Raw genomic sequence first — 64872 nt, 5'->3', positions numbered from 1 at the left:
AAAATAGTGCATCTTGTAATACATTATTTGGACTATCAATTTTTAAGATTTTTAAGTGTCTATAAATCTGCTACACTATTTTAAAACTTTAAATTTTCTAATTTAGGGCAAAATAGATTTTCAAACCAGCCAAAGGTTTCCATCAACGAAACTACGTCTAATAATAGAATTTAGGGGTGTACGTTACTTTAATTATTTAAGGTTGATGTGACCCACGCCGCTGACTAAAACCTATTAAGAATGGTGGGGAAATAGAAAAGAGGTGTAAATTTGAAATATAAGCTAGTTTAGCCCAATACTATTTGCCTTAAATTTTTTTTTAAAATAACACAAGTCCCATTCCCTCTGACAATCAAAATTCCTCAAAGTCATGTATAGACAAAAATTATATGCTCTCAAAGTAACATATCGACAAAATTTATATGCATTTTAATATTACATACAACAAGACCAATTACATGAAGTTGAGGTCGAGGTTTTACTTGTTAGATGGTGCTTTATGTCATTCCTCAACGCATATTGAGCAATTAACCAAAGCATGATGCCCAAAAATATTTCGGTGAGCGTGACAATTTACATCGTGGTTATTAAGATCGGACCAAACTTCGAATCGGTAAAGGCTTCAGTATGTTGGACCAAATTTTTAAAAACAAATTAAAAAATAACAATAATAGTTTTAGAATATGAATTGAATTAGAAAAATGTTTCTTTACTTTTTCTGATAGGCGGAACCAGGCAAATGTAATCAATCCAACCGGTTGAAACAAGTCAAATACTTATTTTGACGTATTTTCAACCAAATCAGGTTTTGCCTTAGACCAGATCGGCCAGGTTTTTGCTTTAATCGAGCCTAGCCAAAGCATCAGTCAGTTCGACCAATCAAACCTGGTGGTCCAATCTAATCTTGATTGTGGTTTTATGGTTTATGCCAATTTTTCTTTTTCTTTTTGGTGTAGTTCAGCTTGTACCACTAGAATTAAGTTGCCTAAACATGGATACGTTTGAGCATCAGAAATAGATATATGTGTCAGAAATATCAATCTCAAACTTGGGTCTTTCAATGACACTGCATCTCCATAACATGCTAAAAAGCAACAAAAACGAATAAATAAATAAAAAAAGTACCACTTTCACTTAAGGGCAAGCTTTCTATGATTCCCCTACAATATAAAACTTATATGCTTCCCCTTATCCAACTGTCCATTTTGAATGGAGGGCTAAGATTGCCCCAATCACAATGTCATGTCTCTACAGTATTTTATTTTTAATTATTTTTTTATAAACTATCTTAACACCAATTTTTGTATGTCCAATCCTCTATTAAACTCGCACTAACAAAAAATATAAAAAAAATATTTCCAATAAAATAAAATAACCAAAATACCCTTAAAAATTGCAATGGTTATTTTGGTCATTATATTTTATCAAAAAACTATTTTTAATATTTTTTATAGCCGTGTCCCAATGAGAGGATGAAACGTACCAAATTTCATATTAATAGAATTTGTATAAATAAAACTAAAGAAAATATACTTTGAGATGTCGAATCAAAGATCAAATGGTGAGTGGCTCTCCTGATCAAAATTGACCTACCGGATAGAGAATGAGGTAGATGAACTATATAGTACATTTACGGCAAGGACACTTTCTACATAAGGGTGCTCTAGATGCTGATGTTTCTTTGAAGTAAGCACTGTTGAAAAGCTTTATTTCTTGCGGTTTTGGGGACTTTTACAATAAACCAGGCTCTCACCATGAGTACCGGTTATGAACCCTTAAAGCATAAGGCAAAACAAGGCTTACAAGTTAAATAACACTAAATATTGCTTCTAAGCATATATAAAATGGTTGAGAGTTTTAGACAAAAACTCTAAATAGTAAAGCCAAATTATGAGACGTGTTATCATATTTGGTAGGTAAGCTGAGATTCTAGATCTTGGACATTAGCAATAAGGGCATTTTTTCCTTACCCTTAACCCTATGGGCCAAATCCCATTTTAAGCATAAATATCTTTCAATAGTTTGTCTTAAAAGAAATGCACTTAAGGCCAAAGATGATTCCTACGAAAGCACTCATTCTTTTCTTTAACTAAGTGGCCACAAGATATCTTTAATTTATCATTTTCACTTTTCATATCTCTCAAATATCGCACACGACCAAACACCCCCACCCCCCTCCACCCCCAACCTTATACTATACAAGATATACACGTGATTCGGTAATGCTGTCTACGTCTATTGAAAGTAAATCAGCATCTTATTAATAGGGATTACTCTGATTTAACAAAGATTTATGAAGTTACAACTTTTGCATTTGAAGAAACAAACCCCATTACAATTATAATCCCAAAAAATAAAAGAAATTAAAAAAATCAATATTTGACTACTTCAACCAAATATAAGAAACTCAATATTTTGCTACTATAACTATCAACAAAGACGCCCTTAAATTTTGCCGGGTGATGTAGTTCCGGTAACATAAACCTATTGATGACTTCTAATCAATGTTCAAGTACAATTATGAAATTTAAAAATAATGCGGATCAAGCAAATCTCTAGCACTGGAAAATTTTGATAAATGACACTTCAAAGATCTTGTTATAAGATGCCATATCATTAAGACTATTTTTTTTTATTTATACAACCATACATATTGACAAATGATCAATTGCAAGGATTTCTAACTTCGGAACACTCTTTCGATTTTGAAGTACACGTTACTTCTATAATATATGATTGCAACCTTATATAAACTGTTTTCCAAGAAAGAAAAACCTCTAATATCATGGTTCGGAAGAAGGAAAAAAAAAAAGGGGATTTAAAGAAAAAAAAAATGCTCCAACTGCTGCTCTCCCAAAATTTTATCTACGTCGCCTATTTCAAGATCTTGATCCACCATCCATTGAGAATTCTGATACATTATTACCGTGCGGTTGCAGTCTCTGGACTACATCTGCAGTTTCATGGAAAATGGAACCTTGACAGATTATGTTTAAAATGGAAGCTAGTTACCATTAAAATTGTCCATGAACAAAAGGATTGAACTCAGCCTAGAAATATCAGCAGAGTCATTGGTTTCCCACCCTAAGCCCAGTATTTTTAGCAGGGTTCGGAATACAATGAAGAAGTTTAGTTTATTAAAGAATCCTCTTCAAACTTGGTCTTCTTCGATCTGAACAACCTGTCCAAATGAAATGGCATATTGAAAGCTTCCCCTCTCTGTGAAAGAAAGAAAAAAGAAAATACATATTAGGAGAGAGAAATACTATATTTAAAGTGAAAGGCACGAACACAAGGAAATTTAAATAAAAGAAAGTCGAGATTAAAATAGTGCACTGCAAACAAATGATGAAGTGATGTACGGGTGTTTTTATCATGTTTCCATTGTTCATAATGTCCATCAATATAATGGAAAGGCATCTTTTCAATTTTATATTTTTATCAGTACAGCAACGAAGCAATCATCTGGAATTTATACAGTGGTGAAGAGGCACTTTGCTCGTTCTATTGAGTCTCCTTATTGAAGGGAGATATAGGAATCGAGCTTGGGCTTGAGTAGTTAGCCGTTAACATCAAGGATTCGAGTTTGGGCTTGAGTAGTTAGCAGGTAACATCAAGCAACGTTACATCTCAAGTTCGATTCCTATCACTATGCTACCAAAAGACAAAAAAAAAAAGATGGGAACTGCACTGTTTAATATTGGTCACACGAATCCACCTCTAGTGTTGCAGCAGTCCAATTTGATTTTGGAGGATGCAACAGGTTGCTCTCTCTGAGGATGCAAAAATTGCTCGCTCTCTCTCTCTGGAATTTGGAGGATACAACAACTTGCTCTCTCTCTGGATTTTGGTGGATGCAACAACTTGCTCTCTCTTGGTATATAACATGCGTTTTTTACAGGAAAGGAAATGAATGTTAAAAGAGCATGGAGCGAGGGGGCCTTCAAAACTTCTGATTCCCATATAAAAACAGAGAGGCACAAACCAAAATAACTTTAACTCGTAAATTTAATAGCCTTCGCGTTGCCATGGCGGGTTCAGATGCTAGGCGCTGCCTTTCCCTTGATGAGTTGCACAGGCCCCACACCGCCTCCTCAAGGCGAGGTGGCAAGAGCTTTAGATAGGCTGGATTTGTTTGCATTGTATTTTTTTTTTTTTTTTTTCTTTTTTTTTAACCTTAAATGATGGAGTTGCATACCAATAAAATTAAAATGAACTTAGGAGTAGCTCCAATAGACATAAGATGATAGAAAATAGACTTGAATGGTCTAGACATGTGATTCATCGACCTAAAACAACACCAGTTAGAAGGGGCGATTTGGTTCAAGTGGAAAGCTCTAAAAAGATAAAGAGAATGCTTCAAAAGACATGGATGGAAGTAAGGAAAATAGTTATAGTCACCTATAGTCTTACTGAGGGCACGACACTTAATATGGAGTGGCAATGGGCGGTTGGCTTGGTCGGCTCTAAAAGAGTAGCACATGAGCCACAAAATGTGGCCCGTGGGTTGGGCCAGGGCCAAGCGTATGGGCCGAGGCCAAGACAAGGCAAGCCAGCACTTACTATATATATATATATATATATTACTCAGCCCGACCAAGCATGAATTTGGTAGAGCCTGGGCCGGCCAGTGAAACATGGCCGGGCTAAGGTTAAGACTGACCCAGCCCAAGCCCCTGCCTTAGCCCTTGATAGAGTGGAATGACGAAATAAGATTCATATAACCGACTCTTAATAGTTGGAATAAAGCTTAGAAGATGGCGATGATGAAATTATCGAGTTGCATATTTTTTATTGATGGCATTATCTATTAGAATATGTCCACAAAAGCCTCATGACTACTATTTACTTCATGATCCTTCTCTTCTTTTATTTAAATATATTTAATAACATTATTTACTTTCTATAATGGTTTTATTTCTTTTCATTTCTTTGACCACCCTTTTTTTTTGATAAATGTCATTCTCCTTTTTTTTTAAGCTACTTATCAATATTGCTCAATCATTCATATTGAGCTAGAACGGTCATGTTGAGCCATAAGTTTTCTTTAGAGTGAGAGAAAGAGAGAATGGGGAAGGAAGGCTTAACTAGAGAGATGGGCAGATGGCTAATAGCCTTTTCCCATACATTATCACAAAGATCAAATAGGCAAATTGCAATATGAAATTTGTTCGTGTCCTCAATGAGAGGTTCACACAATTGCTGGTGAACTACCCACCTCTCACAGAGGTTGAAGATCCAGCCCTTTTCTTCTTCCTTTTTTTGTTTTTGTTTTTGGGGAATGGTGGGGGATCTTGATTTATATGCAGGATGTGGGCTTCTTTTTATATATTCTTATGTATCAAACAGACGTGTTTCAATTATTGCCATGCTTCCCTGTCAGGGCCTTTTAGTCATTCTATAGATAAATGCTTGGGTTTCTGATCCCCCCTTTCCTTTTTCTGATCCCTCATTTTCATTGATGACAACTAACATTTTCTCTCACTTTATCAACACCCTTCAGAATGGTCCCCCAACAATTTCTATCATCATTTACCCTCTTCAACCCTCCTTCAATAAGAAGCTCCTAACCCCACCATAAGGTTCCTATTGGCTCTTGTAATAATTTCAGACTACTGATCCAATATTCGCCCTCTCCTGTGATTCATTATCCACATCCTTTTTTGAGTCTTCACAAGCCAGCACATGGATGTCCTTTAACAACTTTTGTTCATTTTAAATTCTTGCAGTAAAAATTGACGCCTTCTCGACAAAGAAAGAAAAGGCTCAGTCATTTCTTTGGTGCAGGCATCGCAGATTCATTTTACTGGAAGATCAGAGTTTCAGGAGTTATATTCTGAAATAAAAACAGGAACTATTAGGAAGCTTTGGAGTCAGAACTCTGTGGGGCTCTTTTATATAATTTTTTTTGATAAATTTTGTTTACCATTAAAATTCCAAATAACTTATGCGTTGTTTTGAGAAATAGTTTATCCTACAATTCACTGGAAGAGCTCGATGGGCATTGGTCATTGCAATTACAAAGTCGAAAGCATGAAATGGGAGATAAAAATCTAGGAAATAAACTCCAAAACTTAACTTCATATTACAAGTAGGCAAGATTGATTATCAATCTAGGAAATAAACTCCAAAACTTAACTTCATATTACAAGTAGGCAAGATTGCAGTGGTTTAGTTTCGTTTGTGGAGCCACCATCGATTGGTACGGGAGCCATGACTTCCTTCAAACCATCGGTCCCAAGCAGGGTTCACAGCAGCTCCGGCACTTTTAACAAAGCCAAATAAGAATAGTAATCAGGAAATACATAACAAAGACGAGGGACATGGAAGAATAGCAAAATTTAAGGTTTTGGAGAACAAGCAGTTTCTTACATAGGAAGGAGAGGATCTGGGGCAGTTTCAACTTTCTGTATGACCCTAAAAAAAAGCAAGCCATTGGAAAATTATTGAACCGAGTAATCAGTCTCTCCCCCATATAATGTGGCACTAGCAGTAACAAAGACTTACTCCTTACAAGTTGTGGAGGCTGGGGCTAGACCATCGAGTTCTTTTAGCTCTTCCTGCACATGTTACATAGACTTCATTTTTCAGGACACAAGAATTTAAAATATGAAACCAATGATTTTAATAAATGAAATATATAAAGCAAAGAAGATAGATATAAGCAATTGCAAATCTCTCGCTTACTTCTCAAAATATAGTAGCCAATACCTTGATTCCAACCATAGAATTCTGTATAATTTGTGAAGTTATGCAGAAATCATGTTTATTTTTGCGAGATATAATTCGACTCCAAAAGTCCTGACTATCCTATTCTAGAGAAGATACATCCATGACCATAGGCCACAATTGGAGGTCTTAAATTAAACAGAATTCTGTGAAATCACCTCCAATCCTATTCCAACTAATGGCTTGAAGTTCATTTGCATCAGTAGAAAATCACTATCCGCTTTTGTCAATAATTAACTCCTAGGCTTGTTCACAAACAATCGAACAAATGCATATATATGTTGAAAATGAATTCCCTTAATTATCTCTCTAAAATTTCATCAGGATTAACTGGTTTAATGAATTAATTCCACAATGCAAAAACTTGTGGGCTTGGGACTCGGCCCTTGCCTTAGCCAAGTTACAGAGGCGAGTCAGGGTGGACTAACCCAAGTAATTTACAAACCAAAAAGGGCATTGCCAAAACAATTGATAGAAAAAAAAAAAAAAAAAATCAGAAAAAAGCTAAAGAAGTTATAAATGCATTGAAAGTCTACAAAACAAAAATAGAAAAAAATCTATAAGATGGAATAAGGAAAAAAATAATTTATAGCTTGAAAGAAATTGGAAAAATCCAGAAGAAGGAAAAAACAATAAAACAGATGTAATAAGAAAATTTCACACATCATCATGAGAAAAGCATTGAAAACATACGGAAACATATTTATGCATCATTATTAGTGATCTAGTGAAAAAATTAATTTTTTTAGACCTTTTAAAAAAACCCCATATTGTCCCCACAACTCACCTCAGCAGGGCGCCGAGGCCAAGTTTTGGAATAGCGTTTAATTCACAGTCTCATTTCCATAAAATTGATCAGCACCCTCTACAATAGAAGTGATTTGACAAGTTCAATATCCATACTCCACACCAAGGGACAAAAACTTAGCTTGCAGAGGGGGGAAAAATATTATGGAACCCGTTTTAAGAATGTGGACTAAGAAGGGGAAATTAAAAGTCTAAATTTCACAATTCCATATAAATTAATGGCATAGTTGGTGAAACTGGACAGGTACAAGGAATCCCAAAAAAAAACTTAGGGAAAAAATCACAGCATAATTGTCTAGACCTCAAATCAAATTTCAGTCATAATATCAAGCAAATTCTGCATTTCTTTATCCTACTTTTCTTCTATCTTTCCTAAAATTTCATAACATTCACACCAAATTTGGAGTAAATACTCTTTCTGGACAAAATGAAATTTCTCGAACAGTTTGGACAAACCCAAAAGGAAATATGCTTAATTCGACTGAATTTTCATTATATTTTTTTCCAAATTAAACCATTAATCCAATGTGAAATTATCTTTCAGAAAGAAAAAGAAAATCCATCATGGAATGATAACAAAATATTAAAACCCAAACCCCAATTTTCCATGAAACTCTCCAAAATTCAAAAGACCAATGGATAGACACTATACCTCCATAAACTTGATTTCCTGGTTAAGCCGACTGATCACAGCCTCTTTCCAACGCCTTCCATGAAAATCCTCAAACCCCAATGCTAAACCAGAAGGAGGAGGATCTTTCTTTGATGGCCCTTCCATTAAATTCAACTCAAATTGAGCTCCTTTTTCAGCTAAAAAAGTTTGCAATTATGGAGTTGCAAGCTTTTCTTAAGATCCCTAAAGCGATATGAATGGAGAGACAAGGAAATGAGGCAAACACTCGCTAACCACCATTTATTGAGAGAGTTTGAAAGGTTCAAAGCGACCAAGAAAAGTGGAGTCAAAGGAGCAAAAGAGGTGGCGGAGCCCATGAAAAGAGCTGGAAGGTGGGGGGCCAGGTTTTCACTTCCCATGACGCCAAATAAGTTGCAGATATGAGTGTGAGAGAGAGAGAGAGAGAGAGAGAGAGAAGGTAAACAACCTGGGCCTTAGAGAGAGAAAAATGTGGGGCATTCACCGAGCGACATGGAAAACCATCGAGGGAGAAAGCGCAAGTAGAATAGTTTAAGGGGAAGTTTGTATGGACCATTAAACGTGTTTTCTACTATTATTTTTCTCAGCTTGTACCAAAAAAACGAGTAATTTACAAAGATATCCCTTTAAATTACTATTATTAAAACAACGGTATGATTTGCACAAGGTTGCAACTTTGTTTATAGAAATAAGGTTGTGATAATATATACACCATCAATTTTACTTGGAGGTGTAGATTTTTTTAAAAAAGTGCTAACACGTTTTTTAGGATAATGTCTAATATAAATCATTCAAATGAAATAAATGGTATAGATTACTGCAGTTTTATTACTACAAATAAAATTGAACTTTATATAAAAATTTTTCAAGAGCTTAATATGTTTAAATAATCTCTAATTTTAAAGAAAGTTAGTTTTATTATAATAAAAAACTTTATTTTTGTTTATATACCGCTAAATTTGAGTCTCTATTTAATGAAAGACTGGAATTAGATGGATTCTATTTTCAATTCATGGCTCAAGTGGCTAAGAGTTGAACCCACAATTTTTTAAAGCGGTTTTTATGCAGTGTCAATGTTAAACAATCAAAATATGGCGCACCTCCAAACTTGGTCGGAACATGTAGTATTGGTGCCAAAAATTCTTAGAGTAGCCTGAAAACCACATTTAATTATGAAAATTACAACTCCATACATGGTGTAAATAAAACAGATTTCCAAACACTTGAAAATAAATGGTCTAGATAATTCGTTACAAAATGTATTAGTTTAGGACTTGAAATCCTTTTTTTTCCCACATGCATATGTATCGAAGTTGAGATCAGCGGTTGGAAGGCTCTCCAACATTGGAGCAATATTTTTTTGGAGGATTTTGGACTTCTATAGTATAAGATTGACACCTTATATAAATTTTTTTTCCTTTTTTTGAAATATTAGTAGTATCAATTATGAATTGTGAATGTGGCTTAGCCGAATAAAATACCTGGAAAAGTGTAAAACATGGGCACCGAGGAATATGTGAGCAGAGCATCTTGGATACGTGAAAAGAGTTACCTCAAGTGCCCATTAATGTTTCATGCAGCGTTTTAAAAAACGCCGAGTCGGACCGGGACTCGCCCGGTTCGACTCGGAAATAGTGAAAAAGGAACCGGATCGCCCCGAAAATCGGAAATCGTCCGGTTCTAGAGAGAACCGGACGATTCTGTACAGTGAATCGCCGATTCACTGTACGGAATCGGCGACTCTGAACAGTGAATCGGCGATTCCGTACGGTTTTCTTTTTTTTTTTTTTTTTTTTTTTTTTTTTTTTTTTTTTTTTTTTTTTTTTTTTTTTTTTTTTTTTGGTAATCCATGATAGATTTTTTTTGTAATCCATGATCGAATTTTTTGGTTTTTTGTAACCCATAATAGAATTTTTTGTAATCCATGATCGAAATGTTTGTTTTCTTTTCTTGTAATCCATGATCGATTTTTTTGTTTTTTTTTTTTTTTTTGTAACCCATGATAGAATTTTTTGTAATCCATGATCGAATGTTTTGTAATATATGATCGAAATGTTTGTTTTTTTTTTGTAATCCATGATTGAAATGTTTGTTTGTTTTTTTTTAATCCATGATTGAATTTTTTGTTTTTTGCTTTTTGTGTAACCCATGATAGAGTTTTTTGTAATCCATGATTGAATTTTTTGTAATCCATGATCGAACTATTTTTTTCTTTTTTTGTAATCCACGATTGAATTTTTTGTTTTTTTTGTTTGTTTTTTTTTGTAATCCATGATCGAATTTTATGTAATCCATGATCGAATTTTATGTAATCCATGATTGAATTTTTTGAAAATTTGTGATTTTTTTTGTTTAATCCATGATCGAATTTTTTTTTGTAATCCATGATAGAATTTTTTGAAAATTTGTGATTTTTTTTTTAATCCATGATAGATTTTTTTGAAAATTTGTTTTTTTTTTTTTTTAATCCATATTATTCAAAGAGAAAACGAGAGAGATGATGATTCTGAGGCCACCCTATCCCAACAATATTATTCACATATCGAGTCCCAACAGCAACAGTGTAGGGATGAGCACGAAATACTGTAAATTAAATGCTGAATGGCGGTTCATGCAGGGAAAGAACATATCAATATTTGCATATTCATTCAAAAACATGAAAATTCTTAATGGAGTACCCTCATTTTTTATTGAATTCCTAAAAACCAATATTTATAATGAATTTTAATAATTTTTTCGGATTTTTTTGAAGCTTTATTCTGACCGATTCACCCGATTCCGATCCGGATCGCCGATTCGCCGATCCGGATCGGTTTTTGAAAAGCCCGATCCGGGTCACCGATCCGGTTTTTAAACCATTGGTTTCATGGGATTTAATAATGTTTATATGCGACAAGAAGGTAGATGTGAAGTTTGAAAACTGGGAGAATGTCACAGTGTTCAAAAAGTACTTTTAAGCTTTTAAAGTCTGATCAATATAACACCCATAAGAGGGTTACGAGGCATAGTGACTATTTCTTAATTTTTTTTAATGACTTTGTTGTATTGAGTATTGTTCATAAAATTGTCGAACTAGATTAGGAATTAGTAAGAACTGATCCAATTCTGACTAATCGGCTGATTTTGGCAGGTTTCTTTGGCTTTGTAAGAGAATTTCACAAGTCTATGAGGGACCCTAGTGAATATGATCGGTCGAATCGCTCAATTCTCATTCATTTAATTTTTTATTATTATTTAAAAATTTTAATTTTAAATTTTAATATAATTTATTTTTTTGGACTGATTCTTCATAGTTGGTTGAGTCTGCCAAATTGACCCTGCAAATCGGTCTAACAAGTCTCCAATTCAGCCTCCCAATCTAAATTTTTTAAAACTGGTACCAAAGGTAGATTAAGTATTTGTTGGATACTTTCTTAGACCTTAGAGTATTTATGGTATACTTTCTCTAACATTATTATATACCTTTTTTGACCTTACTATACTTTCTCATATTTTATTTTTTAAATAAACTCTATCTAGGACAAAGAATATGGGGGGGAAAACATATCCAAGTCCATTCATTTTTATATGTCTATTTAGGGTGCAGTTGGCATACGGATGCATCCTTAGGTGTAGAGGTAAGGTGCACCTTCCAATTTTATTATGGTATATAATCTTGATATAAAATGTTTTCAGGATTATCTCAAAATCTATTTTTATATCTAATTATAAAATTTTAAGTTTAAAAAATGTTTAAAATCAAGTAGATCTATAAACATATGAAAATCTTAAAAATGGACGGTGTAGATAATATGTTATAAAATATACTATTTATGATATTTAAAATCTTTTTATTTTTCATGGTCATGCATCTTGATGTTGAGATGATCAATCAAAGGGATTTTCAATATTAAAACTACTTTTTCCGACGGATTTTTGAGGTGCATCCATAGTTCCAAAGTTGCATCCTTTTTTAACTTTTTCCTATGTATTTATTCCTACCGACCCGTTCAATCTCATGAGTAAGAAGGGAGTCCCAACAAGACCTTAAGGTGTTATCCGTTGTGTGGTTGTTAGTTGACTATTCTACCTCGGACTGTTTGGCTTGGCCCATTCATTCATCGCAACCTTTCATAACAATGGGGATAATTTAGGAAAATATTAAAAAAAACTAAAAAATATAAAAATAAATAAATTGGTGCTTGTGGGGTGGGAGGGATACAGTGGGATCTAAAAAAAATTAGATAAATTTATATAAAAAAAGAAGAAAAAAAAAGAAAAAGAGGAAGAAAAACTATGTAAGGCGGAGGGGTGGTTTAGGGGGCCGGGGAGCATTGGGCTGATACCGATGCTTCCCATAACCAGTCAGGCCTCGACCTATTTTCGACTCGAATTGGCAATTCCTGATCTAGTTATAACAAATGTTACTGTGGAAGTAGGGAATTGACAGTAATGGTTTTAACTACATATTATATATGATTTGTTTATTAGATTTGAAATTTATCAATTGGATGATATTTTTTTTTTTGTAAGACGCTTGTAAACCGATCAGATTGGAGCATAAATCTTCGTCTCCCTCTCTCTCATTCTCTCTTTGATTGTTTTCTCTAGATATTTGTAAAATATACATTTTCAACCCGACCATGTCAAATAATGATATCAAATGCATCTTTTTTATAGTTAATAGTTACTGAATAGCAAGTTTCATTAGATAAAGGAATGGAGCTCCAAAGTCCCAATGAAAATAATAGAGGAAGAAATAGAAGAATACAAACAATAGTCCTTACCTCTAAAAGATGAACCGTCTCAATTGTGAGTTATAACAAACCTAACCTCGACTGAGCCAACGCCACTACTGAGAGCCCAACTAAACTACATTGAGAATTGTAGCAGTCAAGTACCACCAAACCTCTACTGCCCGCCCAAACTTTACCATTATACATCCCATAAACATCCATGCATGCTCCAACGGTCACATGGGTTGGGGTCAGCTCGGTACATAAACAACCGGCAGGCAACTAAATAGCCTAAAAAGCATAGCGGCATTGAGGAGGTTGGCAGCAGCACACGACCACAACCAGGGAGCAAAAGGTCTATAAAGAAGTGGAAGAAAGAGAGGAAAAGGGGGAGAAAACCCAATTTAAGGAGAAAAGGGAACAAAGAAGAAGAGGGCGGAAGATCATCTCGCTAGAAACTTCAAAGACACCGTATGCATCTGACTAATCATTGGAATTTTCAATGCCTCAAGAAGGAATGAGAAAAATCGCGACAGGGCTCACTTAGGCCAGCTAAAGGTAAGGCCCCATCTTGGGCGTTAACCCAAGTGGTCAAATACACAGGTTTTCAAAGTCCTCTAAGCAAACACTCGAGGCTGAGAGATACCGAGTTCTGACAAGGAAAACATCCCACCTTAAGCAATAACCTACTCTTGAGAGTTTGGGTTGAAGAGGGCCGAAGACAAGGAGAGCATGTTAACAAATACTTTCATAATAAAAATGGCTATTAAATACCACACAAGGTTGATGAGAAAGCAAAAAAGATCGAGAGGGGTAGGCTCTTTGACCGAAAAAGAAAGGCTCTAGAAGAGGTCATTATAAAGAGAGACATAGGGTACCATAGTGAGAGAGATGCTCTCGTACAAAGACGAGGCTAGACAAAAGATAAGTAGGGTCTGGGAAGGAGCTTGAGAGAGAGAGAGAGACCGAGGGGCTGAAAGTGAGATCCTAGGGCCCAAACTAGATTTACCCCCGAGACTCACTTAAAAGCCAGGCAAATCTTGAGGGGTGAGGTTTTGTATAAGGTTACCTCCTTATTATGTACAAATAAGGCGTGCTTATAAAACTTACTTGAGAGATGTCGTTTTGGCGTTGAAAACCGGCTTGAAAATCTCTTTTCATCACCACTTATAAATTTTAAAATTTCAAAAATTGTACAAATTGAACAAATCAAAAAACTAATAAATAATCTAGTTACAATATGTATTATTTTTTGGACTTGATCTTCTTCATTTCCATCCATATCAATGTCAAGATGATCACTTGGAGGGTTCTCCAGTACCAAAATACTCTGCTTTGTAAAAAATTTGAGGGGCACTTTACTTCATCAATATAAAGTTACAACCTTATAATGAACATTTCCCAATCTTGTGTTCAAAACTATTGCATCCTATTATTATTTTATAAAGGAAGCCTTCCCAAAGTAGATCTACCCACGAGACTCACTTAAAATCCAGGCAAATCTTGAGTTCAAAATTATTGCATCTTGTTAGTGCTAGCAGAGTGCACGTGCTGCACTCGTGATATCAATCCAAATATATTTGTTAATTCTCTAACCGTATCTTTTCTATCTCTAACGATATGTTGAACGTGTTATTTATTTAAGTCCTTTGTTTCTAACCATGTTCTTTCTATCTATAACTACATACATATTTTTCCAACTCCAATATCACTCTATCAGTTTTTTTCTTTCTAAATATACATTTTCTATCTTTAACCATGCTCTATGGTCTTATTTAGAGTTGTTTAGGTGTAAAAAAACTCTAAAGACTAAATTAATATGTATGAAAACCAATAGAGGTAGTCTTAGATCCTTTAAAATAACTTGTGGCTATCTTACATCAATGAATTAGTCACCCAACAGTACATAACTAATATATTGAATACAATGTCTACTGAAAATGTAGGTTTTTAAAATCAATCTTAAGTAAATTATTGTTTAGGACAGTGTGGCTTGTCATTTTTGTGATAACACTAATTCGTGTTACCCATACAATTTGTATTAAAACTATTTTAAAGTAGTATTAATCTCAAGTAAACTACTCCGATGCAACTATCTTATGCTGCCCATTCAACTGGTATGAAATTTATTTTAAAGAAGTTAAAGTGAATGTAGAGTTTACATAAAAGGCTTTGTTACGTTGCACCACTTGTGTTGTAGATCTTTAAAGTGCTCAACATTTTTAGACATTTAGATACCCTTATCCTATAATATAGTTACTTTTTGTTTAGGGGTATTTTAAGTAATTAGTCAAGGGTAAATTAGAAATTCCTAATAAAAACAAAAAAATTTAATAATAATAGTGGACAATGACATCACCAATGTTGTATGTGACGTCACCCACAAGATGAATTAATTGTTTTTAACTACTAATAGATTGCCACTATTTTCTTATAAAACATGACAAAAAATGCCTCCTACTTGAAAAATTTTGTATTACAATTCGATGGTATTTTAGTGTCAAAAAATATTGAGCACTTTAAGGGTCTACACCACCAAGTGGTGTAGCCTAACAAAACCCTTATATAAATTGGACATATTGTTTCATTATAGAGTTCAAAGGGGTATGTGTGTTGGATAGCTGAGAAGTAGTAAACTGGAAGTTCTTTATTATGGTATTGTTAGGCTATATTGTAATTTTGTTTTTAATAAATTTTATAGTAGTATAATATGTTATTTTTGTGTTGGCATTGTGTTGTGCTACATACTCAGCTTGTGTGAAACTTATCCTAAAGAAGTCAAAATAAATGAAGAATTTACTTGAACTGTATATATTGTTTCATCATGGATTTTAAAGGGAATATATATTACGCATAAACGTAAGGACTTTATGCTTTCATTGTGTAGTAGAAGAAAAATATTAGTTTTTTTAATTGTGGGCTTGCGCACCTTATTGTAGGTTTTTGTGTAATTAATATTATGTTTTTTTAGTTCATTAGATTTATTAATCAACTTTAAATCTATTAGTTATAGTATAAGTTATAAATACATATGTATACCTTATATACTTATAGGTATATATAAATACATATGTATACCTTATATACTTATAGGGTTTATATACTTATAAGTTATAATTAATAACTCAATAATTTAAGTAATTTTGTTATAGATATTTTGAGCTAAAAATATTAAAAATAGATAAATTAACAACTTTATACAATTATAATTTACAATACAATAATTTTTATGCTGAATTGTACATTATATTGTTTTAAATAAATTTTAATATATAATAAATAAAAATTATAAAATTAATTAACTACATATAAACCTCATAAATGAAAATGATAGTCAAACTACAACTTAATCTATTGATTATCCTTAGAGACCATCTTTTTTTTTTCATCGAAGTTCGACTCATCCACAAAACCGCATTGATTATTGAACACAGGATCATCAACTCCATTTGGATGCCCGCCAAAGATTAGCAGTAAGTTTTTTAATAATACTAGGTAAACTACTGCTTAGAATAGTACAATGCATCATTTTTATGGTGGCACTATGTTTTGCTACCCACTGAACGCATGTAAAATTTATTTTAAAAAAGCTAATCATCATCATTATCATAGTCTTTTCCCAATTAAATGAGGTCCACTATATGAATCATGGTCCGCCATGGTGCTTTGAATAGAGCATACCCTCAATGAGGCTATAAGTCCCCATGTCTTTTTGGAATACTTCCAACCACATCCTTTTGGGCATACCGCTTGCTATTTTCGGTCATTCCACTTTAACTAACTCCCACCTCCTAACAGGTATTGTACTTGGTCACCACTACACATGGCTAGCCCCTTTATATCTACTCTCTCTCATGTCATCACCTATTGATGCCGCACCTAAATTCTCCAAAATGGATTCATTTCGAATTCTATTCATTCATGTCTTGCCACTCATCCATCTCAACATCCTCATACATACTATACTCTTTCAATGGGTATATTATTTTTTGTCCGCCCAACATTCCGCTCCAAGAGCAAAATTGGTATATTTTAATGAAGTAAATATGAAAGTAAAATTTATTTAAACTGGATATATTGTTTTATTGTGGAGTTTAAATGGACATGTATGTTTCATGGTCTAGAAGTTGAAAAAAAGTTCTTTATTGTGGTTTTGCTAGACTAAATTGTAGGTTTGACTGTAATTAATTTTACAGCAATGCAATGTGTTATTTATATAGTTGTAGTATGCTGTGATATCTGCTCAATTTGTGTGAATTTTATTTTAAAAAATATAAATAGATTAGTAAATTTATTCAAAACTGATTTAGAAAAACATGACTCCAATTTTATAATTCGATAAATATTTTTAAATTAATAAAAATCAATTAAACCCCATAAATAAAAACAATGGTTGAACTACAATTTCACCTATTGATTATCCTTGAAGTACATCTTTTTATTCCTTGAAGTTTGATTCATCCACAAAATCTCGTTTAGTATTGAACACAGGATCACCAACTCCATTTGCATACCTTTCAAAGATTGGTGGTAAGTCTTTTTATTAATTTTAATTAAACTACTACTCGGAACAATGCAATGCATCATTTTTGTGGTGGCATTATGTTGTACTACCCACTTAATTCTTGTAAAATTTATTCTAAAGAAGTTATGAATGTAAGATTTATTTAAACTATATTTATTGTTTCATTATGGAGTTTAAATGGTGATGAGTGTTACATGACCTAGAAGTTGAAGAAAAGAAGTTCTTTATTGTGGTTTTCCAAGACTAAAAATAAATAAGTTCTTTATTTTAAAATCATTTCTAGTTTTTTAAATTTCATTTTAAAAATTAATTACTAAGGAGCCCGCATATCTACATGTGAGTCCGTGGACTCTTGAAACCATTTCCATATGAAACATGGATGTTTTATATAAAAATCCAACTTTATTGTGCTCCTTTTAATACTTTATAATATTTATGAAAAATCCATCGGAAAAGGTTATTTTAATGTTAAAAAACCCTCTAATTAATCATCTCGACATTGAGATGTATGAATATGGAAAAAAAGAAAAGAAAAAGGATTTTGAGTCCCAGAAATAATGCCTCTTGCAACACATTATCTAGACCGTTTATTTTCAAGATTTTCATATGTTTATAGATCTACTTGATTTTAAACATTTTTAGAGTTTAAAATTTTATAATTAGATATGAAAATATATTTTCAGATAATCCTATGAATTTTAACATAAAAATAGCATTTTATGACAAAGTTTGGAGGTGCACCATAATTGGATTGTTTAAGATTGCAACCTTATAGAAACCACACCCTTAAAAAATGGTAAAGGAGCATATTATCTTTAGTAAAAACATATTGGTTATTTATTAATAGTGTTTTATGAATGCTAAATATGATGATCTATTTAAAAAATGTAATTTAAAAAGACAACATTTAAAATTTGAGTTCTTGGTAGAAGTTTGTGGTGAGATCATGCACCCTTGGGCACATAATGAATGGACCTATGTAATAGGTCCATTCATATTTATATGCAATAGTGAATGGACCTATGTAATGAACTTATCTTATATGCTATTTATTGATTGGCATTGCTAATTATTCTTCTCATCCATAATGTCTCTTTATTGTCCATCCAACCCAAATTCCAAACTTAAGATAATTTCTTGCTTGACAACGGCTCATGTTTTATATATAGAAGATTTTATTTTATAATGGAAGCCTTTTATTAGGGCAAGAGAAAATAAAAAAGCTAGCTTAGAAAAGTTTTTAGCCTGTATACTATGCTCCCCCAGGAGTATAATGTACATTTACTCCCTTGGGCTAAACACTTACTTGAAAGATTTTTTCATTTGAAATTATGGGATCCATCTAATTATAGCTGGATGATTATTTTCTAAGAAAAAAAAATTTAGATTTTGAGTTCTAGAACATCTGGTTCATTCCCTCGAAAAATTGGATGGTTCTCGTGAAACATTAGAATGCCATTTTTTCGAAGGCACATTGAGAGTGAGGTCTTAAAGATACGCATAGTATAAGTTTTGCCCAAGAGAGTGAACGGATAGTATACTCCCGAGGGCGGAGGAAATATTCGGGAAAGTTTCCTTCCTAGTTAGAAAAGTGCACTTTTGAGTAGCGGGTGCAAGAGCCCACGGACTCTTCAACGTCCATCTTTAAGATGGGCGTTAGTGTAAAGTGCACAGGGTCAAATAAAATATGAACGGTGCCAAAAACATTCCAAAAAAAAGCACATTTAAAATTAAAAAAGAAAAAGAAAAAGAATTTCATATTTATGATCAGCTTGGCTTAGATGATGAATCCCGAAAAAATCCATTTTTATGGTGAATTTTAAGGGGAGAATTTGGAGTTTTTCATCTTGTTTTCTCGGTTATCAAACACAGCCTTTAGAAATGAAGATGGATGTCAAGTAGTGTGCCATGTACCGCACATATTGGTGTATATTTACCCTCTCTCTTGTCCAAGATCCAAGCCTGGTGATATGCATGAGCAGGCATTTTCTAATCTCTGGTTGTAATTTTTCGAAAAAGATTCGGGACCGAGGAAGTCGAGAGAGAAAAGGTTTGGAGTGTGAGGTTCAACCTTTTCACAAATGAATCTAGAATAGACATGTAGCTACAAATATTCTCATTATTAATACACAGAAAACTGTATATGAGATCCTATTCAAATGCAAGCTAGAATAGACACAATCCAGTAGACATGTAGCTACAAATGAATCTAGAATAGACACAATCCAGTAGACATGTAGCTACAAATATTCTCATTATTAATACACAGAAAACTGTATATGAGATCCTATTCAAATGCAATCCCTTCGAAAAATTCCTATTAGAGATGGGTGCAATTGGCATGCGGATGCATCCATAGCTATAGAGGTAAGGTGCGCCTTCAAATTTTATCGTGGTATATAATTTTGATGTAAAATGTGCTTAGGATTGTCTCAAAATCTATTTTTATATCTAATTATAAAATTTTAAATTTCAAAAATGGTTAAAATCAAGTAGATCTATAAACATATGAAAATCTTGAAAAATGACGGTGTAGATAATATGTTGTAAAATGCACTATTTCTGAGACTTAAAATCTTTTTATTTTCATGGTCATACATCGTCGAGATGATCAATCAAAGGGTTTTTTCAACATTAAAACTACCTTTTCCGATGGATTTTTGATGTGCATCCGTAGCTCTATATTATAAGGTTGCAACCTTATATAAATTTTTTCCAATAGATATAAATTTAGGATATGAAATACATCCCAAGTTATTTTGAATGCATTTCCATTTTAGATCCATGATTTTCATAGTGCAACACATCTTAAGTCGTTTGATGCATTTCTTCTTTAAATCTATGGTTTTGCAGCCCCAAAAATAGTACAGATCGGATTATTCAAATCAGCGATGATAAGCAGTCCAAAAACAAAAGAGGCTCAAATCCTTTGATCCTTTTCAGTTTGATATCATGATATTATTGATCTACGAATTTTAGGTCCAAAATCCATCTCTAAGATCAATTTCGAAAGAGCCGCAACTGATAGGTGCATTGGCTGACACACAAGAACCCGATCCTAAACACATTATTTTTGGAAAGTTAATTTTTTGCAATTTGACCAAGGGCCGCCGAGAGTATTGAGAGAGAGAGCCAATGAAATTATTATTAATTTACAAGAGAAAAGAAAAACCACTTATGATTGAATTACAATAGACCAGCAACCAATGAAACAGCTGATACATTATAATTTTTTACAAGAGAAGCCCACCAGTGTTAGCAAAGAGAATAATGTGCTTACATGGATTGTTGGGTAGCTTTTCAAGTGTTCTTCTCCAGAACTGAAAGAGCCGGTGTAAGATAATTGTTTGACTTGTCAGGTAGATGAGCAACCTGCAAAATTGATGTATCACAACACCATCCATAAAATATTTAATACCCATCTCTCTCTTCCTCTATGGATAGAGATTTTGTGAGCTTGGGGGCTAGGGAATAGTTGCGACCCGATGGTCCACATTGAACCATCGACGATCACTGTTCATTGACAGGGACCGGGACATTTTGGTAAAAACATTTAGCATATGATTTTTGTATTTTTTTTGGTGCGCTATATTAAGCAAAGCTCCCAGGAAAATTTCAAGTCATAAGGATTTGTAATATATATGTATATATATATAAATGCAATAGTGCACCTACCCAGCATTATCCAAGTCTTACAGACTGAATCTTAGCCATCAGGACTATAATATTTTGTATGCTGGGGGCCTCACACACTCACACACAGCCACACACACACACATACACACATATGGGATTATATACTATAAGACCATTAATTTCTGGATTTCGGAGGTCACAATCTCCTCTAGCCATTGGATGTCAAATCCGATAGCTTTGGATGTGTCAAAATGTTCAAGAAATTTTCTTTTGGACTTTAGCTTAGTCAATGGCACACCTCTAGCCATCCCATTTTAAATGCAATGGCCAAGAGTGATTGTGGCCTCCTTATACCAAAAGTAAATGGTCTTATTGTACACTTTTCACACACACACATCGCCCCGCCCCTCTTCTCTCTCTCAATCTATCTACATATCTGTCTTATGTATCTATCTAAACAAGCACATAAAAAAACACACACACATGTAGGGTCATTCCATATCGTACCAGCTCATACAACTCTTTTCCGGGTTCTGCAAAGTATTCATAACAAACCTGTCGACACAAAATTACAGGAGTTATTCCCCTTGACAATCTAGAAATCCACGACTAATAAGAGAGAGTAGAATTTTCAGAGAACTAAAAAATAAGTAGACGTACATCGAAACTCTTGTTTCTTGCAGTTGAATCATGCAATGCTTTTACGCATATATCTGCTACATCAGCACAGCTGATGCCCTGCATGGAGAATGTAACTAGAGATATGTGCAATGGATATCAAATGCCTTATTATAGAAGACGGGGATGGTTACCTGAGAAATCCTGTTCCCTTGATCAAAGATAAGGGCACGCTGACCTCCAGGTTCTTCCTGAAATTCTCATCAGTCTCAGCCACAGGGGGAGAGAGAGAGAGAGAGAGAGAGAGAGAGAGAGAGAGATATTTGTCATACCTTCAATGGGCCAGGACGAATAATGGTGTATCCAAGCCCTGATCTTCTCAATGAATCCTCTCCAGCCTACCCAATATCAAGAAATAAACCTCGTCTCATCAGTGATTGAAATTTCTCATTTCAGAGAGAATTGTTGGCTAACATACAGTCAAGTATATTTTTAATCATAAAAGGATTGTAAAAGTCCCTTGTATGTTGGTAAACCATTCAAACAATCAATTCATACAATGTCAACCTATGCCCAGAAACTAAAATCATTTGAATAATCAATTCATACAATTATTTGAATTCATTCTCTACCAGATATATGAGCCTGTTCGTTCTGCCGAAGTGTTTTCGTTCAAATTCATATATACAGTTTACACAGCTAGAGAAATGAACCTTTATGCATATATAGGAAACCCAATAAAAATGACAGTAAAAACCAACCTTCTTTGCTTTAAGAACCTGCTCCCTTCTGTTTGGTTCTATTCCATATCCTGTGCACGAAACCAAAATGAAGTCTGTTTCTTGACCACTCTGCAAAAATACTCTTAATTTGTTCAATAAGAGAAAGGAAATAGTATTGCAAAGAAACTTTGAGATTAGAACCAATGTTTCGATTGCCCAAATAAAAGAATAATGGAAACCCACTCAATGATGACTAATTCACTATACATGACCTCCTAAATTGGACTGGACCTCCAGTAAAGTGCCAAGTGGAAATTTTTTGACTGAGTTTATCAGTGATTATTTCATTTTCATAATAACAGTTGATCAGAACTTACTGGTAAGGCCTTTATGTACTCCAAAATTAGATTGAAGCTCCTAGGGTCCTGGTTAGTTCCAGTCATCCCTTCTACTGTCCTCTACACCAGAAAAGCAAAATGCAGAGTCACAATATTTTTTTACAAGGCTAGATAATCAAGTACATCTATGGTACACTCAGACACACTTTTGGGAGGTTGCATCATACCCTTTTTCTTTTTTTTTTTGGGAAGGGATCAACTCTAGGGGTTAGGGAGCACCAAAATCCAATCACAATATATCATGTAAACCCCAACTTTTCACTAGACCCCACTTTTTATTTTCATTATCAAATAGCGTCATGGCACTATTGCCTTTTCTCTTTATGGGGTATTTTTCCCAACTCATTGCAAGCAAACCCATAGGAAAGATAATAGCGGCAAGCTTCTCATGCATAAGTACACATTCAAGTGGAAGATACTCCATATTAAACAATTAAACACTTGTATATCTAATATTTTGATGTTAGGGTAGGGGAGGAACCTGTCTTCTTGGTTCAAATCGTATAGTCAGAGTATGCACGAGAAAAGGGTCAAGAGGTGGGTCATCTGGTTTCGCGGAACGGAAAGCAGAAAACGGCACCCTTACCTGCATTGAGAAGTATGGTTTTTTTTTTAAAAAAAAGAAGGCTTGTATCAGTGTACAGCATAACTAGGTGAACTAAGATACAAGAAAATTTACTATAATTCAACAGATTATGGAAAAACCAAAGCCCACTGCATCATCCTCGTCCATCAAAACTATGGAGGATGATGGAGAGCAGGGGAAAGCAAGCATTGGAGCCTTGTCATGCTCAAGTAGGTTCCACTCTCTCTCCATCACTTTTCCGTAGTTCATTGGATTATGGTATAGTGTCCCTTAGGAATGTATCTCAATTTAATTCACACAATGGATAAACAAGGACATATGGCAAATATCCAACCCTGCAAAAGCCGATTTTTGTGTTCATTCGAGTAAAGTACAGCTTGCTTTGGGAAGTATCAGCAGATGGACCAGCTTCAAGTATTATAGCAAAAGATCTCCCATTACCACCAACAGAGAAAACCAAACCATCATACCTGGACAAGCCATATTGGAGTAAATAAGCAGCCTTAAACAGTGTCATACATCCGTGTATTGATGATTAACTGGGAGTATTACATCGTCTCAGAAGAATTGGTAATATCAAACAGATAGCATGGAACATATAAATTAGGATTAGGTTTCCCGTGGAAAAGAAAGACGTCTAGATTAAATATGAAATTGGAAGAATGGAGGTTAAATTGAAAGATTGGGAATATTTGGTGCGCTTGGGGTGATTTGGTCAAGTCAAATGGAAGAATGCAAAGAAGAGTAAAAGAGGTAAAGAAGAGTCTAATCGGTATCTGCAGTAAGATGGATAAATGTTCAATAACAGCCTTACGTTTCCTAGAAGTCAGACAAATAACACTGAATATGCCATAAGTACCCAAAGCATCTTAATATTGTTGCTGTGTAAGTACATCAACATTATAAGTTCCACACAGTATCAGATCACACATCGAATTATGCATATAGATTACACACAGATTTTTTTTTTGAATATGTTAACTGTAGATTACACATATAGAATTGCTAGTGGAGATTGTTTTATTGCTAGAAAAAGGACCCACTACCTGTCTAGAGTGAAACCCAAGGGCAGAGAAAGCTTTTTTGACAATTCCACGTATCCTCCTCTCGTAAACACGTATCCTGCCAAAGAAAAAAATAAGGGCCAGTGATTCTGCTTGGCAGGTTAATCACTTGGAAATTGTTATCAATGGAAACACCATGTCAAAATTACCAACCCATGGGCGCTTTATTTTGCAAATAAATAACACACAGAACAGGAGAGAGAGAGAGAGAGAGAGAGAGGGGGGGGGGGGTTGCTGAGTTCCAGTTGACTCACTCAACATAAGATAATAATGGTAAGAAAAATGTAAAATAATTCTAAATTTCAAATCTTGTGGGTTTTTTTTTTTGGCAACTTGTATGGTATCTATCAATATATTGTTCACCAGTTGTCAAATATAAATATATTTATAAATACTGAAAGAAATACTCACCAGAGAAAACAGCATCTCCTGCCTCTGTATACTCAAACTTGGCATCCATTCCAGCATCATATTTGGAAGCCATAACATCCTGAAAATAAGTTCCCTGTCGTACTTCCCATCCTTCTAAGGACTCGGCATTTTTAAATTTTGCAATCAGAAGTTTGCTCTTACTACTCTTTCCAGCTCGTAACTGCGCTAACCTGTTGTTGTAATCCTGCACAACTCATTATTTTGGGCAAATGGCTTCATAAATTTGCATTATACAAATGAAAACCATTGGATATGAGCTGAAAGTAAGTTGATTGTAAAAGTAAACCTGAAAAGCTTTGCTTATGTTGTAAACTCCTTGATAATCGACTCTGTTAAGGTCTCCAGTGATCGAAGAACGAGCAGTGGCGCAGAAGATTATCTTATTGCATCCTTCCACTGCACCCTTGAGTGTCGAAGGTTCACCCACATCACCAACAACAATCTCGACTGGCCTTGGAAGCATATTTATGACGTCCTCATCAGCTTTTCTCACCAGAGCCTGATTCAATGGAATAACTCATCATGATTGATGCCCAGGCATGACTCGAAAAAAATTCAAACCTGGGTACCATTTACTGCATGAATCAATTACATAGGGGACATTGGAGTTTTCCAGAACCATTTTGTGAGATCATGGCAAATTAAACAAACACAATGCAATACGCAGCAGTATCCACTTGCAATGATTATGTATAACTTGAGCTTATATATGTAAAAGATGCAAAAAGGTTATACTGCTGATTAACCTTGTCATGATAATCACCTTTTTTTCAGTCTGCATGATAAGGAATACCTCCTTCATGAGTTCACAATTCTCATACCAAATTAGGATTTAAGAAATATTGAGCAAAATTCTTAGACCCCTATCTCAGTTTCACAAAATTAAGGGTATACTTCTAAGACCCAATAAAACGTTTCCAAAAGCATAATTCCTTTAATCACAAGTTCATGAACATAAGAGCAAAAATTCTTAGACCCAACTGCAGGATCGCAAAATTAATGGCACATTACACATTCAAGAAATTAAGGGAAAATTTCTTGGCCCACTCTTTGCAGTCAGACACATAGTTAAGAGAAAAACTCCTGGAACTAGCCTTAAATTCACAAGATTAAAACCATATTCTTAGACCCATCTTGTACCTTTAAGGATCCATTTCCTCACTACAATTCGCCAATTTTACTTGTTGCTCCAACCACAAGCACTATAGTTTCTTGAGCTCCAGAAATTGTAAAATCGCATATTGGTCCCCTTATAAGTTCATCATCATTCATTGTCCTCAATTTTGATGTGTTGTTTTCCATCCAAAGAGACATACTTATTGCTAATTGTCTATCCACAAAACTAAAGCTGGATTTTTAAGTCTAAAATGAATAATGAAATTAAAAGCAATATTATGAGACTTGTTTGCAGATTTCAAGGAATTGTCAGAGCTAATGGCAGATTCATAGAACTAACTGCATATTTCTCAGACCAAATTAGGATCCACCAATATGAAGCAGAATTCTTAGATTAACTGATTAAGAGCAAAATTCTTGGACTCAAATTCAGTCTCACAAAATTAAGGTCATCGTTATTGGCCGCTTGGACCCAATAGAAAGTAGTAAAAAATTCCAAGCATAATTCCTCTAATTTAGATATTCATGAGCGCGAGAACAAAAATTCTTAGACCCAACTCCAGGATCACAAAATTATTCAGTCAGATATCGTCAAGAATTCCAGAAATTAAGAGAAATTTCTTAGACCACCCTTCAAGTTAAGAAATGTAAAGGATAACTGTTAGAATTAGAACTAACTTCAAACTCACAATATCAAAATTCAAAAAGCATAATTCTTAGACCCAATTCGCAAATTACCTTGACCTTATACCCTCTAAGCATCAATTTCCTCACTAAAATTCGGCCGATTCGACTGGTTGCTCCAACCACAAGCACCATAGTATCCTGAGCTCCAGGAATTGTGAACTCGCACATTGGTCCCCTTACAAGAACAGTGGCCAATTCATCATCAGTCCTTGTCCTCGAAAGTTGGCCTAGCCCAGAGAACTTTTGCCACACTTCATCGAATATTTGCCTCGATTTTCGACCGAGCCCAACCGGATTCACATCTTCAAGGCTCATTGAAACTGCTTGCTTGCCTTCCCCCTCTTTCTTATCTCTAGACTCATTTCTTGGAGAGAGAAACTGGACGCGTCTGTGCTTTGTCGACGAGTTAGTGAGAGAGAGGTCCTGGATCAGAGGAAACCCTAGAAATGTCGACTTCTGGTTGGCTTGCTTCGATGTGGAATTAGGATTCCGTAAACCAGAAGGAGAAAGGGGAATTTTGCTGGAGACTGCCATTAATTTGCCAGAAAGGCCAGGTTTTTTGCTTCCAAATGTTACAGTCTAAACTAGTTGTTGCAGAAACAACTGTGTACAGCAGAAAGAGAGAGAAACAGTGTAGTTGCATAAACAAGTGAGATGAAGCTCTGTGCTTCAAGATACTTCACCCCAGCTGGAAGAGAGTGTAATATTAAGAGAGAGAAAGACTTATGAGAGAGAAATGTTAATAACCAGTGAATTGTGTTTTTTAAAATGTGGCGGGGAGTAGAGAGAGAGAGAGAGAGAGAGAGAGAGAGAGAGCCGTGAGGCGAGAGCAGAATGGTGAATTGCGTTGGTTACATGTAGTGAGGGATTTAGAGAGAGAAAACTTGGGTGGCTTGTTACAAGTCCGGCTGGGAATTGTGGGAAAAAGAACGGTCCACGTCATGTTTGAAACACGTGGCATGAGAAGGGGGAGGGATATAGCTGAAAGTGGGGCCTTTAAAAGTAGCAAGGATAATGTGTTTTTTAAAGTAATCCACTCGTTCCCTATGGCGGACGTGGCTCGTGAGTTTCTATGGGCTGTGATTTATGCACGTGGAAAGGTCATGTATACTTCGTGCGTGTGAGAAAAGTCATGTATGCCACCCGGATCCGCTCGGCCATGTTAGCCCGAATCTAAAGATATATGGTCTAGGCCATAAATGTAACCCAAGGGTCAGGCCAGGCCTAGGCAACCACGCCCATAAGACAGCGGGATAGCTAGGCCTGAGTCATTAAGGCCTTGCTTGGCCTTGATAGGGCCAACGCCGGCCTTGTGGGGAATAGGGGTAAGGGAGTCTTGCCCCGTTGCCCACTCAAATTCGAGTGCACAAATCTTATCGATTCTAGTCTATACAAATAAAAAGAGTAGAAAAAAATAAATAAATCATAAAACAGAAAAAAGTTTACATAAAGTTGCAACTTTTTCATATAGAGCTATGGATGCATATCAAAAATCCATCGGAAAAAGTAGTTTTAATGTTGAAAAACCTTTTTGATTGATCATCTCGACATCGAGATGTATAACCATGAAAAATAAAAATAATAATAATTCTCAAAAATAATATATTTTACAACATATTATCTATACCGTCTATTTTCAAGATTTTCATATGTTTTTAGATCTACTTGATTGTAACCATTTTTTAAATTTAAAATTTTATAATTAAATATAAAAATAGATTTTGAAATAATCTTAAAAACATTTTACATCAAATTTATATATCATGATAAAATTTGAATGTGCACCTTACCTCTACAGCTACGGATGCATCCGTATGCCAACTGCCCATAATAAAAAATATATAGTGAGTGGAAAGTGGGCGATCCAGCCCTATCCTATTCTGACAGAGACGATTGATCGTACGCTATGCAAATTGTATTTCACCTAAACAATCCTTTAAACTGTTGTTTTGTTTATGTTATTACGAGTGATCGTCACTCAAGAAATAGACTTCATAAAATTTAGAAAAACTAATGTAAAGGAAATGTATAAAAAAGACCGTTTATTTTTTGTTGTGTTTTGCTTTGAAAAGTACTAGTATTTAAAAATCCAACGCCTTCAGTTCTGGAATGCGGGAATCGGTTGGGACAGAATTGGTTTTGGGATGGTACGTGTCCTCGCTAAATTCCTCTTAAAAGCCCCTCTTATATATATATATATATAGAGAGAGAGAAAGGTTTCTATACTTCTCCTACAGTATAGAAGATGTATGCTTCCCTTACCATCCAGCCATCCAATTTTGATCAAGAGAGCCACTCACTATTTGATCTTAGATCCGACGTTTCAAAGTATTTTATTTTTAGTTTGTTTTATACAAATTGTATGAATATGAAATTTGGTACGTACCATCTTCTCATTGGGGCACATCTATAAAAAATATTAAAAAGAATTTTTCTATAAAATATAATAACCAAAATACCTCTTGAAAATTTCAAGGGTATTTTCATCATTTTATTTTATTGAAAATATTATTTTTATATTTTTCGCTAGTGTGAGTTCAATAGAGGATTGGACGTACAAAATTTGGTGTCAAAATAGTTTATAGAAATAAAAATAAAAATAAAATAATATAGAGACGTGACATTGTGATTGGAGCAATCTTAGCCCTCCATTCAAAATGGACAGTTGGATGAGGGGAAGTACGTAAGTTTTATGTTGTAGGGGAAGCATTGAAAGTTTGCCCATATATATATATATATATATATATATATATATATATATATATATATATATATATATATATATATATATATATAGCAAAACACTACGCAACGCCTATAGGTGAAAATGAACAGTGATTTAGTCTACCCCCATCACCGTCCAAAGTTCATCGCGCGGTCACGATTGTTCAATAGTATTTTATTTTTCATTTGTTTTCAACAAATTGGAATGATTTGAAATTTGGAGTATGTATTCATCAAAAATAAGGGAATCTTCAAAAAATATAAAAAAATATTTTACATTAAAAAAATTGACCAAAATACCCCAAATGTTTTGGAGGTATTTTGGTCAAATTTTTTTGCTGATAATTTGTTTTTATATTTTTATTAGATGCGCCTCAATAATGTGTACATACTCTTCAAATTTCAAGAAATTTTGATTTATAAAAAAAAAATGAAAAATAAAACACTACCAGACAATCGTGACCGCGCGATGAAACTTTGACGGTGATGAGGGTACGCAAAATCACTATTTACTTTCTCCTATAGGCGTCAGGAAGACTTTTTCATATATATATATATATATATATATATATATATATATATATATATATATATATATATATATATATATATATATATATAGAGGATTTTGTCAACTCATGGGGTGACTGCTATAGTATCAGCCAATAGCCCAAATTTAATCTAGGCTGATCTGACATTTACAATCACATTTCATATTTGAATTTTCCTTTTTTTCTACAAATTCAAATCATTTGAAATTTTATGCGTTTTTTCTTCTCATCAAGCCGCACCTAATAAAAATATATAAAAAAAGAGTTCGTAAAATATAAATTGACCCCCGAAATGTTTCGGGGGTATTTTGGCCAATTTATATTTTACGAATTATTATTTTTATTAGATTCTTTCAGTTTTAAAGAATAGACGTTCCAAATTTCAAGTGATTTGGATCTGTAAAAAAAAAAATCAAATACGAAATAAGGTCGTGACTATCAGATCGGCCCAGATTCAATCTAGGCTATTGGCTGACACTGTAGCTATCTAGCCGTGGGCAGACAAGATTTTTTCTCATATATATATATATATATATATATATATATATATATATATATATATATATATGGTAAAATCTTCCCAACGCCTATAGGCGAAAATAAACAGTGATTTCACTTACCTACCCTCATCACCGTCAAAACTTCATCGCACGGTCACAGTTGTCCGGTAGTGTTTCAATTTTCATTTTCTTTCTATAAATTGGAATGATCTTAAATTTGGATAATCTATTTATAAAAAATAGAAGAATCTAATAAAAATATAAAAAAAAATAATTTGTAAAATATAAATCGATAAAAATACCCCCAAAAATTTACAGGGGTATTTTGATCGATTTATATTTTACGAATTATTTTTTTATATTTGTCTTAGGTGTGCCTCACTAAGATGTACACACGCTTGAAATTTCAAATCATTATAATTCGTAGAAAAAAAATAAAAATAAAAAACCCACCGAACAACAGTGATAGTGCGATGAACTTTGGACGGTGATGAGCACAAGCAAAATCACTGTTCATTTTCGCCTATAGGAGTTGGGAAGACTTTTCTTATATACATATCCACCCATAAACTCTCATTTTTAATTTTTATTTAATTTAATTTTTTAAATATTTATGTGGACCATAGATACATATCAATCCAGACATGATCTGGATCACAGCTCCAACGATCCGACACTAAACTCTGGCTAAACATTTTGTCACGTCGATACAGGTTTTAAAACACTAAGAATATTGTGTTATTTTGAAATAATCTCTTTTATATTGTAGTGTTTTGGAAAGTATATTTTATTTTATTTGTCGAGAGAAGCATCGAGCTATTTATCGCACTTCAAACAATGGAGCGAGATAAGTCATCTTTGATAAGGGGATATCTTCTTCACTTGTTTTCTAATATCCAAATAGAGTAAAAACTATATAAAGCACTTCAAAGGTGCTCATGCAGGGCCTAAAGGTGCTTGGTGATGCACCTTATACTTCACTAACAAGCGTGCTAAGCTACATATGTGTGCAGGTCGGACATTTTGAGCCATGTGACTGTTGGTATCCAATTGTTGTAAGCAGTGTTTTAAAAATTGGCGAGTCGCAACGGTAAGGTGCTTGATGATGCACCTTGCACTTAACAAGCGTGCTAAGCTACATGTGTGTGCAGATCGGGCATTTTGAGCCATGTGATTGTTGGTATCCAATTGTTGTAAGCAGGGTATTAAAAATCGGCGAGTTGCAACGGACTCTGTTGGTATCCAATTGTTGTAAGTAGGGTTTTAAAAATCGGTGAGTCACAACGAACTTGCCCTAGTCGACATGGGAATCGCCCGATCCTAAGAGAGAATCGACGATTTTGAATCGTGAATCTCCCCTATTAGGTTATAAATCACGATTCGACATAGGAATTGCCCGATCCTAGAAGAGAATCACCGATTTTGAATCGTGAATCGCCCCTATTACATACATGGGAATCTTAGGAGAGAATCGACGATTTTGAATCGTGAATCGCCCCTATTACGTTATAGGATCCTAGCAGAGAATCGACAATTTTGAATCGTTAATCGCCCCTGTTATGGCATAAATCAAATTGCGATTCCATCCCCTTAGTGATGTCACAGTCGACACGGGAATCGCCCGATCCTAAGAGACAAACGACGATCGACGATTTTGAATCGTGAATCGTCCCTATTACGTCATAAATCACGATTCGACCGATCCTAAGAGAGAATCGACGATTGACGATTTTGAATCGTGAATTGTCCCTATTACGTCATAACTCACGATTCGGCACAGGAATCGCCCGATCATAGGAGAGAATCGACGATTTTGAATCGTGAACCACCCCTATTATGTCATACACGGGAATCGCCCGATCCTAGGAGAGAATGGACGATTTTGAATCGTGAATTGCAGAGAATCGACGATTTTGAATCATGAATTGAATCGACGATTTTGAATCGTGAATTGAATCGACGATTTTGAATCGTGAATCACCCCTATTATGTCATATACAGGAATCGCTCGATCCTACGAGAGAATCGACGATTTTGAATCTAGAATCGACGATTTTGAATCGTGAATCGCCCTTATTACGTCATAGGATCCTAGGAGAGAATCGACAATTTTGAATCGTGAATCGCCCCTATTACGTCATAAATCGCGATTCCAGCCGCTTAGTTACGTCACGAGTGAGTCCTTACCTGAGGACATTTTGGTAATTTTTTTCAAAATATCATTTCAGTTTACCCTTTCTCTCTATCGCGCTGGCATTAAGGCTTTTGTAAAGGTATTTATATCTTATAGACTTTCTCCAATTCTTTGATGTGGGACTTGCGCTAAGCGATATTATATTGAAAATTCATACAATATGGGTAAATATTGTAAAATATTATTTAGTAGTGCACAAAGGGTTGTCGTAGTTAACAGTAGAGGTTTTATACTTGATATCTCAAGTTTGAATCCCAGTTGGGATGCTATTGTGCAAAATTCACTTTTTGTCTTCATAATTTTTTTTAAAAAAATAATATCATAAAAAAAAGAAGATAGGTTTTTACTTTTGTCTTTAAAAAAAAACTAAAATTTGCCTTCATAAAAAAAAAAGAAAAAAAAAGAAAAGAAAAGATTATAGGTTTTTACTTTTGTCTTAAAAAAAAACTAAAATGAATAAAATAATATGATAAAAGAGATAAAAAAATAAAAAAAATAAAAAGTAATACAACAAGCAAAAAAGAAGAAGAAGGTAATATAACATCTTCTTGTTTTTCTTGTCAAAAAAAGAAGAAGAAGTAACACAACAAATATCATATTTTATTGTAAAAAACAATACAACAAGTATTTCTTGTCAAAAAAATAAAAGATATTTCTTTATACAACAAATATTTATTAATACAAACTAGGAATAACTAATCTAATTATAAATTTTATTTTTATAGTATGGTAAGCTTTAACATAAATTAGGAATATTGATTTTAAGATATGATTCATATATATTTGAAATATTTCTCTGTCTCTAATAATCTCTTCCATTAAATTTATTCTAGAATTCTAAAAAATTATATTTTAAAAAATTTGAAGTGTTATTTTGAAAATTGATGCGCATTCGAATAATTTATATATTGACAATCAAATATTTTATTTATTTATTTGCATTATAAATCTTGTAATATATTATTTTTCTTACAGTTGTCAATAATACATTTTTAATTAAATGATATTATAAAATATTTTAAATTTTCTATTATTTATATAATAAAATATAAACCAACAATTTTTGTTGCAATATATAATATTAAAGTATGATAGGTTGTAATAATTTTGGATTATAGTTATTTAGGTTGTAATAATTTGGTTTGTTTTTTTTTTAGTGGATTAGGTTTTTCCGCCAATTCGAGATTTTAGTGGTCGTTTTTTATCGATTTAATCCAAAGGTTACAATCGTTATGGAGCATAACATGTGCAATCGGGTGGCTAGGGATATGTAATTTATTGGGCAACAAAAATCAAAATAAAATTTCTTGACTTGTGTGACTCCTTTAATTGTTGGATACCACATCAAATGGGCAATGGTAATTGTGATCTCCTTGTATAAAAAAAAAGTGATTAAGAGATATTTGCCATATAAAATCAAGTAAAAACCCTTGGGTTTAGTCTTGAGCCCAAAATCAGACTAGATCTACATAAAACTAGGCTTTAATCACTTGAATTGAAACAAATCATGTACAATGGAATCAATTGAACCAGATTTGGACAAGGACAAATCCAAAGTTTAATTCTTAATCCAAATTTTCACCTAAACCCTAATATTGAGAAAGAAATCGAAACAAAAAGAACACAAATTAAAAGACCGAAGTACCCGTTACTAGTGAAATCAGTAGCCTCTTAGATCTCAAGCCCTTGTGAAATTTGTCGAAAATCAGATGAAAATTGATGATCTTTGATTCAATACATTGGGATGAGAAAAAAACCCGAAATTTTATGGACTTGATCTTTCAAGTAAATGGTTTTGATCCTTCAAATTGATGATACGATGTTGTAGAGGGATCAATGGACTTTTATAAGAGCCATATTTGAGGAAATTTAGTTGAAAATTTGAAGACTAATTTGTTATTTGATGGATTGGGCTAAAAACACCAAAAAAATGTTTTTAAATAAAAAACCAAAGTTGATTAAAAAGATTCCAGTATATGATTTGATTTTGCCTTGTGTTATAAACCATAATGAGCAATGGTCTAATATAACGGTTGTATCATAGTGTATTGCAACGACACTTCTAAAAAAACCATGTTTGTGGTATTTGTATGATCCCAAATTTTACACACACACTCTCTTCATCTCAATAATCAATCTAAAAAAAATATATATATATATATTTTAACCCTAGATACGGTCAAAATGAGTCATCTCCAAAAACGAATATAGGCCTTTCCTTTTGTGAATTTCAAGATCTTAGCTTTTATAAACTCCAAATCATTTTTTGCTTTTTTAACATTTGTTTATCTAATGATAATAAAGGCATCAAAAAAAAAAAAAAAAATAGAAATGAAAAAAATCCTTCTAAAGCCTAGATCTAAGCATCTCACCTAAATGAACAGCCTACATTAATTGGGCTAAAAAAATACTTTCTAGGTTGTATTTTCAAAATTTCATTTTTTTTGTGATTGTTCGTTAGAATAAAAATAATATATATTTCAAAATTTAGATCCATAAGATGGTTTTTTAAAGTTATTGTATCATATCACTACACAACAATTGCATGAAATCATTGCCCACGATAAGCGAGATGATCAATTTTTGATCAAGTGGGTTTGATTTTGCAACCTTCGAGTTGTAAAGTTTTATTGGTGGGTTGGGCATCGGTCAAACTCAAACCAATCCATCGGTTTGATTCTGATTTGAGGGTAGCATCATGCCGGTTCACAATATTGGTTGGGAGGTGGTTCACCTACCACCAATTCCCAATCTAGATAGGCGTTTTTGGATTTGAACTGCAAGTTTTTTTTTTTTTCTTTTTGTTTTGCACATTGCCCTTAAACCTCTCTCCCCCTTATATTTGTTTTGGCTTAGATATTAAGCAAAAGGTGTGGTTTATATAAGGTTGAGGTTTTAAACAATTGAAGGAAAGCGTACCTTTAAATAGTTTCAGAAATTTTTATGATAACATAAAATTAAAATTTTACTTTTATTATAAAATTTAAAAATCCTAAAATAGTATACATCTAGACTACCTTATACCTCACATAAATTTAAAAGTACGCCTCACTTTGAGGCTACCTATGTAAACGTCCCTCAAATATAAATCCTTGCGCCAAAATTTGAAATAGACTTTGAAGCCAATCATCAGGCGCCAAAGATTTTGAGGGGTGGTTTCGCTTTTAATTCAACACTTCTTTTCACAATTTGCATCAGACCCGGATTTGTAAAAGGAAAAGTTTATATAAGGGTGAGGCACTAAACAATTGGATTAAGGAGCATATCAGAAATTCATTAAAAAACATTGTTTCAATGCTGACATATCTTCAAATTCGATCATCTCGACCTCAAAATGTATGCATATGAGAAAAAATAAATTTCAAGCTTGGAACTAATGTATCATATAACGTATTATCCAGACCATCAATTTTTAAGATATTTAAATGATCTACTAGATCTATACTATTTTGGATCTTTAAATTTTATAATAAAAATAAAAATAAAAATAAAAATAAAGTTTTATTTTATCATAAATACTGAAACATTATATTTTGGTACGACTTGAAGGTACGCCTTACTTCGATTGTTTAAGTCCTCGGCCTTATACAAACCACACCCCTCTGGAAAACCCCATTTCTCTCTCCAGAGTTTGCGACATAAAACCCCCGCATTTCAATTGGCATCTCGACCTCCATGGCCAGGCTCTGCAACTCGAGGCTTCCTTCCATGAACTTCATCCCCCAAACCCTAATTGCTCTCAAATCAAGAAGCCGTTCATCTATACCATCGAGATCTTCTAAAGTTTCCTGCAAGTCCTTTAATGAAGTCCTAGTTCGAAGGACTCGATCCAAAAAGGAATTCCAGAAAGATCTTCTCCAAGAGTTCATGGCAGATGGGTGCCATGTACCAGTTCTTCTCGGTGAGACCCTTGAGGTTTTTAGGGCTCGTAACCTTCGCTCTTTTGTTGACTGCACCATGGGTGCTGGTGGCCACTCTTCAGCTGTAAGTGAACACTTCATCTTTTTATTCACCCGACTCTCAAGATGTCTGTAAAATTTTCAATCAGTGAGTAAAATGATTGGTTTTTTGATAAATTGGATATTTTTGTTCAAAATAATGTGATTCTAATCGTGTTGTGCTAAACCCTAGACCGTGTTATTTTATACATATTGAGAATTCCCCCCCCTCATATGGCATGTAAATATGTGTCCCAAATTTATGCTTGTAGTGCAGATATTTCTTATTTACAACGACAGAAAATCATTTCATTGATGACCTTTTTCTTTCCCCCCAATGATCTGAAGAAATGTTTCTGTTGATTTTTAATATTTCTTTCAAAGATGTTACTGGTTTTCAATTGATATTTTTCGTGATACGTAATTATCTCTTGAACTTTATCAAAAGTAGTAGGAACCAATAATTTTGATAATTCCCTATTTTCTAAAATTTATAGAAGACCATGGAAGCACAATAAAGATGCAAGTCATTTGAATGTCTTCAATAAGTTACTTCTTTAAATTGTTCGAATGACTTTAATGGATTATTTTTTCTATCACTTCCAGTGTTTGCAAGATCGAACCGGAACAGCTAACTGGACATGGGGCCGGAAGCGCTTTAACCGGCCTAACCGGTAAACCGGCCGCTTCAACCGTTCTAACCGGGCAAGTCCCGGGCGGTCAAAAAAGTGTGAAAAAATTAAAAAGATACAAAAAATAAACTCTACTAAAATATGAAAAACATATAAAGAATGATTAAAACCAAACACATTCAAATGAAGTTGAAAATTAATGAAAAAAATAAATTTTAACAAATAGATTTTTGAATTAAAGTGAGTATTAATGACAAAAACAATTTTTAATCTTTACCATAATGTAAAGAATATTAAAAGATGCATTTCAAGCCAAATTCCTTATTTTTGAGAATTTATATACATTTTTTTTAATTTTTTGTTTTAAATACCGGTCGATCACCACAGCCGCCCAAAACCGGATTTACTGGGCGGTTAGTGGTTAGATTGCCCAGTTTTTCTAACAGTGATCGCTTCTAATTTTTCTTAATCTGGATAGCGTAATATAGCTAAAAGAGAAATAGAAGTACTTGAGGTTTGAAGGGATCATACTATAATGAATAAAAATGTCCAAAGATGTTGAAAAAGGTAAAATGTTTCCAATCCAAGAAACTAGCCTGTAAGAAATCTAATAATAGTAGCTTGGAATGATATTTCTGTTCATGTTTTGACTTTATTATCTTATTTTTAGAAGACACGAGCTAGTGATCAGTTGTCCCATTCAAATGAAATACGGCCGAGCTCTAATATGTTATATTTTGAAGGGAATTTATTCAATTATCAGTACAAAAAGGGTTTTGTAATATCTAATCTTTAATAATTTTTTTAAAAAGTCACCAGGGATAGTGATTAGAGAGTTCACTGTAATTAAAAACTTTTTTTATTTACAGATTTCCATAAAGGGTTCAGGGTCTTACTTCATCTTGATATAGATTGAGTTTTTTTCTCTGATGTAGAATGTCACCTTACAACAGTTGGATCATTGCGTCTTGGAAATAAAATTTTAGTATTAAGAAAAACGTTTAGATATAAATCTCAGCCTTCATTCCAATCTTATGCGGATTGTGCACCTCATCATGATTATGTAGTAAAAGTACATTCTACACACTAAAGGACTTGTTAAAAACTCAAAATTTCATATGTTGAGTTCAACCTTGCAGAAACATTGAAGATTAATCCATTTTTATTCCGCACTTGTAGTTTTCTGAAGCATTAGATGATACTGTTGAAAAAATTGCTGTTTAAATGATGTCGCACAAAATGTTTTACTCTAAGGGCAATTCTGTCATGTGCACATTATTAATGTGATAGTGCAAGAGGGGATGGAAGATATAGATACATGATGCCATTAAAATGTCAGCCGAACCATAAAATTTGCAAGTGCAGCACAATCCCTCTTACAAAATTTAGTAAAATTGCTCATTAATGATGACTACCAAGTAAAAAGGGATTGATTTTGGATTTTTTAATAAAATTCACCATGGGCAATTTTTAAAAAATGTTTTGGTTTTTAACAATGTTATTACACTTTCTTTTTTTTTGAGAATGCACAATGTAATTACATGTTTAATAAATAATCACTACAAGTGTGCACCATGTGCAGAAGATTAGATGAAGGTTGAGATTATTTGTAGGCTTTTAAGAGTTGTTTTTGATGCTACAATTTTGTTTTTGGAATAATTATTCGACTACTAATCTTTACTTTGAAGTGATTTGATTTGGGTCTTTGGGATATTCAAATGATGTTGATTGAAGAATCCAACTGTTCATTTTCTTTCATTAGATCTATAATTCAAGGATGCAACTAAAATGTGACAATCAGGGTGATTTTAGTAATTGCAGTAGCTATAGATCTTAGGTTGAAGATGATGGTAGTGGAGTATTGTTTCCATAAAATACATCACCAACATAGTGATGCACGTGTCTAACGTTTTCATTAGTTATTTTATAATATTTATGGGGACTATATGATTTTGATCCCATTGTTCTTTAAAAATGGTTGGTTGGTGTTGGGAGTTAAACTGCTTATTCGAGTGGTGAAGCTAAAAAATCTGATTTGGATAACTATTTGGATCATGATGTACTCCCGAAGAAGAAATTTAATCCTTTTGACCTGATCGAAAATCATATAACATGGGATCAATGGGATTGGCATTCCAGGCAAGAGACTGGCCTGAAAATTAATAGTCTAAATATTTAGACCTGACTCAGCCTGTGGACCTAACAGTGGCACCAAATCGGCCTGAAACTGGGCATGGCCCAGAAGCCTGTGGGCCAGCCACTTTGATTTACAGCCTTAGAACTAAAAGTTTGGGGTGAATGAAAATAAAGATGGAATGACATCAACTAGTAGAAGGCAAGTACCATCTAGTCCTTGGCTTTTCTTTTTCTCCTTCTTTGAGGCTTTTAAAAAGGATTGCTTCTTGAGAATTTGGGGTCCTCCTTTCCAGACATAATGAACGTTTCATAAATTCGATGGCCCAGATGTGTGTAGTCACATGAAATCCAGTAAGGGAGACTTTGTATCACCAAATCTTTTGTATTGGTCTACTAGTTTACAAGTGTGAGAGTTTTAGTTTATGGTGAGCTTGCACGGTTGGTATGATTACCAAATAATCAGATATATAAATTAGTGTCATATCAAAAGGAAATTTCATGTTGGGCTTCACTAATTCCAGTGAAACATCTTTTTTTGTTTTGACTCTTGGAGCTTTTCATTATTTATCCATTGATATCTGGCTTTATAGTGGGTTTTATTTTTGTTGAGTAAATTTTTGGTGAACTGTCTTGTGCAGATAATTCGTGATCATTCTGAATTGCAAATATTCATAGGCTTAGATGTAGATCCCGTTGCACATAAACTGGCTTGTGCGCAAATTAATGCTGTACTTGCGGATGATACTTCCAAAAGAGCTTTGAAGGCCCATATTCTTCAAAGAAATTTTAGAGATATCAGAAGTGTTATTAGCGAGATTCATGAAGGTCTTGTTTCTGAGGGTATCGATGGGATTTTAATGGATTTAGGAATGTCATCCATGCAGGTATGCACTCTTATCCCCTCCAAAAATATTCATTGTATTTTTGTGAGTTTGTCTGTTTTCTATTGTTTGGGAATCCTTTTTAATAATAAGAAGTTTTTGACTTCAGTTGAGCTTTAAACTGTGGGATGTGAGTCTTATTAGAAGGCGATTGATTGCTTGTCAATTTCCTCATCTTGGAAAGGACACAAAAATTTTGTTATTTGTCAATTTCTATTAGTTTATAGGCCATTCTTAAGTAATGTTTCTTTTTATTTTATTCTTGCACAGGTTAATGATGCCCAAAGAGGGTTCAGTGTGCTAAGCAATGGCCCTCTTGATATGAGAATGAATCCCAAGGTGAGAGTTTGAATGCCATTTTATTATCCATAAAAATAGGACTGATTACCATTTCCTTGCTTTACATATGATTATTAGTTGTCATGCATGGAGTACCACATTCCAAGTAATTTTATGCCAAAAGAGGGTAGACTATTCCTTCATAATGGGTTTATGCAACATACTTGCATAATAATATCAAAACTGGCATGCTGTTGTGTCTTTAATTATTCTGTAAGAATGTGACCATGTACCTCTCCTGTTTCCCCTAACAAAAACAAAAAACCAGTATGGCCTGTGCAACTATTGACAGCAGCAAGCATCATGGCCCCTCTCTCAGGGGTCATTGTGAGACTCAAATCTGCAACCAAGGGGGAATGTCATTATGATCTTCCTACGTCGGTGCTATGTGGTACACATAGAGCTTCTTCTTTACGTGGGTTTTCATAGCCACAATTTCTTTGCCCACTTCTTGTTATGTCTTTCTCAAGACAATTAAGTTTTCTCCACTTCTTGTGCATAGAAGTGTAAATTCAGGTGGTTGACATGCAGGATTGTCTTTTTAGTGCAACATGCAATCTTTAACAAAAAAAGAAAACGAAGAAAAAGAAGATGTGTCTGTTATACAAGTTGAGCAAGGTGATCTCGTATTCTTTGAAAGTAAAGGGACTGCAATCTTTTAAGATGTATAACAATTCGCTTATGCTGTTAAATATGTCTCTGTTGAGAGCCGTGAAAAAAAGAAGGTAATAGAGATATATCAAGTAGCGTGTTTTCTGCCAAAAATATTACAAAATACAAAACTATAAAGTATTTCTGAATTTTGTCAATGAAATACAGAAGAGATGAATCTAAACTATTATAAATGGAGAGTGTATAGCATGTTCCTATGCTAGCATGCTGCACACTCACTCCCTTGGGTGAAAGAGCTACTTAGGAAGATTGTTTGATCTGAAATTTCGAGATGCACCTAAGAATCACCAGATGATTAGTTTTTAAGATAGAATTGGATTTTGAGTTGTTAAACACTTAAATCTGGCTTTCCAAAAATTGGATGGCCTCTGTTCATTTTTATATTTTTTTCAGGCACATGTTTATTTATTTATTTTTTGAGGTTGGTCGCTAGGTTGAAGAGGTTACATCCTAGATTGTGGTCCTTAAAATACTCCTAATTTGGTGTTTTACTTGAGGGAGCATATGCTCTTTTGACTTACAGATATCTCAATTGGATGTGAATTTCTATGTTATAATAATATATTTTGTATTTTATACCAGTACCAAAATCAATGTAATAAGGAAATACTATTCTTTCTATGTTATAATAAATTTTGTATTTTATACCCGACCAAAAATCAATGTAATTAGGAAACACTATCCGATTTTGCTTCAGATTGTCCAAACAATTTTAGTATTCAATCTCTTCTCCCCGGATCAAGTTCTTTTAAATGACTTTACATACTAGTGATTGTTTTAGTACCATAAATACTAAATAAAATTAATTTTACTGCGGCTTGACATAATTGTTGTGACATTTTTTAATAATTATTACCGTTGTAAGGTTGTTAGCCTATAGCTTCATCTAACTAATTGTAACAGGCCTGACAGGCTAGTCTGAAAGCGACCGATATATTGAATTCTTGGCCTGAAGCTGAGATCGGTCGAATCTTTCGGGAATTTGGGGAAGAGAGCAACTGGCGCACCATTGTGAACAAGATTGTCAAGGCCCGTGTGAACGGGGGGTTGCATTCCACTACCGAATTGGTAGATCTTATTAGTGGTTCCTCTACCCGATCAGGAGGTATATTTCCTTTCTATCTACTACCAGTTTTCTGATTAATTCATACTGAAGAAGTGGTTGTTGGCATGGTTTAACTTTCCCAATGATAAGTTGAAGTACATAAATCCCAAGGACTGAAGTTGTGCCCGTAATTTCATCAATCATTATGCTAGTTAGTTGCTAAAAAAGTTTTCAACACCTTGATAAGCAAAGTAATTTTGTGGATCATTGGTTAGAGTACAAAATTTAACGCTTATTGGAGTTCTTCCCTGTAGCTTTAGTGGTGTGGAGCTCTTCTTCTCAACCCTTGAGTTGCAAGTTCTGTCCCATGCTTTCCAACCAAATATATGAATGCAATTGAGCCTACATATTCTATGCTACCATGATTTATTGTACTGTGTTTTGGAGTGCGAGTTAACCATGTGTATTTATGCATGACATGCACATGTATGTGGGCATGCACATGCACACACAATCCTGGCCCCACACACACATGCCTGCTTCCACAGAGAGAGAGAGAGAGAGAGAGAGAGAGAGTGAGCCATCATACTAATGTGCAGGGAGGCAGGGGTGGATGAAGACTGCTACCCGCATTTTCCAAGCACTTAGGATAGCAGTGAATGATGAGCTGAAGACATTGGAAGACACACTATATGCAGCTTTCGGGTGCCTTTCTCCTGGTGGTAGGCTTGCAGTTATATCCTTCCATAGTTTAGAAGACAGGATAGTGAAGCAGACATTCCTGGACATCGTCAAGAAAGCGGATTTTGAGGAAGGTTTGGCTCATGAGGATGAGAGAGGTGGTTTGACTCCTCCAGATGAGAGAGAAGGTTGGAGCAAAGGAAGCATAGAAGGAAAGGATGGGGTCGTTCTGACAAAGAGACCAATAACTCCATCTCTAGAGGAGGAGCAACTAAACCGCAGATGTCGAAGTGCAAAACTCCGAGTTTTGGAGAAGAAATGATTGTCTACTTATACTGTAAGTTACGCATTTCTAATTGCTGAAGCAATAGGATGGCCTTTTTGAATAGCCACTTTATAATGCTCTTTTCTTTTGTAATTTCTTTATGTAAGTTTTAATATTATTGTCAAGTCGCAGGTCCATTTCAAAAAAATATGGCAGAAGGATTAAAAATTTTAGATAATTGAAAAATTAATTTTTTCAATGAAACAAATTGCAGGGAGAAATAGGAAAATGAGTGTTTGCTATTTTAAACTCAGCTACAGAATATAAAGGATTATTCATTCATTCCCATCAAGTGTAGTGGAATAGATAACAGTGTGCAATACTACATCTCAAATTTGATTCCCAAATGTGATTCCTATTGTTGAACTACCCAAAAAAAAAAATCTTGAAAAAATTTATTTTATGCCCGTGGATATATGAAATAGATTTCCAATTTATGGGAAATCTATCTTCATCTTGGTCAAATTTATTCCTGGTGATAGATTTCATATATGAAATAGATTTCCAATTTATAGGAAATGTATCTTCATCTTGGTCAAATTTATTCCTGGTAATAGATTTCATAATGCTGTATCTTTTTGTTTGGTTCACAGTGTTTGGAAAAAATGGATATGTTGGACGGATCGGTCCCTTTGAAAGGCTGTGCTGTTTGGCTCATTCCAATCGGAATGGCCGATACGGTTGAGTGAATCGGCTAATAATAATAAAAAAATTTCGAACAAAATAAAAGTTTTAAAAAATAAATAATAAAGGGTGGAGCCAAATCAGTCGATTCCCCAATGGAACCGACCCGTTTTGTCAAATAATAGGTGGGTCTTTGGCGGGAATTGGTCGGGTCGGTTCCCAGTGGTGGAAACCAATGGTTTAAAAAGCGGATCGGTGACTCGGATCAAGCACCTTAAAACCTGATTTGGATCGGTGAATCGGCGATCCGGATTGAGAATCGGCTGAATCGGTCGGATTAAAGCTTCAAAAAAATCTGAAAGAATTATTAAAATTTATTATAAATGTTGTTTTTTAGGAATCTAATAAGAAATGAGGGTACTATATTATTAACTTTTATTTTTTTCATCAATTTGTGAATATTGAGATACTCTTTCGTTGTATGAACTTATGTTTACCATTAAATTTACATCACACAAAAGAAATCATAGGATTATCATGGATTAATTATGTAATTATATATAGACTACAATAAAGAGTTGACTAAATCGATGAAAATTTGGCCACTAAAATTTCGAATTGGCAGAAAATCCTAATCCACTAAAAAAACCCAAATTATTACAATCTAACTAACTATAATATTATATACCAACAATATTTTATAATTATTTTATTATATAAATAATAACAAATCCAAAATATTTTATAATATCATCTAATTTAAAATGTATTATTGACAACTGTAAGAAAAATAGTACACTACATGATTTATAATACAAAAAGTTAATAAATAAAATAAAAGAATTGGTTATCCATGTAGAAATTATTAGAATGCGTACCAATTTTTTTTAATTTTTTAGGTTTCTAGAATAAATTAGTAGAAAAGATTGTTAGCAGAAAGAGAGATTTCAAATGGCCTCATTGTATGAATCCTATTTTTAAATTAATATTACTAAATTTATGTTAAAGACCATCATGTTATAGAAATAAAAAATATAATTAGACCATTTATTTCTAGGTTGTATTAAAGAATACTTTTTATTTTTTTGACAAGAAATACTTATTGTGTTATCTTTTATTTATTTTTTAAACGAAAAATATGATACTTGTTGATTATCTTTTCTTTTTTTTTTGACAAAAGAAGAAGACGTTGTACTACATTTTTTTTTGCTTGTTGTATTACTTTTTATTTTTTTTACAAAAAAAAAAAAAAAATGATGCTGCCAAAATACATTTTATTTTTTTATGCCTTTTGTTTTATTTTTTTGCAAGAAATACTTGTTATATTATCTTGTATTTTTTTACAAGAAAAATAAAAAAATATTGTATTATATTTTTTATCTTTATCTTGAAAAGTCTTTTATTTTTTATTTTTCTAATTTTTTACAACAGTATTTTCTGCTTTTGTTTATTTTTGTTGTCAAATTTTTTTTTTATGCTTTTTTTTTTCTTTTATAAGAAATACTTTTTATATTACCTTGTATTTTTTTTACAAGAAAAATAAAAAATTATTATATTATATTTTTTATCTTTATCTTGTAAAGCTTTTTATTTTTTATTTTTTAAGCTTTTTTTACAACAGGAAAAACTTTTTATTTTTTCTATTTTATTTCAAACTTTTTATTCAATATCTTGAAAAGCTTTTTATTTTTTATCTTTATTTTAAAAAAATGTTGTATTATATAGACGACGACGCGTGGGGGGTTCGATCTCAAGATGCCCGTCTGAAATTTAAGGTTGTCAACCAGCACCAACACATCGCCTGATGTGATTCATTAGCTTCTATAATATAATATATATTTAATCATTTTGCTTGAATAGTTTTTTGTGGGAATTATCCCACATTGAAGGTTGAGTGACCTTTTGTTCTTTATAAAATGTTGTGTATTAGTCTATCCGCTGCGTGAGCAGAAATGAGAGGGGGGCATACGAGTGAGGTGAATTAGCACATGTGGAAGATTTTTAGGTGTCACGTGTCACTCTCGTGAGGCTGCCATGTGTCACTCTCGGTGAGACTCGTGATTCACTATTGGGAATCGTCGGGAATCGCCCAGTTCTCTCTGAACACGGGTGATTCTCGATTTTTTCGTGGAATCGGCGAGTCCGGCTCGACTCGGCGAGTTTTTAAACCTGGTGGGAATTGTACCGGTCCTATTAATTTTTGATACGGATCTGGCGATTTTGTATTTTGGACATCAAAATGATTTCTTGTGTATTCATTAATGTGGGGAAGCTAACATGAATGTGGATGCCCTCGCAATAGGATGAATATAGAGTATGAATATAGAGTTGCTACGTATTACCTTTTTTTAGATATTTAAATTATAAATTTCTAAACAGTAGAAAATAAAAAAAACAAAAAATCACTATTAACAATTTTAAAAAATAAATAAATCAAGAAACTATGAACCATCTCTACTTCCTTTCTTGTACTTTATTGTATATCTGCATCATCATTATCATGGTATTTCTTCAATTAATTGAGGTTTGCCATTCTGTTATATTAAAGGCTATACTCTCAATGAAGCCATAAGTACTCATATATTTTTGGATTATTTTCAATCATGTTTTTTTGGGCTAATCATTTGTTTTTTTTTAATCTTTTGACTTGAACTAACGCGCATCTTCTAATGGTGATATACTTGGTTGGCACCATACATGGCTAGTCTACATAAGTCTACTTTTTTTCATTTTATCATATATTGGTGCCACACCTAAATACTCTAGGGTTTATTTCAAATTTTATCTTTTCTTGTCTTATCACTCATCTATCTCAGCATCTTCATTTTCGCTACACTCATTTTATACGTATATTGTTTTTGTCCGCCCAATATTCTGCCCTATAGAGCAAAACTGGTCTCATATTTGTCTTATAGAACTTGCCTTCCAGCTTCATTGGTATGCGGTGATAACAAAGTTTCAGTTGCGCCTTTCCACTTCACCCATGCAGCTCTAATTTTGTGTGTTATATTTATCAGTCTCTCTATTTTTTTGGATTATCGACTCAAGATATCGAAAATGTGTTCTTTTTTATATTTTTTTGCTGTCAATTTTAACTACTTCCTTATCTCTACTTCTATCATTTTTAAACTTGCATTCCATATACTGTTTTAGTCTGGTTAATTTAAAACCTTTGGATTGTATATTTTATCATATATCTAGTTAATTTGAAACGTTTGGATTCTATATTTTATCATATATCTACCTGTATCTATATGTCCAAGCAAGTAAAAGTAGTAGTAAAGTTTTTGAATACTCTCCGCATATTTTTCCCCTCCAATTTTTTGAAAATCTGTATTTAAATTAAAATTCCTAACAAAATAAGAATCACAAAACGTAATGCAACATAAAAGAATAAATAAGAATAAAAAAGTGAAATAGTTATAATATAACAAAGAAAGTGAAACTAATCGTAATATAACAAATAACATTAAATATGGTAAATTAAATAGCAATTAGATAAAAAGTTAAATAGATGTAGAGGTGGAAATTAAATATTGCTTAAAAATAGCACATTGTGTATCCTAAGAGCTTTAATCTAGAATGTTGCGTTTCCGTTTAATTTTGTTCTTGAGATGGTTGTGCAAAGCACGTGTCATTTATTTGTTTTTTTTTTTTTTTTTTTTTTTGGGGTATTTTAGTGTGGGAAGACAGGTCCTCCCTGTTTTTTCAAGTAGATTAGGTATTCTGTTTTTTCAAGTAGATTAGGAGTTAGTTTTTTTAAAATATCCGTGAAGTAGTGTTAAGTGGGGGAATGAAAACCATACCGTTGGTGACTAAGGTGTGGGTACGATCCAGTCCTTTCCCAAAATTGAGGGCAATTCTAGCCTATGTTACTAAGGGGTCCTTCCAATTTACCTAAGTTCTCTCTTTAGAACAATGTGTAAATATGGAAATCCTACATCATCTCTTTCCTCACGTCTCTTTAACTCTCATTGCAACCAATTCCTTAGATAAAGTAGGAGTCCTAAAATTTTTATATATTATTTTTGAAGGTTATTAATGAATATTATAAATTTTAGGGAAAATTATATACGTATCCGTTATAGTTTCCATTATTGTGGCTCTACCGAATAGTTTCGGTTATTACCATCGTGTACGTTTTTTTATGTCAAAACAGAAAGCTTTTTTTTCAAAAAAAAAAAAAACTTTACAACAACCAAATTTTTTATGTCAAAACAGAAAGGTTTTTTTTTTTTAAAAAAAAAAACTTTACAACAACCAAATTCAAAGTATTTTCAGTTGTGCAACAACTGAAAATGGGGTTAATTTCGGTTTTTAAATAACCAAAAATTTAAAATTTTCAACCAAATTTTTTTTTCTCTAGTAGGTTTATGTATCCTCACTCTACCTCTCTCTCTACATTATATGGGTAAAAATAGTTTTTTTTTTAAATTCTCTGTCCTTTTTTTTTTTTGGGTAAGTTCATAATCCCTATGATTTCTCTTAGTTGTTCCTCTTGATTTGATTGATAACCATGACTTCAAAAAGGTTGAGAGAGAATACGCCACAAGATTTCTCCTAATATTCTAAACTCATAATCTCTACGATTTATCCTAAATTTAGGGGCTCCCCTTTGATTTTATTGGATAACTATGACTTCAAAGAAGTAGTGAAAATGCCTCACAAGAGAAGACATTTTTATTTAAAATTTTCAGTTCTTTAACAATCTTTTTAGTTCTTCAAGAACTGAAATTGGTGTATTTTGGGTTGTTCAACAATCGAAAATACTTTGAATTCAGTTGTTCAACTGCTGAAAAAGAGTAAAGTTGTTTTGTTTTAAAAAAAAAATTTATGTTTTGACATGAAAAAAATGAATATGGTGGTAATAGCCGAAACTATTTGATAGAGCCATAATAATAAAAACTATAACGGATATATATGTAATTTTTCCTAAATTTAAAAAAAACTAGAAAGGGGAGAAATGAAATTAGAGGGTGAGTTTAAAAATTTGAGCACTGTTATTATTCTCTCTAATATTAACGCCATAAGAGTTTCATTGTTGAAAGTTCTTTTTAATATATTTACAAGGCCGTTGACAAGTTGCGATACGATCGTATGCATCACCCCTTAAAAATCACTTTTCTTGAGTTTGAGGAAATAATCGGTTGAAGATCAGAAATGGAAGCAAACAAAAAGCTTAATAAAAAGGGTATGGTTTCCATAAGGTTGCAACCTTAAACAATCCAACTAAGGTGCACGTTCAAATTTTATCTTAATATATAATTTTGATGTAAAATGTTTTTAGGATTATCTCAATATCCATTTTTATATCAAATTATAAAATTTTAAATTTAAAAAATGGTTAAAATCAAGTAGATCTATAAACATATGAAAATCTTGAAAATGGACGGTGTAGATAATATGTTGTAAGATGTACTATTTTTGAGATTCAAAATCTTTTTATTTTTTATAGTCATACATATCAATGTCGATATGATCAATCACAGGGTTTTTCAACATTAAAATAACCTTTTCCCATGGAATTTTGAGGTGCATAAGTACTTTTACATTTTAAGGTTGCAAGCTTATATAAACTTTTTCCTAATAAAAATTTATATGACTAACAAAAATTTTAGTAATCGATATAGGAGGTTTTATAATGATATTTCAGCTTATTGAAGTGTAACAAAAAAAGGAAAAAAGAATGAAGGTGGGGCAGAAAATTAAATTGCGATGGGGAAATGATACTAAATGAGTTTAAAAATAAGATGAAAACAAAAATATTAAAATTTTAATGATTATTTCAAAAATTATTGTTTATCTAGTCTCTTTGCACGAGCAAGGTTTATTTGAAAAGCTTTCATGGCCTGGGTATCCCCCTTTTTCATTTACTTGTGGGACGCATGCGGGTTAGCTAGTCCTTTGTACAAGCGCATGCATGGAAACCTTATTTACTAATGTATAAAAAAATGATTCGTGTAACCTAAATTGCTATGCCCTTATTTTATAGGGGACTCTGTACAATGAGGCAATTTACTTTTCGTATACGGAGGTCACAATTATTTATAACCCTTTAATGTGAAACTTGATGGCTTTGGTGTGTCTTAAAATTCAAAAAAATTTCTTTTGAATTTTATCAATAAAAAAAATGTAGCCATCCAATTTCTGATAAAATGGTCAAAATAAATTGTGACCACCTCGTTTCAATAGTAAATACTTTTCCTTTATTGGGCCCTTATTTTCTAGTGTCTCAAGAAAAGATTGAGTAACCCGAATTTATATGCCAATATTTTTATTAGGATTCTCAGGATCTTTTCATAAAGGACTTTTTATCGGCCCAAATTTCCAGGTCCCTCTAAAATCTATTTATTGGGGATTCTCGAGTTTTAATAGGATAAGCTATGGCTCCTTCATTGCAAATCATTATGACCAAATTTGTTGAAACCATGGGCCACAAAATAATGATGATGATGATACATGGACAAAGATTTTTCACCAAATGTAGAATACATCTTGCACAAAAATTAAGAAAACTACAGATTGTGTAATCAATTTCTCTTTAGCCGTTTCGAACTCGTAATGTATCTAACTTCTATTGGAATATGCATGAACCCGAATATTTGAACAGTTTGTTTTTTTTTTTTTTTTTGACGAAAAGGAACAGTTGTTTTTTCTTACATCTCTCCTCTTAATGAGGCCTCTTTTTATCCTATTTGTTTTTTTGTTTTCTCTTTTTGCCAGGAAGTCTTTTACCCCTTTTTTGTTTATCCCCCTTTTTTTTTTTTTTGCTTTTCTCTTTTTGTAGAAGTCTTTTAACCCCTTTCTTCTTGTTCATCTTATGCCGATAAAGTCTAAAAGAAATCAAACGGAGGAAGGCCCTTCCAGTAATGCCTGATCAATGTGTTATAACCAAGTGATTTGGATTGGGTATCGTTGATCCAAATTAGGAATTGGGTGGGATTGAACCGATTTGTTGGAGGTATTGTACTGGCTCGGTCCTTGCAAAAAAAACATTTCCCTATTCATACTTGTTCTTTGTTGTTTTTAAGTTCCCAAAATTTCCCTACCCATGAGAAGAAGGAAGCATTCAAAATTTTGATGTACATTGCATGTGGGCCAAATTTCATTGTTATCGTACTCTCCTGTCTTTGCCCGTAACGATCGGCAAAATTTTCAAAAGCATGCCCTCATACATTAAAGCAGCCATAAAATATAGAAAGTTTCAAAAAAATATAGCTCATAATATTCAATTTTATAAGATATGTCTCTATACTGGAAACTTTTTTTTTGAAAGTGCCAAAGGTGTAAATATTTTTTTTTATTTTTTGTTTTTTTTAAATGCAGTCAAAAACTTCCCCCAGATCTTCCAAAGAATCAAATTGCTTCCCTTTTCTTTTTCAAAATGAAGAGTGCTCAATAAAATTGGTAAATTACTAGTAGACTCTAAAGTTCTTAACTAAAACTAATCCAAAGCTGCTTTGTTTACAATATGTTAAGGCTGAAACATTATGCTCATGTGTCATGTCCCCCTAAATTGTAGTTGTTATAAAAAATTTCTCCGATTTTTTTTCGTTATTTTTATACCCTTTTTCTCCTTTCTCTATATTTTCCAAAATGTCCCTGCTCTAGAACTTTTAGGGAGTGCGAATGAATTCAATCATGAGTTTAGAAGAATTTATCTACTATGACTTCGGTCTTTAATTGTGAAGTCCAACTACTTTAGTCCTTGAATGTCCAAAGTGCTATCTAGAGGTATCTTTCAACCTTAAAGATCCCATAATAAAGGTTTTAAGTGACGGACTTTGGACCTTGAAAGTCCACAACCGAGAGAGTTTAGGATAGATAAGAAATGCAAGAGTAAGAATGTGAGATACAAAAGAAATTATTTTATTTTTTGTCGCAACCGACATTATGGAGGAGATGAATATAAATTTATCTTAACCAATTTAAATTCTACCGGTTGGATTGGGAATCACCAATCCGAACAGGGAAATGGTTAGGATCGAACTGGTTTTCAGAAGGTATTGGTCCAAGCCCAAAGGCAACTAGAGATAAGTATAAAAAGAATCAAATTAGAGCCCATTTCAAAAAATGCACTAAAAGTTGTTTTGACGCCCAAATATCTTCAAATTGACCATCTCGACATCAAAGATGCATCGACATGAAAAAAAAATGGATTTCAAGTTTTGAAAATAATGCATCTTGTAATGCACGTCTGGATTTTTCTATAAATCTGTTCGATCTACACTATTCTTGAAGCTTTAAGTTTTATAATTAGAATGAAATGTATTTTCAGGCTATCACAAAGATTTCCAATATTGAAACTATATTTCTGGACGCTGTTTGAAAGTATGCTTTATTTTGGTTGGTCAGAGCCTTGACCTTATACCATCTCTTATTTAATGTATGCTTATGTGATGTCTTTTCATTTGCCTTCAAATCCCCACTATATAAATTCTTATTTTAATTTATTTTTTATTTTTTGAAAAAGTTTATTTTTTTAATATTTTTTTTTTATCACCGATTAGTACCTATCTAGCCCTAACATCACATAATAGATCCATTGATTTGACACTGAAAGAGAGTGAAGTTGACATAGACCTTTGCCAGGACCAATACAAGCTGGACATTCTCCACTATTTCTTTTTAAAAAAGAAAAAAATTAAGTTAAAATAAGCCAAAGCAAACAATGAGATAAAAAGTCATCGCCCTCTTCTTCTTTGTCGCACTCTCGTACAAATCAAATCTACAAAATAATGCCATACGTATTTGCAGCTATGTGATAAAATAGATTGCATTAATAGTAGGGAAAGTATATAATGAGTACAAGCATGGTAGAAAATTTATCACCAGTTACCTTTGGTACAAGTATGGTACACTTTAGAAATGGAATATTTAACAACTTGTTAATTTTTCTTATTTAATTTAAAACCTAGTAAAAACAGGCAATCAGTCGGATAGTAAATAACGAGGAAAATATTTAATTGTAAAATTTTAAGTTTGTATTTTCATAAGTTTCATCATATTAAGATGGGTATGGTTTGAATCAAATGCCCATCTTATATATCCAAGTAAGGCGTGCCTCTAAACATGTCATTTTATTTTTTTTAATATCCATTCGTCTTTTTCAATTGGAAGGTTTACAAGGTTTGTAATATTCTGCTCAGCTCGATTTTTGAGGTATCCCTTCTATAGTATAAAGTTGCAATTTTATATAAATGTTTCTCTACGACATAACAAAGCACATGAATTAAGAGTGGGATATAAAACCATAAAAAGTTCCAAAAAAATCCAACATAATATAATCACGACAATATCCTGCACTATTTTAGATAACGCCCTGCAATCCAATAAAAAATTCACAAATATATAGGAGAAAGAGACTCAGAGAGAGAGTGCAAAGCAAAATTCATCATCACAATGGACCCGGAGAGAGATGTAACAAAAACTCATTAAAATAAATAATAATGTTACAAAACTCAGAAGAGAGAGAGAAATATTTTTTCCCGTAAATGAGAGAGATGTTGCAAACTCAACATTATATTGAGAGAGTGGTTATAAAACTCAACAATACATTTAGAGGGAGAGAGAGGAGAGAGAAATTCCAGAGAGAGAAGCAACAAAACTCACGAGGCTACAAAAATCAGAACAATCAACAATGTATTTAGCATCAGAGAGAGCCAAAACTCCACAGCTCCAAGAAATGTAGAGAGAAGACCGAGAGCTACAATTACGTTACAATCCAGGACTACAGCCATTCTAGAGAGAGTGAGATTAAACCACAAAATACACAAAATTTGAGATTATTATATTTTAATCACAGAGAGAGGGACCCAAAATTTATATTACAAAACGCTGCAAAATTCACGATTAACAACAATCTAGAGGGAGGGAGGGAGAGAGAGAGAGAGTGACCTTTTCATTTAAATTTCAAATATAGGAATATACATGACGTGAACTGTTCGGGTAAATCTCCAGCAACGGGCTCGACGGCGCCGTGAACCATGCGTACCCCGCCGTTCCCTCTCTCCCTAACGGCGTCAGTGGGGGCGACCACCCCGCTGTGAAATATGACGGGGACGAGACCGGCGTCACAAACGGCGTTGACGACCCCGAGCCCGCGCACTCATCGACACACGGAGTCCGGAACGGTGAACCCAATGGCGAGTCCAACGGCGTCAAGCTGACGAACTCTGGGGTTCCGTCATCGTTTACAGTCTCAGAGGAAACCATTACCTGAAACTCCTCTTGCTCTTCCTCCTCGTTAATAGTGAATAAAAAGCTCGGCTTTTGCTTACAACTGGTGCTTCCCGTAGGGAAGAAAAGGAGCGGCGAATTCGAATACGAGTAGCCTCCAAAAGAGCCGACGAGCCCGGCCTCTGAAGCGAATCGGTCGTGTTCATGGGCATGGCTATGAGGGTTAGGGTTTTGGATTTGTTTTGGATCGTAGGGTTTTCTGGGAAAGAAGAGGTAGAATAAGTGGGCGAGTAACATGGCGGCGAAGCCCACGCTCAGAGCTGCTGCTACCGCACCCAGTGCACCCATTTCGCCGAGCGGATGGCTCGAGCACAGTTGGATTCGATGGTTCCTTACTGGCTTCTAAGTTCTCATGAGAAGGTGGATTTTGGAGTGCAGAGAGCGCAGGTCAGCTATTTAGAAGAAGAGAGAGAAAATGCAAATGTATATGAAGACGAAGAAGGAAAGAATATGAAGAAAGGAGAGAGAAATGCAAGTGTGTAAGACCAAGAGAGAGAGAAAATGAAAATGTATATGAGGAGGAAGAGATGGAAAATGAAAATGTATATGGAGAGAGAGAGAGAATGCAGAGGAAGAGAGAGAAAATGAAAAATGTATGGAAAGAGAGAGAAAATGGAGGGGTATTGTAGAGTAAGCGTTATAATTAGAACTTGATTTATGGGGTAATAAATTTCGATTTGGAGTAATTAGGGACGCGTATGATGGACGGTCAGGATCTTACCGATGGCATCGTGTGCTTTTGATCTATCCGTTACTTGTCTGGGGATTTATGGGGTATTTGAGCCTTATCATTGGGAGGAGCGTTTTCCCGCGTAAAGGGCATTTTCGTCATTCTGTGGGCTGACCAAGGATGGTTTTAAGCGACGAAGGTTCGAAATTTCGGCCAGGATTTTGAAAAGCCCTCGACGAAAGGATGAAAATTCGGCCGAAATTTCGGATGCTCGTGCACCTAGTGTCAGCTCGCGTTGATCTTTAATTCAATCAATTACCCACGCCCACTAATATTTTTTTAGGAATACGCTCATGCTTTACCTGTTCATTCATGGTTCTGAATTCTGGAGTTCACTTTTTTTCATGCTGATTACATCTTAAAAATAAAGAAAAAAGGAAAAAAAGGCTCGTAACAGCCTATCACTTAAAAAAGCCCGTTTAGCTGAACCGGGCACTAGGTAGCGCCTGAGTCATCATGGTCGACTTGGATAACAATGGCTCAAGAAATTGGACAAATGCCCAAAATATCATAATATGATAAAATAAAAATTTAAATTTAAATTTTTTTTTGATAAGCTGCAAATGAAAAATAAGAATAAAATATTTTTGGGGAAAAAATCATGGAAAAATAACACAAAAAGAAAACGTTCATAATATTTGTCAAAAAAAAAAAGAAAAGCCAAAAAAATTGATCTTGACTATTTTCTGTCCTAAGTAAAAAATGTTAGGGAATTTTGTAGATCGGCGGTGATAGGAACATATTGAGACAAATTTTAGCAAATTTGGTGAAAAATAGACGTTTTTCAAAGTTTGGTTATAAACTCCAAATTTTCAAGTTTAGGTTCCTTCTACTAGGGGCTTTGATCCAACATATCACAATATGGTTTTGCTAGTTGAGTAAAAAATGAACAATTTGAAGCAAATTGTAAGTTATTTCATTGCAATTTGAGGAAAAATAGATAAAAAACGCTGGATCGAGTTTTTATGGCTGATATTTCGTTAGCCTTTCATAAAAGGCTCAAAAAAAAGAAGAAAAAGAAGAAGAAGAAATTCGATGATATTAAATTTGTTTTTGATAAAACAAAATGATTGACACATGCCCAAATCAATCGATTTGGCAAGTACAAAGTAAAAAATGGACCAAAACATGCCTGAACCTACACTATTTTTCTATGGAAAAAAATTTATAAGGAGCCCACGTTCTAAACAAACAAATTAGAGCCCACATAAAAAATTTCACTAGAAGTTGTTGTTTTGATGCCCAAATATCCTCAAATTGACCATGTTGAAACATCAAGATGCATGGACATGACAAAAACATGGATTTCAGCTTTTGAAAATAGTGATCTTGTAACGCATTTTTGGACCGCTAGTTTTCAAGATTTTTGTAGATCTGCATGATCTACACTATTTTAAAAGTTTTAAATTTTATAATTACAAATAAAAATATATTTTAAAAGCTATCACAACTATATCCAATATTGAAATCACATTTGTGGACACTATTTGAAGCTGGGCTTTACTTTGATTGTTTAGAGCCTCAACTCTATACAAGCCGCACCCTTTTTTTATATTTTTTACATGAAATTGGGGTTCAGGCGGGCTTGTCTAATTTCTGGAGAGAATCAACCGGTCAATCCACTAATTATGAGTCAACTCGAGCAATTTCAGTGTCAATCTTATACTTTACCAGTAAGGTGCACCTAAGAGAAGGTTGTTTCTATGTTGGAAAAGTCTCAAATCCGTCATCTCGATCTCAAGATTCATAGATATAAAAAAACATGCAATTTCTAGTACTAAAAACAATTTATCTTCTAAAACATTATCTGGAATGTCCATTATCAAGATTTTCAAATGTTTATAGATATGCTAGATCATCAGTATTTCCGGAACTTTAAATTTCCTAATTAAAGGAAACAATAGATTTTTATATGATTACAAGGCTTTATTGCACTGAAATTGCTACATGTGATTTAAGCTTGATTTAATTTCTGAATATCTTTTTTTTTTTTTTTTCATGAATATGTTAATAAGTTTTTGACTTTGAGGAATATCTTAATAGGCAATCAAGCAAGCCATTGAATCGTAAGGGTTTGATTCATTTAAAATCGATTGCCAATTGAATCGATTTAATCGGATTTTCAAAAGAAGAGAATTATAATATTTCAAAATATAAAATATATTTTTTTAACTAGTTGCACGTATCACAACCGATTGATTTGATTTAATAAAAGCAGTCAAATATTTTCTACAATAAATTTTCAACCAAATCCAATTTTGAATTTAGAGTAAACAAGCTAAGACCAGAATTGATAACCTGACAAACAGGACCAGACTCACTGTTCAGTCTTAATAAGAAATTCCAGCATAGAAAATTCAAAACATTATGTTGGAGGGCTACAGAAAACTAAACCCGTGCCCTAAAATTTATAAGAAATTCGTGCTTACAATCCTAATTTTGGCAAATATTCGGGAATATTTGGCAAGAGGCCCAAATACAGTGGTTACTCGGTCACCACTAAATTTCGGTTTCATGTAGAAAGTTCTCCACATGAGGGTAATTTCGTCACTATCCTACTACTCTGATTCCAAGACAAAAAAGAATAAATAAAATATTTTATTAGTGGGAATGGAAAGGGTTAAATTTGTACCCGCGCGTGCATTTAAAGTCGAAACGGCTCCATTTGCTGTAGAATTTGTCCGTCTCTGTCCCCTTTCCAATTTAAAATTTAAATTTTGTGCCTTTTGCTACAAATTATTTAGAGTTCCAAGGCTTCCAAAATGATTTTGTCGCTTTCTTTTCTCTTTTCTTCTAGATTTGTGCCTCTTTCTAAGGTTTATTTAGTGCACAAAGACTTTCAAAAGAGCAAAATCTTTGGTCCTGCAACGTCCAAATTTTTGAGCTGACATGTTTATGAAGGACTTAGTTGAGGTAACAGAAAACAATGGAGGTCTGACGGGGAAGAGAGAGAAAGAATAAAGGACAAGAGAGAGAAAAGTTAGAGAGAAAAAAAAGAGTTCATTTTATTGGAGTTTGAACAGGGGTATGGGACAATTTGGGCATGAGTACTAAGAAATGGGAGTGAGCTTGTTGCAGAGAGAGAGAAAGTGTTAATGGAAACGTGAAAAGAAAAATTACAATAAATTCCAAAAAAATAGACTTTTAAACAATTTATTTCGGCCTAATTTTTTTAGGAGCTTTTAAAAAAACCATCTTTGTAGCAAATACCCCAAATACAAAAAGTTTATTTATTTTTGAGAAAAATATCTTTTTTTTATATAACAAATCATTTTCGCTGGAGAGAGCGGTCCAGCAATTATTTTGGTAGAATAGGTGCTCCTGTATTTCATTGTGGGATAAGCTTTCTATACTTCATCGGCAGCATAGAAGTTCTATCTTCTCCTTATCCAAACATTCATCCTGAATGGAGGGCTAAGATTGTCCCAATCACAATGTCATGTCTCCGCACTATTTTATTTTTAATTTTTTTTATAAACTATTTTGACACCAAATTTTGGATCTCTATTCCTTTATTAAACTCGCACTAATGAAAAATATAAAAAAAATATTTTCTATAAAATAAAATAACTAAAATATCTCTGAAAGTTTCAAGGAGTATTTGGTCATTACATTTTATCGAAAGCTTATTTTTAATATTTTTTATAGAGAAGATGACACGGTTCAATGTTTATTTTTATTGGGATCCAAAAATGATTTGTTATATGCCGAAAAGTTATTTTCCTCAAAAAGAATAAAAATAGATTTTTTTTATTGGGGTCTTTGCTGATGGTTTTGAAGGGAAATTGCTAGAAAGAGTTAAGAATGAGGTAAATTGATTGGAAAGTCCGGGTTTTATCAAATTTTTTCAAAAGTAAAACTCCAAGAAATGAAAATGATGTGACGATATAGTGGAGAGAGAGTATAAAAGAGGAAAAGAGTACTTTAACACTGAAAAAGTAGAGAAAATTTGGAGAGAGAGAAACCGGAGAATGAAAGTGAAGGACACAAAAGTAAAAGAAAACCAGGAATATTGAAAATTTGGAGAGAGAAAGACTGGAGAATAAAAGTGAAGGACACGAAAGTAAAAAGAAAACCCGGAATATTGCATTCTACAGCAGGCTTTCGTACCGGCAGCCGAATCTTAACAAAAATGGCTATCTTTAAGGGGCTGTCAAGATGTTTGGCCATTAAATTGCCAGGAATTTGGTCTAATTAAAATTATATAAATTGATTGTTTTAGATTTTAAAAAATAAAAAAATGAAGAATAATAATTTCAAAATATAATATAATACTATATGAGATTGTATGCTATGAGATCATTTATTTTAGATAGAAGAATGTACTATCACTTTTAGCCATTGGATATTAAATCCAATAGATGAAAGCAGTGGTTTAAAAAACGGATCGGTGCTCCGGATCGGGCACTTCAAAAACCCATCCGGATTGGTGAATCGGTGATTTGGATCGAGAGTCGGTCGGATTAAGCCTTAAAAAAAATCTAAAAAAATTATTAAAATTCATTATAAATGTTGTTTTTTTTTAATAATCTAATAAGAAATAAGGGTACTACATTATTAACTTTCATTTTTTCATTAATATGTGAATATTGAGATGTTCGTTTCCTGTATGAAAATTTTCATTAAATATTTATTAAAATCTAACTAAAGACAATATTATACATTGAAATTAAAATTATTGGTATGTATTTTATTATTCTATCATTATTTTATTATATAAATAAAAATAGATTTGAAGTTTGTCTTAGAATATCATCTAATTTAAAAATCTAAAAATTTAACAATAAATTAGGAGAATCGGCTAAATCAGCAAATTTTGTCTCAAAATATTTTTAAAAAATCATTATGAATATTTAAAAATACTGTTTTTTTATTTTCTAAAAGAAATTAGAAGTGATGCATTATGTATTCTCATTACTTTGTAAAAATAGATGAATATTGAGACACTGTTTTCCTATTTGGATGTCTATATAATTATTAATTATAATAAACATGATTTCAAAATTATTAGAAAACATTCCATCTCTTTTTATTTTTTGGTCAAGTAATTCCATTTTGTAGGATTAAAAAAATAAAACCCCCTATACATTTTAATGTTATGATATTAAAATAAAAAAAATTTACCATAAAAAATAGGAAACCTAAATATAATAAAAATGTCCAATCATGTTTATTATTGTGCAAAAAAATAAAAAAATAAAAAAAAATGGCATGAAGTAGAAGAACTTGCTAGACAAAAAAAGCTATTTTGTAGCTTTTTTTTTGTTATTGCTTTAGTCCAACTAAGCCTTTATACCCTATCTCTTAGCCTTTTAGTCCCACGTCCAACGAGTACAGGTCCCAATAGCCATATAAAACTCTATCTCTTACCCCACATTGCAAGGCTATGTGCTCATTATGTACTTGGTGAGTGTTCGTGGTGGCTTCAGGTAAGTAAGGTACATGAATGAAAATATGTATTATAATAATGTGATCGGGGGTGGTTGTTGCAGTAAAAAATCTGGTTTTTCAGATCCTAATATATGATTGGATCCCAATCGTCTAAACTTTAGTCGATAGAAAATGATTGATATGGTAATAACTATGATGACGAGGCTTATTTATTATTAGGGGAAAAATATGTAAATATCTATTTTAGTTTTGGTTATTATCAAAATATCAAATATTTTTTGTTTTTTTGTTTTATTGATGTTTGTTTTTTTGGGTTTTATAATATATTTTTTTTAAAGATAAAACTACCCATTTTCACCATTTTCGATTTTTCAAAAACCTTTTTTTTTTTTCTCTTTTGTGGATCAGCTCCGTATTCTCTTTTTACCTCTCTCTCTACCACTATCAATTGGGTAAGTGAAATCCCACTAGAAAAGTGTGTTTTCATATGTTTTTTATCATAATTTTGGGAATTTTCTTTCTTACATGGTCTTAGTTTTTTTTTAAATTTTTTACTTTATTGAAATATACCAAGAATCGAAATTGATTTCTTTTTATGTAGTTTTTCATCTTCTATAGACTTTATTTCTATTACTCATTTTAGTTTTTGTTATTTTAAATTACTTTTAATTTTTCTTTTAAATTTTTATTTTTATAAGACCCAATGCTGCGCTGTAATCTTATCATGATCGCTCTCATTCTCATTGTTTAATTGATTAAGCAAGCAAATACAAAACAACCAGATGAAGGTTTAGAGAAAACCTCTAAAGCTTGGATAAGGGGAGCAACGCGTGTAAAAATGAGAGTCAAACAAGTGAAGTAGCTCTATCTCCAAAGCATTCTTCGCAAAACCGGCCGGTTAGATCAGTACCGGCAAGGTACCAACCAGTATTTACAAAATCGAACGAGAATGGTTAACCGGACATGGGGTTGGGAGCGGTTTGACCTGGAACCGGACTAACCGGGGCAGTTTGTTGGGTTCATGTGGCATTTAAAAGCCTTATGAGTGCTTGTAAAATAAAATGATATAGTGGAACATGAACTTAGTGGGAGTGTAGTCCCTCGTGGGCCATACTAAACAAATGATGTTTGCAGATATCGAACTGTGCTTGACTATCTAGGCCAGTCTGTTGGGAAAAACCCATGTTACCTAGGCATGAAGAACAAACTGATGAGGGTTTATGGGTTAGCCCTTGATGACGTCGGAGAACATACCCGGATGAGTGAGCCGAGGGACTGTGTAACCCTTGTGTGTGATGGTGGCCTACAGAGACAGGGGCTAAAACCTCATCCATGTACCATTACACGGCATGCATATCGATAGATGGTTCGAAAAAGCTAGAAATCTACCTTTTAGGGTGAAGCGTATGTATGTGCGAGATATACCCCTATGCGCCATAGAGCTGTGGTCGCATAAGTTCTTGGTGACCTTGACTTGTTGCTAAGGGAGGACTTGTAATCCACAGATTGGGATTGCGACCCCTTGTTCATCCATCAGACTTTGGTGACCCGCTAATGAGCCCCTGCTTGGACTGTGCGTCATGGGAAACATTAGGTAAGTCTGATAAAGCAAGTGTGGTCTGTAGTCCACAGTTAAAAGTAGAGTGCCCCATGATTGTTGATTCCTAAACCATATGGATCATTTTCCCATCAAATTAATTTACTTGTGTTTGTTTTATAATGAAAATTATTTTAAGATTATTTTTTGAATTTTTATGAACCCCTGTATATTTTATTTATAATTTTTGGATTTATAAAATTAAAGATATTGATTTTACAATTGTTTAAATATTTAAGTAATATTTTAAAATCTTTTTATTAGTTTTAAATATATAAAAATATCATGGGAGCCTATTGTGCACATGGGCCCGTCATATTTTTAGAAGGTGGGGCTCATGCGTGCGTCCCTTGGGTGGCGCGACCCACCTTTATCCTCTTTCCTATTTTTTTGGTGATATGGCATGTGGCCATATGGTTGGAAGATATTGACTTGATATATCTTTGAAAGATTTTGTGGAAAGATTGAGTAGAGTTGTGCTATTTTATGGTATGCACAATTTTTTGATTAGATTTAATTTATTTAATTTCTATTGATGAGAAAATGGTCTAGAAAAGGGGGATAATGGTTCATGCACCTTCCATAATGTTGATGACCCATCTATGAAATAGATGGCTCAAATCTCTTACCCCACAAGTCACTCTTGATCGACGGTCTATGTTCAATCTCACAAGAAGAGGCAAGCCAAAGAAAACCCTAAGAAACCCTAATCTTATTCAAAACCTATAAAAAAAATTGTCTCTATCAAAAAATCTCTACACTTTATTTTTCTACCTCTCTCTTTTAAGAAAGTTTATCGCTCTCATGTTTGATCTCTTTCTCCCACGTTGTGAAAGAACTTAAGGGTTTAGGTTATGGAATTCTTCTCTCTCCTATCTCTCAAATATGGATTTATGGCTAACGGTTTAGGGTGTAGCAAAACGAGAATCCATATCTCTCAAACTAGGTTGCTAAGAGAATTCACCTAGGGTTTGAGTTTGTGATAAAAATGGTTCATGTTCCATTGGTATGGCTTGGCCGAAATTCGCTTTTCTGGTTCGAGATTGAAGCTAGACCATTGATCCTTTGCCATTGGATGGTGGTGACTCGGTGTGAGATGTTATAAGCTCAGTTGATGTAATCGCTAGCACTCTTCATTTTGTTTATTGCAATCTTTTATTTTATTCTCAAGCATAGTGCATAGTTGTTTCAATGACATCAAGTTGTTAAGATCTTGGTTTTATCATTGTGTTGATTTTATTTTGAAATTTATCTTATTATAATAGAGACCACACGTAAGTGATATTTTGCCAAAAAAAGGGTGAAAAATAATAATAAAAAATTGTATTCCTCGGTAAAAGATCACATAAGTCTTTCTTTCATTGGTATCAGAGCTATTGATACTTGATGCTTTTAGTTATCTTTTCTCTTTATTGAGTTTAGATCAAGCTTGTGAATGATATATAAGAAAACTAATGACCTTTGTGGTCAAGAAATACACCCGCGGTTAAGAATTATTGAAATATTCCAACACTGAAAGCACTCTGCATAATGAGTATTCTGGGTGATTTTGGAGTAGAGATATGAATAATATTATGAGGTTTTTTCTATTACATACTTCAGTGATATTTTATGTATTTAAGAGTAGGATTTACCTGCAAAATTTAAGTGGGAGATCCTATAGGAATTGAGAGTTATGGACCCAACAATGAAGGGTATCAGTTATGACCATACAAAATTCAGGAACTGTCTATTGAGTTCCGTGATTTTTCTTACCAACCATATAAATTTATTTCTTGTTGAAATTGGACTGTGACTCATAAAATTGAGTCTACTTTCAAACAAAAAACTTTTCATCAAGAAAGTCCTTATGGTTTGAAAGATATGATCAATTTGTTGAAGGATGCGCAAGTGCTATTTTTTACAACGAAAATTACTTTCATGACTTGGAAGTTAAGATTTAATTTCTATTCTTAACAAAATGTTTTGTGGTTCACACTAAGTTTTTAGACTACCATTATGAGTCAAATTTGTAATAAAATTTATTTGAGATAGAAATATCTAATGGAAGATAGGAATAAAATTTTTTGATCATTCTAAATTTTCTATAATTTGGTATGTTCTTCATTGAAGACATGAATAACTATATTTATTAAGCCTACTTAACAAAGTGATATAAGGCTTGTAAAAGTATATGTGTTACTATTATGTGTCTAATTTCAAACAAAATTGGTTTGAAAGTGAAACTTCATGATGGTAGAGAGAAAAGATAATTTTACTAGATAGTGTTCATCATGGAATTCTGCAGTATGATTTATTTTGTGACGTGAATATCACTTATTTATTTATCTGAAGAAAACTATTATTTAGGATTCAAACTATGATGTTATGATTTAGTTTTGAGTCTAGTTTTCAACACAAAATATTCAAAAAGAAATTCTTTGTGGATTGAGAGAAACAAATTTTTTATTGAGAGGTGCTCAACTTGATTTTCAACTAAAAAAATTCTATTGTGACTTAAATATCACTAAAATGAATATTCACTAAATGATATGATTTAGGGATGGAACTAAATACTATTTTATATTCTTTTGAGTCTATTTCAATACTCAAAAGGATTCGAAGATTAACTCTTTATGAGTTGAGAGATAACATATTTTTATCATGGGATGCTCAACTTTAATTATGCAGTAAATTAAAAAGATGTGGCATGTTAAGACACATCTTTAGATTCCTAATTATGAAAACCTTTTTTTTTGGACTCATTTAAAAAGGTTTTATAGTGTGCTATGAGTATGGTTTATTATAATAAAACTTCAGAGAGAAGTAATACAGAGTTGACAAGATATGATACTCTATGTGAAGAGTATTCGATCTGGGAATAACATAAAGAAGAAGAACCACAATACCTATAAAAACATATTGGTTTCTTCGAAATGAAGGGATATATAGAGAGACTTAGTGGTCACATAGAAACGCTAAAGATCAGTGGGAGAATCGAAATTGT

At 33.2% G+C, this 64872-nt stretch overlaps 3 protein-coding genes across 6 annotated transcripts; 1 reads left to right on the top strand and 2 right to left on the bottom strand.

Moving 5' to 3' along the window:
- Positions 1-5980: 5980 nt before the first annotated feature.
- On the bottom strand, positions 5981-8728 carry LOC18440846 (guanine nucleotide-binding protein subunit gamma 2). Of its 2 annotated transcripts, none has more exons than XM_006850983.4 (4): positions 8189-8728; positions 6508-6560; positions 6373-6417; positions 5981-6265 (listed from the first exon to the last, which is right to left on the bottom strand). In XM_006850983.4, exons 1-4 carry the CDS (start codon positions 8312-8314, stop codon positions 6172-6174), a joined length of 318 nt encoding a protein of 105 aa, XP_006851046.1. In that variant the 5' UTR covers positions 8315-8728; the 3' UTR covers positions 5981-6171. The 2 variants fall into 2 exon arrangements, with proteins under 2 accessions (XP_006851046.1, XP_020526791.1); XM_020671132.2 differs by having other exon boundaries at positions 6515-6560; positions 8189-8684.
- Positions 8729-20547: 11819 nt separating this feature from the next.
- HCF173 (high chlorophyll fluorescence phenotype 173) lies at positions 20548-27634 on the bottom strand. Of its 2 annotated transcripts, XM_006850984.4 has the most exons (13): positions 26739-27217; positions 25171-25383; positions 24864-25068; positions 24435-24510; positions 23723-23858; positions 23284-23388; positions 22782-22862; positions 22444-22533; positions 22015-22080; positions 21877-21933; positions 21725-21802; positions 21572-21619; positions 20548-20800 (listed from the first exon to the last, which is right to left on the bottom strand). In XM_006850984.4, exons 1-13 carry the CDS (start codon positions 27000-27002, stop codon positions 20729-20731), a joined length of 1491 nt encoding a protein of 496 aa, XP_006851047.2. In that variant the 5' UTR covers positions 27003-27217; the 3' UTR covers positions 20548-20728. The 2 variants fall into 2 exon arrangements, with proteins under 2 accessions (XP_006851047.2, XP_088702031.1); XM_088845905.1 differs by lacking the exon at positions 22782-22862 and having other exon boundaries at positions 26739-27634.
- An 8571-nt stretch (positions 27635-36205) lies between these two features.
- Positions 36206-44453, top strand: LOC18440848 (mraW methylase family protein). Of its 2 annotated transcripts, none has more exons than XR_016040098.1 (5): positions 36206-36640; positions 40001-40246; positions 40514-40582; positions 42158-42359; positions 42899-43179. XR_016040098.1 is itself a non-coding variant. In XM_006850985.4 (5 exons), the coding sequence occupies exons 1-5, from the start codon at positions 36332-36334 to the stop codon at positions 43300-43302; spliced, it is 1221 nt and encodes a 406-aa protein (XP_006851048.3). In that variant the 5' UTR covers positions 36215-36331; the 3' UTR covers positions 43303-44453. The 2 variants fall into 2 exon arrangements, 1 of the variants encoding a protein (XP_006851048.3); XM_006850985.4 differs by having other exon boundaries at positions 36215-36640; positions 42167-42359; positions 42899-44453.
- Positions 44454-64872: the final 20419 nt, after the last annotated feature.

This window comes from Amborella trichopoda, chromosome 1 (assembly GCF_054954075.1).
Source record: "Amborella trichopoda isolate Santa Cruz 75 chromosome 1, AtrichopodaSantaCruz75HAP2 v2.0, whole genome shotgun sequence".
NCBI classification, from domain to species: domain Eukaryota; kingdom Viridiplantae; phylum Streptophyta; class Magnoliopsida; order Amborellales; family Amborellaceae; genus Amborella; species Amborella trichopoda.
Note: the sequence above shows the minus strand (reverse complement) of the source record. Positions and strands in the feature narration are given on the sequence as shown.

Excerpts from the sequence above, each read along its gene's own strand:
- HCF173 (XM_088845905.1), bottom strand. The coding sequence starts at position 27,221 with ATGGCAGTCTCCAGCAAAATTCCCCTTTCTCCTTCTGGTTTACGGAAT. Across the intron at positions 23,859-24,434 it reads TTGGGTTTCACTCTAGACAG|GTATGATGGTTTGGTTTTCT; the intron begins GTAGTGGGTCCT and ends TGGCTTGTCCAG. Across the intron at positions 21,803-21,876 it reads AAGGGAACAGGATTTCTCAG|GGCATCAGCTGTGCTGATGT; the intron begins GTAACCATCCCC and ends TTCTCCATGCAG.
- LOC18440846 (XM_006850983.4), bottom strand. The coding sequence starts at position 8,314 with ATGGAAGGGCCATCAAAGAAAGATCCTCCTCCTTCTGGTTTAGCATTG. Across the intron at positions 6,561-8,188 it reads AGGAAATCAAGTTTATGGAG|GAAGAGCTAAAAGAACTCGA; the intron begins GTATAGTGTCTA and ends TAACATGTGCAG. Across the intron at positions 6,266-6,372 it reads CCAGATCCTCTCCTTCCTAT|TGCCGGAGCTGCTGTGAACC; the intron begins GTAAGAAACTGC and ends CTTTGTTAAAAG.
- LOC18440848 (XM_006850985.4), top strand. The coding sequence starts at position 36,332 with ATGGCCAGGCTCTGCAACTCGAGGCTTCCTTCCATGAACTTCATCCCC. Across the intron at positions 40,583-42,166 it reads ATATGAGAATGAATCCCAAG|GCTAGTCTGAAAGCGACCGA; the intron begins GTGAGAGTTTGA and ends CAGGCCTGACAG. Across the intron at positions 42,360-42,898 it reads TTCCTCTACCCGATCAGGAG|GGAGGCAGGGGTGGATGAAG; the intron begins GTATATTTCCTT and ends ACTAATGTGCAG.